At 33.0% G+C, this 72,089-nt stretch overlaps 1 protein-coding gene and 1 pseudogene across 1 annotated transcript; both read left to right on the top strand.

Moving 5' to 3' along the window:
- Window positions 1-11,761: 11,761 nt before the first annotated feature.
- Window positions 11,762-18,006, top strand: LOC149545381 (borneol dehydrogenase, mitochondrial-like; annotated as a pseudogene).
- On the top strand, window positions 13,419-14,190 carry LOC149545382 (36.4 kDa proline-rich protein-like). Its single transcript, XM_089793994.1, has one exon. The coding sequence runs from the start codon at window positions 13,502-13,504 to the stop codon at window positions 13,919-13,921; it is 420 nt and encodes a 139-aa protein (XP_089650120.1). The 5' UTR covers window positions 13,419-13,501; the 3' UTR covers window positions 13,922-14,190.
- Window positions 18,007-72,089: the final 54,083 nt, after the last annotated feature.

Below are 72,089 nucleotides of genomic sequence, written 5' to 3' on the forward strand. Positions count from 1 at the left end.
ATTTTACCGAAGAGGGAGGCCAATCATATATTATCTTCTTACAAACAAGATTACAATGTGATAATATTTATTCACTCCTTTTCCTTCCTCCTATCATCACTTGTAATTTGAACCTTAAAAAATGGACAAGCATATTGTGTAGGGTGCAAATGTTAACTGGCTCTAATTATTCTCTATTTGGGATAGTTTGGGATTCTTGGTTAGAGTAAATCTATAATTACCATAAAATAAATCTGTAAGATGACCTCCCTTATACCATCAAATAAATTACCAATTCTAAACTTACCATACTTTATACTAATTTAAGTAAATCTATAATTGTAAGACTTAATGTCACTTTTCATTATAATTTACATGTATCCTCTCATTTGATGGATTAAGATTTTTCTCCATTAATTTATATGCTTTTCCCATTCTATGGTGATGTAGATCAACTTATGATGAAAGTCTTAGATATGTTAGATGTGGAAGGGAAAATCAAATTCCTTTTTTTTCCTTACTTTGTATGAATTTATTTTCCAATAATTTTAACATCTCCTGATGTTGAAACTAACAATATTGATTCCCCAATCCAAAAATAATTTTGATTCTTGACCATTTGTTTACTAACTCTAAAAATAGATTAACTGCTACTCGCTTGAAGTTTTGTTTGATGGACTGGTATTCTACCTATTATTTATTAAAGTAGTCTTCATTCTAAAATTCTTTAAGCCTTATGACTGGCGGATGCTATATTTGTAATTTTGGGATTATTTTGTGTATGTCATAGACTTAATATAATTCTATTTTAAAACTTTTTTAGGTGAAAACTATCACAATGCTTTGTATCCTTACTTTGTTTCGAAATACTATCATTAGCAATGAAATTAAACAGAATTCATAATACTTATCAGTAATCTATCAAGAGGATACCAAATACAAAAGATAAAAAATGGTAGCAAAGGTACTAATATATTAATAAATATACAATCTCTTCAAACCTAGAACATAAGTATATGATGCTTACACACAGGGTAGCCCAAGAATAAGAAAGCATAGAGAATAGTAGCCTAAAGACCCATGACCTACTATGGGGTCAAAACACAAAAAGCCCATGAACACAATGTATGCATATACTAAAGAAAACCTAACTTCCTTCATATAGTAATTGCAATCTTATCAGAGTAAATAGCTTCCAAAAAAAAATAACCCTTGTCCAAACACCTAAGAAGGCATAAACTTAAAGATCTAATCTAAGCCTTCAACCATACATATGCTAAGGTAAGAAAGGCTTAATAGGCATAAAAACCTCCAACCAGTATCCAAGATGATCAAAATTAACATTCACAAACACTAGGGGAGTTCACCAAACTTAAACTACTTTGTTCCAGTACACCATGATGATTTGTACTATTCTTAGTGTTCTCATTTTGAAAGTTTGACAGAAATTCAAAGGGACTTTTCTTTGTACTGGATTTTTCCATATTCAAAATACAAAATTCTAAAGATTTCAAGTTATCAAGCTCCACTCCTAGATGAATATAGGAATTGAAGATGTTGAGGTAATTCCTAAGCCAAGCCTTGCTACACTCTGCAATGATCCCTCTCCACTTGAGGGAAAAGTGGATACTAGCTTGCATTTTTTGTCACTCTTGAAAAAATACGTCATTCTCTCAGATAACTAGAGATGGACATCTAGGAACAATGGCCATCTTGAAACACCCCTATGGATGCACCATGTAAAGCTCTAGCAGGGGGCTCCTAAGCTTTTCATCTAGACACTTAATCACTTCTTCAAGCCCTACACACCAAATTTGATTGAAAATATTATAGAAAATTCTAATACTTGCCCATTTTCCCACTTTGGCTCTGGTAACACAACCTATAAAGGAGCCTACAATGTCACTGTTGGTCCTCCAAGAGAATTCATAGTTGAAAACATCCTCCCCAAAGACATGAATGACAATGGTCCTAGTCATATCTTCCATAGGATTTAAAAGACAATTTCATTTTTTTGGTTTGACATTTCCTCTAAATGCCATGGTATGCACCTTTGAGGCATGGAATAGGATCACATTTGTTTCCATTCTAAGATTGAGGTTAAAACTAGCTAAACATAGAAAGGGCAACATACACTAGAAATACCTAGGCAATGTTAAATAAAAAACTAACAAACTCATTTGAAGGATCCAAAAGAATTGAGATTGTTAGACATCATCGACTAATGTCAACTAGATGACACCGAATCAATCTAAAGTAAAATACAATCTTGTGTCATTTAATGATGAGAAGAGTAGGGTTGTAATGATGAGAAGAGTAGGTTAGTAATAAAATTATTAAACATAATTGAAGTAAGAAAGTTAGAAAATACTAATGTAGCTGACAAATAGATTAGGAATACACATTAATAGATATAATCATATGTATCTAAAAAGACCTATTAATTTCCTAATTCCTACATAGAATTCTTTTCATGAATGGAAGAATTATTATCTAACTATTCTTATTTTTTAATTAAAAAAAACTTTTTAAAAATTATTATTTATAAATTACCTTTTGAGTCTTTCAAACCTTTAGTTAATAGCTATAAATTCTTCTCCACCTACCCCTCTGTCTACTATGAGGGAAAAATGCACCAACTATTATACATGTCAAAATTCACATAGATATATAAATTTTTCATATATATATATATATATATATATATATATATTCTTGAACAAAATTTTGAAACTATATAGACATAGATATCTAAAGGTAATGTGGATGTTATATTGGATAGTATCCCTAATCTCTGACTTATCCTTCAAAGCTAATTTTGCTAACTAGACTAGGATTTCCCTAATCTATTTATGTTATTATGGCTATTCAATTTCTATTTAAATTATTAATCATTATAGATTGAGATGTTTTTGCCATTAGCACCCTTATTTGCTAGCCGATCTATCATTTTGCTACCTTCCCAAAAAATATGAATAGTTTGGATATCTTCAAAGAGGTCCAAGATATTTAGAACTTCTTCTAGCTTAGAATTTAATACCCAATTAGGTGTCTTCCTTTTTCTAATGGAATTAAGGACAATCTATGAATCTCCTTCAATAATAAGTTTTGAAAATCCTAGATTTAGGCAAATGTTGAGACCTTGTAGAGCTTCTAGTTCAGCAAGGTTGTTAGTGGTTGATCCTATAGATATAGCCCTTTTGGAAATCCAATTGCTAAAATCATTATTAATGATGCATCATATTCTAACAGTACCAGGATTGCCTCTTGAGGTTCCATCAAAATTTAATTTGGTCCAACCATTTGGTGGTGGAATCCATCTACAAATAAGCCATTTCTCCAATTCATTTTCATTAGTCCATCGTAGAGTGAAAATGTCCCTTCCTCTTTCTAGGTATTCCTCAAATGACCATTTATAGTTTCAACAATGCATGCCTCAATTTTATTAATAATATCACCTACCTTCATATCTTGATCATGAAATATTATTCTATTCCTTTCTCTCCATACTTCCCAAACAAGGATAGATGGGAAAATCTTCCATAATTTTCTATATACTTTTGTCTACTGGCCAGCCCTTAAGAAAATCATTTAGGGATTCTAGCATAGGAGCGGTCCAACCCAAAATATGTCTAAGCTAGTCACAACAATATTGTGTATATGGGCATCTATATAAGATATGGTCAATATTTTCACTGTCATGCTTACATAGCACACATCTTTACAGTCCCTTAATTCCCATCATTCTAAGTTTGTGAGCAGTTAAAATCCTATTCTAAGATGTCATCCAAAGAAAGAAGCAGGCCTTTGGAAGACAAGAAGAATTCCAAGAGAGTTTAAGTGGGATATTCACTTCTTTCCATCTTTGGGAATGAGTGATAATTCTATATCCATTTTTAATGCTATACCTACCATCTTTTGATGCTACCCAAATGAGTCTATCATTTCTCTTTAACTATTTAATTTTCGTTTTATGAATGATTTTTTTGTATACCTTTTTTATTGCTAGTTCTATGGCTATATTCTCCATAGATTTCCATTCCCATCTTATAATTCCATTAATAAATTTTTAAGTTTTATACTTGCTGACCTTACAATGCCAATGTTTAACTAATTACTTTTTGCTAGCTGGGATCCCCATGCTATCTACTAGGAAATAACCATCCCATGAATCCTCGTAGAAGAGAGCTTCATCACCATTACCAAAATCCCATGTAAGATGTTTAATAATTAGGAGTCTACTTTTTACTATAAAATTCCAACTTTCAAATCCTTTAGGAAGGGTCCTTATTCTACACACAGAGTAGGGATCGTCTCTATTTAGGTATTTTTGATACAAAATTTTAGCCCATTTTTGTTTCCTTTCTAAAAAAAGATGTCATGTAAGTTTAGTCCCTAATGCCTCATTTTTCCAACTTAAATTTTTGATACCTAGGCCTCCTAATTCCTTTGGCTTACATAAATTTTCCCAGTTTATAAGCTCCATTTTTTAATGTTCATCATTGTCATTCCAAAGGAAACTTCTGAGTTTTTCCTCAAGCTTTTTATTGAAACTAATTGATAAAAGTCAGTAAGAAAGAGGATATGTTGGGAGGGAAAATAAAACTTCTTTGATCTTAGTAGCTTTGCTTGCTTTAGTGAGCAATTTATCTTTCAAACCTCCTATCCTTTTATCCATTTTATCAAGAATACTATGCCATACTTTGTTAGTTTTATTGCATTTTTCTAACTTTGTTCCTAAGTATTTATATGTGAATGTACCTCTTTTATATCCCATAATGTTACCTAAAGCTTCAATATATCGTTGAATAATCATCTTGATGTTTAAGGTCTCATTTATTGTACTTTCTCCTAGTAAAATGGTGTCATCTACATATTGTTGGTGGGTTATATTAGCAACATTATCAATTACAATAATACCCCAAATTTTTGCATCAGAGTATGCTTTTGTAATAACTCTACCAAAGGCTTATGCCATTATAATGTATAGGAAAGGAGATAGGGAATATCCTTTTCTTATACCTCTAGATGTGTCAAAGAAGCCTTCGGGGGTCCCATTAAAGAGAATTGAGGTCTTAGTTGTAGAAATGCATTGATAGATAATATTAATCCATTGATGAGAGAATCTCAAAGCTTCTAAGGTTTTCAATAAAAACCTCCAGCCAACCATATCATATGCTTTCTGAATATCTAGTTTCATGATTATGCTTGTCATTTTATTTTTATTAGCCAATTGTAATGTTTCTTATATAATCATTATTCCATCTAGAATCGATCTTCCTGGTACAAAACATGTTTGTTCTTCTGATATAAGCTTAGGAGAGAATTCTTTCATTCAATTAGCTAAAATTATGGATATGATTTTATAGATGGTGTTGCAAAGAGCTATAGGTCTAAGATCCCCTAGGTTTTTAGGATTAAATTTTTTTGGGTATCAAAGTAAAAATGTATTATTGTTTTTTGATAATAATGGTCCACCATTTCTTAATGCCTCAATGGCTTTGAAAAGATCAATATCGATAATATCACAACACTTTCAGAAGAAGAAAACATGGAATTCATTTGGTCTTGGAGAGCTATCCAGGTTCATGTTGAATAGCACAGATCTAACTTCTTCTAGAGATATGGGTGAGTTTAATGCTTTATTATCTTCTATAGAAATCACTTTTGGTATAATTTCAAGAAATTTTCTTGAGTTATCATGTTCAAACTTATAAAATTATTTAATAAATTAGTAAAATGATATACAAAAATCTCTAATATATACTATTAGGATTTTTAATGATAGTGCCTGAAGCATCTTTAATTTTAATAATTTTTCTTTTAGCTTTATTGTATAACATGCTATTATGAAAAAAAAATTGTATTATGATCTTCCTCTTCTAGCCGATTTTCTCTTGATTTTTGCTTCCAAAAGACTTCTTCTTTTGCTAGAATGTTTTCCTGTCTAGCTTGGAGTTCTTTTTCTAGAAAGATTTTATTATTATTCATACCTTCTTAATTACATCTCTGTGTGATTTTTAAAAAATTTCTTATATTTCTATTTTTTCTTTAAATATAATTTTGAAATGTTCTTTGTTCCACTTCAGTATATTTTCTTTAAGCATTTTCATCTTAGATACAAATATATACATTTCAGAACCTTTTAAATTGCCTTGATTCCACTATTCTCTAATGAGATCAATAAGTTTTTTTTTTTTTCTCTAAAAACCACATTTTTTGCATTTAAATGGATTTCTGATAGGTTTATGAGGTTTGGTAAATTCAATCCTGATCAGATAGTTTTCTAATCTAGCTATAGGTAGGATAGCAACTTTGTTAATGTAAATAATTATTATTTATGCTTTAACTAAGTTTACTTAGATAAATACATTATTTTATTATTTCTTAGGCTAGAAACATTGAAGTTTATGCACTCATTTGAGTTTTCATGTTGACAACACTGGAGTAACAAACTTTATTTAGCATATGGTGTTCACAACACTGGAGTTTGCATAAACAATTGAGTCATCATGTAGACAACACAATTGTTCATACTATTATTCTAGAAAATGTTGTCTAGAACATAATTGTTTGTGCTACACCTTTGTAGGCTTATCCTCCTATCATCACACTAACTCCTATGCTTAATGGAGGATAATCAACACCTCGTGGACATGTGCCTTGTTGTATGACTTATCATGTTGGTAACTCCTAGGCATTCTAGATGCATCATAGAGGCCTTTATATATAGGCACCTCTAGTGTACTATATAATGAATTGAATATCATATTATTATTCTGATCATACTTTGTTGGTCTTGGGTGAATTTCTACCCTAAGGAAAATTCTTACATGGTATCAGAGCATTAATTTCACTTTTAGATACTTGATATATTAATGATCTAATCTCCCTCACTAACATAGTTTGTGAGTAAAGCATGCCCTTTGCCCTTAGAATCTGAGGATGAATTTCCCTTGTCCTTATAAGCATTACACATCGGAACATTGTGTTTCTTCATGATACGCTTCAACTTAGCAATTTTTTTTATTATAGCACTCTAGAGGGTATTCATCTTCAACATTCATTACCATATATGCCAAAGAAAAATGGTGTTTCTAAAAGAAAAAATAGAACTCTCAAAGAGATGACAACTAGCATGCTATAAAACAAGTCTCTTGATCAAATCTTTTGGGTAGAAGTGATGAACTATGGTAACTATATATAGAATAGAAGTCCTCACAAAGCTTTGGATGGTGTAACTCATTTTGAAGCATGGATAGGTAGGAAACCTATAGTTAAGCACTTCAAAGTCTTTGGTTGTCCCACATGGTCAAGAATACCTCCATAGAAATGCAAGGCATTAGAGGTTCAAAGAAAACCTTTCATTTTTGTTGGCTTTATAGACTCACATAAAACCTACAAGTTGATGGATCTAGAGGCACATGATATATTCTATGACAAGTTTTCAAGTGATGAACCTATATTCCTAAGAATCTCTAAATGAAAAATTTCTAAGGGAAGAGACTGAATCGAAACCCAAGTTGAAATGGAAAAGTTAAACAATTATTCCTTAAAATCTAGTATCCATTCCAAGAATTTAACAACATAAGCCTTAAAATAACAAACATAAATAAGGAGGAAATGTTTTTTGACATGTTCCTCACTACAATGAATGTACATTACTCTATCTAAATGGTGAGATATACTTACCAAGTTTTGACAAAAATCCTTGAGCCACTTAATGAGATTGATCATATCTTGTTTTGCCCCATTTCACAATGCAAATACACCAAAATTCTTCCATTTATACCATTTCTCTTCACTATCCTAATTGTTGATCATCACTATTTGTTCTTCAACTTTAATATTGGGTTGAGAAGCCTTTTGTAGTTGATAGGGAGAATGAGAGGGAGCATTGGGCATAATATTGCTACAGTCAGGGGGGATATATGTTTTAGGAGGGTTATGTGAGGGTCCGAAATATGAAGGATCAGGTTTATAGACATTTGGTTCATGGATTTCAAGGGAATCCGCATAGGATTTATCTATAAAACCTTACTATTGGGAATACAACGACAATCTCTTATGGGTAGCATATTTAGTATGATTAAAAAATGAAATTGATTTTCAAGACTATTAGTACAAAAAAATAATATTAGGCTGAAAGAATTCCCAAACAGAAGGGTTGCCAAATTTATGGAAATCATTTCTATTAGCTATTTGATGATTAAACATAATATTACTTGCCTTGTTCAAAATTGGGGCATTTTGTGTTGAAAAGATCTGATCTATCCTGATACCCATTTGGATCTACTAGTGGCTGAACCCCTAACCTCTCTAACTATTTCTCCATAAAATATTGGTTAGTGGCACCTATTGTTTTATTAATGATCTTGTGATTGAGATTTGTCTCTTGTATATTCTCAAGTTCCAGTGGATTTGGCTCAGTTAGAGCTAGAAAAGTATCAGTTGTCTTCACTGCATATGTCAAATTTACAGAAAAAGAGTGGATGAAGGAAGGGTTGTCGATGCAAAGTCTCTCATACTTATTTGTTCCCTCATTATTTCTTTAATGTGTTGGCAAGCAATGTTGTATCGACTGCTTGTAATGTGAATTTGATCTAGGGTTTTGGAAGTCCACCCAATAACTCTGTTTGGACTGCCTATCTTTGAAAATATATCAAATATTTGTAAGTGCATAATTCGTATGCTTTACATTATTACACTCTACTCTGCTTACCATATTCATCATCATCCATTTCTTTGCTTGTTCTTATTATGGAAAGATAAAAGTATAAAATTTTATAATATATTTTTCTTAGGTTATAATATATTTTGTAGTTAGAGTCATGGTTAAACTTAAGGTAGAGTCAAATTTGTTAGAATATCCTATTAGGAGTTGTGGAAGACAGCTAGACCCACTGTCCAAATAGCTTCAAGGTTGAGACTAATGAACCCACTATCCAAATGATCTCTATATTATTCTTTTCACAATAATAGAGTTGAATTGTACTTTCTTCCTCTATCTCTGTCCTGTAAACCAAACTTTTTCTCCTTCAGATCTTGTAACTAGGTCTCATACTATGCATCCAATAATCCCATGGGTCACTTACTTGCATTTAGTAAGCATCTTGCTCCTTTTCACACTTCACAACTACTTTGCACAATACTTGATCCTCTGATCCAAGATACATTAAAATTAAGGAAAATAACATTCCTTTATGCCACATATTCATAATAATTCCTTGAGTTGGCCTTGAGGCTTTCCCAATTAATTACAATAATATAGTTAATTAAATTATAATTACAATAGCACTATTGGCTCATAGTTTATACAAAACTTCACACGTGTGGTACCAAGCCTTTTGCGCTCACTGACATCACCACACAGTTGCCCTCTGTCATTATGTGACTACACACTTCTTTATTACATCTCATATGTAAGATATCAATCAAACATCAAAACATTCTTCATTTCATCTCATATGTAAGATAGAAATCAAACATCAAAACATTGTTTTGCAATACTTTATTTCTACACTACTCTTAGTAAATTAGTTACAACTATCATATGCCATCAACTTAGACTCTATGCACTTAACCACATCATCAAGACATAGTCTAGAGCATGTCCTCAATTGCATATCACCAGATAATGAAACCATTGTCCATACTAGTAAGATCTCTAATTGTTGTTCTCCCAGTCTTTATAGAAACCATGCTATGTTGACATCAATGACAAACACAATCATGAATGCAACATATCAATACTCTTCAATGCTTATAATACTCTGATAATGTAATATTATCAACATTTGTGCTAATAGAATTGATTATAGAATTAGGATTATGGTTTTATAAGAATTGGAGTTGAAATTAATATTAAAATTAAAATTAAGCAATATTGATGCACTTTACTTAAAGATCATCATACATTTTTTAAACCTTTGAAAAAATTAATAATGTGATTAATACCTTCTAGAATAAATATATTGAAAAATTACTAATTATCTCAATAGTATGATAAATTATTTGAGATTAATCATTTTTTTTTCTTATTCATTAACAACTATTAACAAATGTATTTATCAATGAAAAAGATAGAAAGAAGGGATTTTTTAATAACATGGTTTAACAATGGAGTGATTTCAAACTGAGTACCTCTACCATTAGTTTGTTTTCTTATTTTCATTTTTTAATTTCGAGTAACTAAAATTTCCATATTTTATTTCATTAATAAATACATAGGGATTAGGATTAGAGCTATAATTTGAATTAAAATTAAATTGAGAAATAAAGTTTGGATTAGAATCAAACATTGAATTTTATTATGTTCTCAAAATATTAGAAAATGATAAATATAATTTATTTTAAGTATAATATTTATACACCAATTTAGAAAAATAAAATTATACTTATTAAATATTTTTTAAAAAAGATTATTTTCCACAAAAAAAATATTCGAACAGTTGTTTCTAAATTTTATGTAAAATTTTTTACATCTTCAATTCTTATATTCTTATAATCTAATAATGTAAGTAAGAATTTTAGTAGGAATTCATGGATTAATGCAAGTTGTTTTTTAAACAAAAAAATATAGTACAACTATAGTGATAGGTAGATAGGCTAAGTTACATAAGAGCAAAATGAGACAGGGAAATAATGAGATGGAAAAGAAGGGATGTATGGAAGAAGAAAGGTGGGAAATATATGAAAAGTTTTGTGATATATACATCAAAACAAAATATCAAAGTGGGGTATAGTTGTGAAAGCATAAATAAAGAGGAAGAACTAGGGGTAAAGGAATCTAGAAAAGGACTAAGGAGAAAGGTAGAGACCGAGAGAGAGGGGGGTACTGTAAGAGAGAGGTAGGGAGAGAGAAACAAAATTTGTGTATATGTGTGAGTAAGAAAGATATATAGGTAGTGATAGGCAGATAGATATGGGGAGAAACAATCAAAATTGATAAAATAGAGAGGCATGGACTAACATTTAAACATGTGTACAGAATAAAATTTCTAGATCGTCTCTCTATTAAACCTACTTATTTTTTCCACTAGTACTCTAAACTACAAAATAATCCATATACAATTATATAGAAAATAAGAATCAAATGAGACTTCAAATAAAATGTAATTAGCTTGTATATATAGATAAAAAAGATAATTATCCCATCAAAAGTGCAAGTGCTAGTTCTAATTATCTCATCATCTCTTATTGCATACCCACTTTATTTTACTAAATAACCATTAATTTACATGTCCTTTGTATCTCTTGCTCACTCTTTTTATATCCTTTGCCTCTCACTTTACATCTCTATCAAATAATGTAATAATAATATTTTTTAAATCTCCAATTTTATTCTGTACTCCTATAACAAATATAAAATTTTAAAATTTATTCAATCATATTGATATTGCCTTTGAATTCACATGTACAGAAAGTTAGCTTTAATATTTTATTTGCAAAGTGACAGACATCTGATTTTCCTCTTTTACAGAAACGTGAAAATGGCAGGTGCCCTTATTTCCAACTCCTTCCCCGTTTACTTTAAAAACAAAATGAAAATTTCCAACTCTTTCCACATTTACTTAAAAAACAAAATGAAATTTTCGAGAAAGAAAGGAGGTTGAAGGAGTATAGAAATTGATTTCAAAGTGGGGTTTTGGAAGTTGGCTAATCAATGCATACCAACGTCAAAACAGACGGACAAATATTTAGTTATTGATCCACTAAGATGTTATTTTAACATTTTTTAATACCTGCAATAAGCATGTTAAACGTTTTGAACCATACGGTGATGGAGTTTGATTTAAAAGCTGTATTAGGAAAAACCATATAAAAGTAATTTATAATATTTCTCTTACAACTAGGTAATTAAGCGATTAAATTTGAACCAAAAAGAACAATGCCATAATTTGTTGGCTGTAAAGCCAGCTCTTCAAAAGTTGTTATTAAAGGGCATTTTCAATATCTGGAACAAGTCTACTAGAGAGGTTGAAGCTGGTCTTGCGGAAGGTTTTGTTTTCCTGAAATTTCCTCCCTTTTGTACTGTTTTTCTCAATGAAATTCCTTTTTATGAATGCCTCGTAATTTATCAAGGAAATGTTTTTGCTGTTTTTACACTGAAAAATAGCTCATTCAATCAATAAATTTCAAGTACTAATAATTTTTCATTTTTTATGGTTTTATAACATATTTTGAACACATTTATATCTGTTAAATGCATTCTGCAGGGCAAGGTTTCAATAATCACAGGCGAATCAAGGGGTATCGGAGAGGCCACTGCTCGATTATTCGCAAATCATGGAGCCAAAGTCATCATTGCCGATATTTCTGACGTGGTACAAATGTTGCTGAATCACCGGCTGTAATTGTTACGGATCTGGTAATGGAATTGATGGGACTGGCCAGGTCGGCAGAGGGAAAGGCCAAGATAGAGGCGGCGATTGAGGAACAAGCCCCATTAAAGGAAGCCAATCTTAAAGAAGAGGATATTGCGAAGGTTGCTCTCTATCTCGCCAGCGAGGAATCCAAATATGTTAGTGGTCACAATTTGGTTGTTGACGGGGAGTAACAGTTGTATTAGATGAAACTGCAGTGTTTGAAAAGTACTGATAGGGAACCGGTTAGAAAATCTGTAAGGCTCTGTAGCGGCAGTCTTGAAATTGGTGCGCAATGGATATCTTATTAATTTTTAAATGAACCTAAACGTGCAGATCTTTAAATATTGTATTATTTAATTCGAAATAGCTAATGTGTCACAAGATAAATCCAAAATTTTGCGATCTCGTAGCATGGACTGACAGTGCTTAGAAAATCTGTAAGGCTCTGTAGCGGCAGTCTTGAAATTGGTGCGCAATGGATATCTTCTTATTAATTTTTAAATGAACCTAAACGTGCAGATCTTTAAACATTGTATTATTTAATTCGAAATAGCTAATGTGTCACAAGATAAATCCAAAATTTTGCGATCTCGTAGCATGGACTGACAGTGCTTAGAAAATCTGTAAGGCTCTGTAGCGGCAGTCTTGAAATTGGTGCGCAATGGATATCTTCTTATTAATTTTTAAATGAACCTAAACGTGCAGATCTTTAAACATTGTATTATTTAATTCGAAATAGCTAATGTGTCACAAGATAAATCCAAAATTTTGCGATCTCGTAGTATGGACTGACAGTGCCAAGAAACGAAAGGTTGGTTTTCTACGAGATTTTATGTTTGGTAAGATCATTTCACCGTTTTAGCAAACAACTGATGCCTCACTCCGAGTGCCATCGCTTATTCAAAATTTAACCAAAAGTTCATCCAACAAATTCTATATCAACTACTTGTGTAGGTTAACTTATTACAGTCTGTTATATTAAATGGAAGTCAAGTAACTACTCACGAATGGGCAAATTTCATCATTGAAATTCATAAGTGCTCGCTTATAAATTCTCATCCAGTACCGTTCTCTTACAAGTGTAAAATCGAAGAAATTTTTCTCAAATTTCTTTTGTTTCTGTCATTGTTTGTGATTAGACAACTTAGTTGAAGATGAGAAACGGTGTAGTGCTAGTTGTCATATTTAATGTTTGTCTTGCAAATATAATGGATTCTGCAGTGGAAGCTAAGTGTACTCCACCTTTTCCTCACAAAATAGAAGCTCTTTCTGAAATATCACCCTCTCCTGCTCCATCAAGTGAGGCAAGTTGTTCGCTAAATGAAATGAAATGGGGAGCTTGCGTGGATGTGTTGGGAGGGCTTGTAAATGCCACAATTGGAGGTGCTGCTGTGGATACGTGCTGCCCTATTCTTCAAGGCTTTGGGGAAATTGAGGCTGCCTTGTGTTTTTGTACAACAATTAACTTTAAGCTTCTGAATGTTACCATCATCTTTCCCATTGCACTTGAGCTTTTTGTTCCATGTGGACTCAACCCTCCAGATGGATTTACTTGCCCACCTCTTAGTACTTAAGCTTTAGAACAGCATTAGTACGTACTTATATATCTGGTATTAGATTTGCTTTGATTTATTATTGTTTGTCTTGAGATATATTATGTATTTCTGCATCTGTTGATTTTGTAGCTATTAGACCGGGGAAATGAAATAATGACCGCATAAGGTTTGTAAACTCACTTGTGTAAAGTGAGAGTAATTTCTCTGGTACAATAAACTACTGCTTTATTATGTAAGCGATCACTTTGAATGTTCATCAAGATCTGAACTCTTCTGTGTTTCTTCTAGATATGTGGGTATATATGTCTTGTAATATGAGATTTCATCATTATTCTTGTTTTTAAATTATTATTCTTATTGTATTTGTTAAAGTATTCTTCAATGGTTACATCAGAAAGAAAGCAAATTTGTGGCAAACAAGTAGTGCTGATGTTTTAAGTATAATGTTGTTTATTAGTTCCTGCCAAACAAGTGACGCTAAGTATCCTCTATTTACAATAAACTATCTTGTTGTTTTTCCAATCTTTTATTTTTTTAAAACTTGCTGAAAGGTTTTAGATTCAAGAATCTGTTTCTGAGCATTTCTAATCTTGCCGAACCAAACATAACTGTAAATACTTCAATATTTTTCCATAAATTGTCAAGAACACCTAGTCTTACTCTCTGAAAATCAGCTACGAAGGCCATCAACCTTTGCAATGTTACTAAGAAGCAATACATATGTGGCTGAAAGCAAAACCTTAAAATAATAAAAAATTGTTTATGATTACATTCCTCTTTTCTGAACAATGAAGCGTGAAAGTGATCACTTTGTATTTTATGGACCTAGAATGCTACAAACCAGCACACTCAAAGCATTGATCAAAGTCATCAGTCGCATGTGATGTCCCCGACCTTCTGGATCCTCTTTAGTTTACTCAAAAATCCTTGATTAGTACTTGAAAAAAAATACTTTCCCCATGTTTCATGAGTTTTTATTCATTTTATATTGTTCTCTAACACTCGTTATTGAGCATGTTTAGTTTTCCCTCATATATCTTCATTTTCTCTAATGACTTATCTTCAGGATCTAGCTTATCAGGTTTGACTCAACTTCAAGATATAATTATAGTTTATTATAATTATATCTGAGAGTATCACCATTGCCCTAATATATTCCACTGGTGTAACCCATCTTCTCTTTACAAGCTACTGGTTATGAATCCCCTTTTTTTATCGTCAATTGACTTAAGTATTTGATTAGACTTTCAATATATATTTATCACTGATTTATAGAAGTTATTGTCATCTGTTTGAACTACTTTGAGACTGCAATATCTGGGGCAACCTTCATGCATGATTTATTATCTATGTGACGAGGGTTCAATGATCATCACTGCCTCCACATGTGATGCCCTCTACTAGATGGGTATCTTCCCGTAGCTCTCCCCACGGTGGTAATACTAACAAGATAATTCATGTTCATTACTAGCTTCTCAGATGTCTACTCATTATATCATGTGTCTTCTGCCCTTGCATTACTCAGTCACTGCGAACTGCAATACTTTGGTATCGATTAGGTCTGTTTATTACACTAATCATCTCACACACTTAGAAAATATCGAATTTTGATGTAGGCTACAGGAGCTTGTGTAACCATTAGTTTGGACCACCGCATTAGTAAATCTTTGCTGGCATTACTTTGGATGTCTGACTACGGATGCAAATCCTTTGCTTTAAGTGTTGTCTCGTCGAGTCCATGCCTCTTCCATCTGTCTTTCCTATGTGATCCCGATACCGCTTTCCTTGAGATTATTCGTAGAAGACTTAATAATATGCAAGTTCCTCCAGATTAGTCATTGGTCTTTCCTTGCTAGATTATTCAATCTGTCTTGTAATAGTTGTATATATATTTTATGTGTTGATTTGATGATCTCCAAATGTGTTCGGCATGGCTATCCGCTTCATACAAGATTTGATCTGTTACTCCTTAAAGCCTTCCTGTGCGGAATTGTGCCTTCCTCGATGATTATGCTCTCATCCTTGCCGGTGAATGGCTAAAGATGAAGATGGAGGATGTATCTCCGTGGATGAATATTTCCTTCACTCCTGTTCCGGATCCTTTCTAAGCCTATCTGCGATAGAAAACATTCCCCAATGCCTTCAAATATAATAAGCAATGCCCTTGATATCACACGATGTTGCGTTTGGTATGGCCAAAAAGGCTAACTGTGTATTCCCGATATAAACTTCTTCCACTGAATATATATCATCTTCATTCCATGCTTTCTCCCATGTGCGACTATGCTTTTGCTCCCAGTATGATGTCTTTCCCTTCAATGCTGCTTCCTCTTCCTTTTTATTTCCTTTCGATACTATTGCTCTCTTAATAAATGCATGTAATAGAAAAGTCACGACTATAGATCTTAATTGAATGTATTTATATCTTTATTTTAGTTTTCTGTTCTTTAATATTATATTGAAAGATTTAAACCAAATTTCATATATGCTTGTATTTCAATCACAGTAAATACATGTGTATGATATTAGTAATTTATATTATTTAATCAAATATGATAATTGATATATTTTAATAGTATAATTTCATTTATTCATTTATAAGATATTATATTGTTATATTCATATAATATACTATATTATGTTTGATTGTTATAGTATTAATTAAATATATATTATATTATAATTTATATTTGTCAATTTATATATATATATATGTTCAAGATTATTAATTATTATTAAATTATGTTTTAGAATTGGGGGACATTACATCGCAGATATTTCAGACAAAGCTAATACAAAAGTTTCTGAATCGCTTTCTCCGTGGGCGACATATGTTCACTGTGATGTGAGGAAAGAGGAGGATGTTAGCGCAGTAGTAAATTTGGCAGTGGAGAGCATGGAAAACTTGACATAAGGTTCAATAATGCCGGAACAAACGACTTCCGAAAAGTCAGCGTCCCACAATATGATATGTAGGATTTCGAGCGAGTAATGAAAATCAATGTAAAAGGGCATATCTACTCAATGCTATGAAGAAACAGATTTATTCTAGCAAGAAATTAGTTAAAAGAAAGAGAGAATAATTATTAGAGAAACGATATCTAAGGAAATGACATGTATCAAGTAAATTTGATGTCCGCAAATTTTTTGAAGTACTTGTATTTGAATAGTCTTTTATTATGAAATACATAATTTTACCTCTAAAACTCTTGAATATTAGTCTTTTCTACATGAATGATTTATTCTGCTATCCATATTATAAAACAATTTCTATTAGATTTAAGAACTATTTAAAATAAAGATGTTATGCAAAAGAAAATTATAACAGAAATCAAAGAACTCTGTATAATAGAACTGAGTAAAATTACTATATCACTCATTATATCTAATTGCAAGTCACCTAGCATATTGAAAAATCATGTGCTCATATTAATCTTATTCATAATTTTGAATTTCTGATTTAGACATGCATTAAAATCAATTGTCTTCAAGGTCCTTGATATTACGATATAATAATAGTAGCCAGTAAAAAAAATTCTTCATATGTCAATAGCATGATTGCATGATTTGAGACTGCAAAATCATAGAAAACGGTAAAAAAACAGGGAAGCCGATGCCTTTTTTATCATATTTTCTCTGATACCCATCATAAAGGGCAGCATTATTTCTACAGCAAGTATTGCAGGAATAGCTGGAGGGTTTACTCCTTATTCCTACACTGCCTCTAAACATGCTGTTGTTGGGCTGACTAAGAACGGTGCAACAGAGTTGGGGAAAAGTACTGTACGAGTGAATTGTAAATCACCGGCTGTAATAGTTACGGATCGGTAATGGAATTGATGGGACTGGCCAGTTCGGCAGAAGGAAAGGCCAAGATAGAGGTGGTGATTGAGGAACAAGCCCCATTAAAGGAAGCTAATCTTAAAGCAGAGGATATTGCAAAGGCTGCTCTCTATCTCTCCAGCAAGCATTCCAAATATGATAGTGGTCACAATTTGGTTGTGGACAGGGGAGTAACAGTTGTATTAGATGAAACTGCTGTGTTTGGTACTGATATGCAACGGGTTAGAAAATCTGTAAGGCTCTGTAGGTGCACTTTTTGAAAAAATTGTATCTTGGTGCGCAATGGGTATATTCTATAATAAAAATTAATTTTTAAATGATATAAACATGTAGATTTTTAAATATTGTATTATCTAATTCTAAATAGCTAATGTGTAACAAGTAGGAATTATATTTTATAATTATTCATATGATTCAATAGCATATATTTTATTGCAATATTGTAAAGTCTTTGCAATATATATATATATATATATTGAACATCTTGCAATAATAGGAGTTTATTAGGTGAAATTTGTTAATGAAAACAAAAATAAACAAAAATAATGAAGAATAGAAAAGAAATTAAAAAATCATAGATAAGTTCAAGATTTATAACAGCTCATTATAAATTAGCTACATCCTATGCCAATGTGCAAAATATCTTTATTGACTTTTGAAATACTATTCCATATATTGTTTGTACACATATTTTTATACAAGCATAAGATAACAATTGAAAAGTACAAAGGAAGTCAAAAGTCATGTGACCTTAGGCTACACATTCCTAACAACCTCCATGTTGAAGTTGAACTAGTATAGTGATGAAATGACATCCCTTCATTTTCACTTTTAACATTTACATGATATCCAATGCCATCAAATATTTTAACATCATCAAACTATTTTGATGTAAATTCAACATTAAATCTTTGGGCAACAACACCACTTTCAATAGGTTTATAAAGTTATCCTCCGCCCACAAATAAACCCTTGAATACATACATCATATTGGATGAACTCTTGTGCTCCCCTTTTATGTAATCTTGAACAAAGTATCTAAAGGTTGTCATCTTTAGTAGGCATTGAAGCAGTAGTAAAGTGATTTTGAAAAGAAATAGAGTTGCATTTTCCATGACTACTGTAAAACAAATATAATGTTTTATAATGCTTGATGAACATATAAAAGAGAATACAAGTTAGCAATGTATTTAATACACTTTTCTTATTGATAGGTAAGAGGTGGAAGCCAAGGTTGATTGTTATTATTTGAACAGTGATTAATTAGGCTCAAACCCAAGACTCCTAGGTAATAGGCTCAAAATGTAGTCTTGTGTTGTAAGCTCTTGCCTAATATATATAATACACTTAGAGTGCATGCAACTAGTTTGTTTATTTTAAAGAAAGTGCAATTGATATTCTGGTAAAGCATGCATCCCTTTCTTTCTATTGAGAAACATAGAGGCATTGAGGTATGTATGCACATCATTTGAAAGTGATGGTGGAATGTATAAATGAGTGTGTACAAGCTTTCAAACTCTTGAAATAGTGATGAATGTCAACTCTTGTCAGTCAGTGTTGCTAATGTCAGCAAATTCTCTTTAAAGTGTCAAATCATGCTATTTGTGTATCATTTCAGCACATTCTCATTTTATTGATATTTAATAGTGATTGCCACAATTGATTGGTGTAATGGGAACATTTTATGGTTTGTTTGGGTCCCAAGCCTAGTTCAGTTACGTTTTCTCTTGATTTGATAAAATTTTAAATAATTCTTTAAAGTGCAATAAATATCTAGGAATTAGCTAAATATCATGACAGGTATTCCCTTGCAAGATAATAGGAACAACTAGCAAGATTTTATAGTCTTCTTCAGATCCGAGGGATATTTTCATCAAAAATTGAAGTATCTCCAAAACTCCAATAATCAATACCAGTTTAAAGTTCTCAAAATCCTGGATCTAATGCAATTCGAATGGATGAAAAATGAGTTCATACGCAAATGTTATAGCCATCAAAGTTTGGTCAAACCAGGTACAAAGGTTGTCAAAAGGTGAAAATAAAATTATCTCAAAAGTGGTCAACAATGGATTTCAAATTGAAGATCTCGTCAAGAGCTTTCTAGCGACATTCGTTTCATCAAAAATGGAGCTTGTATGCAAAAGATATGTTCGATTGAAGTTTGAGGTAGAACAAAATAATAATAAATAATTTTTAAAAAAAGATAACAAAAAATATATATATATATATTTGGTAAGGCGCAAGGTTTGGAACCCATGACCACCAACCCCTAAAATCTAGTCGATGGCCGTTACACCACCAACAACTCTTTGAAATATATGCCACCGATGTTTGTTTTATTGTTTTCAATGCCGCTAAATTGGGCTAAAAGCTAAAGGCCAGTGTGGTGGTTTGAACCACCGACCTCCCTCTTGCATGCATGTCTTCAAAATTCTCACTATCATTGCGCCACATGAGTGGCTTATGATATTTTTAGCGCAGATTTTATTTAAAGTGTGTCAAGCCCGATTCCCTCTTGCCTAAATAAAGGCAATTATTAAATAAGGACAAATTTCAAAAATAGGAATGAGTCTTATTTCAAAGATAGACTGTTGTAAGGGTCTAAATATGTAAAATCTTGTTTTGCCTATTATTAGGCAAATATTTTGTATAAAGAGAGGGTTTAGGGGCCTTTTGAAGGCATGAAAGTTAAGGGAGAAATTATGCAAATGGTGAGAGAGATTCTATGTATTTGGAGACTTAGTGATTTTTCCTGCACATAGAGGAATTTTGCTATGTGTGCTTGAATGGAATTGTCACAAATCACTTGTATTGATTTATTGGAGTTAATCAGATCAATCCCCCTTTTGGAGCTAGACCTGGAGATGTAGTCCTTCCCGGATGAACTCCGAAATCAAATGTGTTGTGTCTCTATCTCTCTTTCTATCATCTCATCTTGTGTTTTCTTATGCACAATTACGTTAATTTTGCTTTATTAAAGCTTTAAAATTAACTTTATGTAATTGGTTAACATTATCTGTAATAGTCCTAGATCCTAGAAATCAGATCAAATTTGGTATCAGAGATTTGTTGGACTAATATTACAGATTTGAATGTTAACAAGATCCATGTTGAATCAAGGCAAAGGTGATCTTGAAAAATATAATCTTGAGATTGTAAAATGAAGAGCTAATCCACCATTTCAGATGGAAGATAAAGGTGGTGGACAAGGTTCAGAAGATCAAAACGTCCAGAAGACTCTCCAGAGTTTGCAAATAATGGTAGAAGTTTTGTTACAAGAAAGAGAAGAGAAGATGCGAAGGCGTGCAGCTCGTGATGACAAAGGGAAAAAGAAAGGTGTTGATCGTGATCCTGATCGTGAGCCTCCATCTCCTCCCTCATCTTCCTCTTCTTCTTCTTCCCCTTCTTCTCCTTCTTCTACACATTCTGAGTCTTCTAATATTTTTAAAGGCGGACATAAGCCTCGAATTAAGTTGGATGTAAAATTTGACTTGCCAAAATATTGTGGGGAGTTAAATGTTGAGAAGTTAGATGACTGGATTCAGCAAGAAAAAGTCTACTGTAGAGTCCAAAACCTCAAAGATGATGTTGATAGAATTCAGTTAGCCACTCTTCGGTTAGGCAGTGTAGCTCTAACTTGGTGGGAGAGTAGGACCCAACATGAAACTTCAAAACATGGTAAGTTAAATATGTCTTGGTCAGAATTTGTTAGTGCTTTAAAGAAGCAATTCTACCCCCTAGGCCTTATGCAGAAATTAATGATGAGCTGGCAACATTTTAGGCAAGGGAAAGGTCAAACTATCCAAGAGTACACCCATGAGTTTCGTAAAAGTGCTATTTCATTAAATGTCCCATTGTATACCCAGGACACTTTACTCAAGTATATAGGTGGTCTTCATTCTTACCTAAGGCACTCTATTCTCGTCCTAAATCCTTGTAATTTGGATGAAGTATGTGTCCAGGCAACACATTTAGAGTCAAGAGGTAAGGGTACCTTCATTCCTAAGTTTGACAAAAAGTCATCTAAGTCTGAGGAAAAGTCCAAAGGAAAAGGGAAGAATAAAAAGACAGCTATAGTAAAGAAAGAGGGTGAGAAACCCACATGCTCACATTGCAAGAAAGAAGGGCATGATGATTCTAAGTGCTGGAGCTACATCCTGAAAAGAGGCCGAAGTGATTTGGTGGAAATAAAGGCAAACAAAAGACTCTTTTTGTAGCTCAACAGGATCTTAGATCTGACTCCCGAGATGAAACAAATATCGTTGTTACCGGGATCCAAGGTAAAGGAAAAGGTATTTCTCTTTCATCAGCTACCAATTCTTCTAACATAAGTGCAAGTATAAGTGAGGATTCTTCTCCTAAGAATGATAAGAAAAGGAATGAATTATTTCACATTCGAGTTGTCATCAAGCAAAATAAGGTTGATACATTATTTGATACGGGTTCTCAAGTTAATTTGATATCTAAGGAAATTGTTAAGAAGCTCAATCTAACTACAACACCTCATCCAAAGCCATATCCTCTTGGATGGGTTTGCAATGATGCGCAATTACAGGTAACCAAGCATTGTATGTTAAGATTTTCTATCACTGCAAACATTGTAGATGATGTAGAAGCTGATGTAGTCCCTCTAGATATTTGTGGTCTTGTACTTGGGAGTCCTTATTTGTATGATCGACAAGCTATCTTCTATAGGGGGGAAAATAAGTATCATCTGTTTAAAGATAAAATTGAATACATTGTACGGGCACATAAGATTAAGACTAATCTAGCACTAGTTAATGCTAGTCAGATGAAAAGGTTAGTCAACTCTAGTAAGAATTTTGTGCTGATGATTGTAAAAGCCAAAGAAGATGAAACATCTGAGGCATTTAAGGGATGTGATCCAAAACATAAAGATGAAATGGTCAAAGTTGTTTCTGCCTATGATGACTTGTTTCAGGAACTGAAGGGATTGCCTCCCAAAAGAGAGATACAACATGAAATTTAGTTGCAGCCAGAAGTGCCACTTCCTAATATCGACATGTATCGCTTATCAGTCTTGCAGAATGAGGAAATCAAGAAGCAAGTTCAAGAGCTCGTGGAGAAAGGAGTTATTCATCCTAGTACTTCTCCTTGTGGTTCTCCTGTTGTGTTGGTTCCAAAGAAAGATGGGACTTGGAGAATGTACATTGACTACAGGGCTTTGAACAAGATAACGGTAAAAAACAGGTACCCTCTTCCCAGAATTGATGATTTGCTTGATCAGTTGAAACATGCAATTTATTTCACTAAGCTAGACTTACATAGCGGATATCATCAAATAAGAATTGCAGAAAGTGATATTTGGAAAATTGCTTTTAAGACAAAACAAGGACTTTATGAGTGGTTGGTTATGCCATTTGGGCTTTATAATGCACCAGCTACATTCATGAGAGTCATGAATGATGTCTTTCGTCCTTTTATTGATGATTTTGTCATTGTATATCTAGATGATATTCTTGTATTTAGTAAGTCTTGGGATGATCATGTAATTCATGTAAAGAAAGTTCTTGATGTATTGAGAAAAGAAAAACTCTATGTAAAGATGTCAAAATGTGAATTTGCAAAGACATCCTTAGTGTACTTAGGCTATGTCGTAGGAAATGGTCAATTGAAAGTAGACCCTGTGAAGGTTGAATGTATTGTAAAATGGTCTAAGCCAAGTACAGTTACAGAAGTCAAGAGATTTTTAGGTGCAGTTCAGTACTGGAGAAAGTTCATTGCAAACTTCTCTTATATTGCATCACCGTTGCATGCATTGACCAGTACCAAGGCAACTTTTCAGTGGGGAGGTCGACAATAGAAGGCTTTCAACACTTTGAAGAAAAAGTTGAGCACCGTACCAGTTTTGGCTTTACTAGATTTACATCAACCATTTGAGATTAAGATAGATGCAAGTGGGTTTGCCATGGGAGCTGTACTCATGCAAGGAGGTAAACCAGTTTGCTACCACTCTAAAACTTTTTCAGGAGCAGTAAGTAACTATCCTACTTATGATAAGGAAATTTATGCTTTAGTTCAGAGTGTTAAAAAATTGAAGCACTACTTAATGGGAAAGGAAACTATAATCCACACTGATGACTAGCCCCTACAATATTTGCACTCACAATCTAAGTTGCAACAAAGTAGGCATTTTAGATGGATGGGTTTTCTACAACAGTTTCATTTGGTAATTAAGTATAAAAAGGGTTCCCATAACAAAGTAACAGATATTCTCTCTAGGCCTCCTGTTAAGAATGCTTTGATAATCCTTCAAAATAGTTCTATAGTTCATGCAAGTTTTTAGGAACAATATTCTAATGATGAGGACTTTAAGGATATCTATACAGCTTTAATCCAAGGTAAACATGTGGAAGAGAAATATTACCATGTGCAGGATAATTTGTTGTACCACTTGGGCAAACTACGCATTCCTAAAGATGAACAAGCACATGTAATCCATGAAGCACACACCTCTTTGATTGCAGGAAATTTGAGGGTAAGTAAGACATTAGCTCAATTGCAAAAATATTGTTACTGGCCTCATACGCAGGAAACTATCAGCAAGTATATAAAAGGATGTGTAATGTGTGCAACTAGTAAGCCAAGTAATAGGAAATTTAGTTTGTACCTACCATTACCTATACCATCCCGTCCATGGGAAAGTGTGTCTATAGACTTTGTGGGGGTTTTACCTATGTCCAGGAAGGGTCATGATTATTTGTATGTAGTAGTTGATCTGTTCAGTAAAATGTGTATTTTAATGCCTTGTAAAAAGCAAGTCAATGCTGAACTGACTACTCATATGTACTTTCAAAATGTATGGGTTCATTTTTGGTTACCTACTTCCATTGTATCGGATCGAGATTCTCGATTCTTAGGGGAATTTTGGTCATCTTTGTGGGGACTCATGGATACCAAGCTGAAGAAGAGTACAACCTTCCATCCACAGACTGACGGATAGACAGAGGTAGTCAACAGGACAGTGGTTCATCTACTTAGAGGTTACTACAACAAGCATCCTAAGTTGTGGGATAAAAGTCTTCACTATGTGCAACACACTTACAACCATGCAGCACACTCTTCTACAAAGAGGTCTCCTTTTGAGAATTGCTTCGGATATTTGCCAAAAACACCAATGGATTTTGCTTTTGGAAAGGACAATATCATTGATGGATGCCATGATGTAGAAAGGGATTTGAAGTTCATCCAAAAGGTCCAACCAATCCATGAGGTAGTAGACGCACAGTTGGAGCAGAGCCAAGCAAAATATCAGTAAGTAAAGAATGCAAGGTGAAGGAAGGAAGCTCAAGCCTATCAGGTATGGTCCTTTTGAAATCTTAGAAAAGATTGGTACTAATGCCTTCTGCCTTAATCTTCCTCCATACATGCAAATTTACTCAGTTGTCAATGTTGAGAATCTGAAGTTGTATGAGCCTCCAATGATCTTGGATGAAGACATCAATGTTCAGCTTCCATCATTTGATGATCTTTCACTAGAGTATATGACAGAATTGCCAGAAGATGTCATCCTTGATAGGAATGTCAGAACTTCACGAAGAGGACCAGTTGAATACCTCCGAGTAGGATTGAAGGGGATGCATCCAAGAAAAGCAAGATGGATGAAGATAGGTAAAGTGAGGGAGAAATACCCTCACCTATTTTCTAAGTAATCAAACTTTCGATGGTCTGAAAGCTTCTCAGTGGGGAGGCTTGATCTAGGGGATATTTTCATCAAAAATTGAAGTATCTCCAAAACTCCAATAATCAATACCAGTATAAAGTTCTCAAAATCCTGGATCCAACGCAATTCAAATGGATGAAAAAGGATTTCATACACAAAATTTATAGCTAGTCAAAGTTTGGTCAAACTAGGTACAAAGGTCATCAAAAGTTGAAAATAAAATCATCTCAAAAGTGGTCAACAATGGATTTCAAATTGAAGATCTTGTCAAGAGCTTTCCAACAACATTTGTTTCATCAAAAATGGAACTCGTATGCAAAAGATATGTTCGATTGAAGTTTGAGGTGGACCAAAATAATAATAAATAATTTTTTAAAAAAAAATTTAAAATAAATAAATAAATAAATATTTGGTAGCGGCACCAGGTTTTGAATCCATGACCACTGGCCCCTAAAATCCGGTCAGTGGCCGTTACACCACTGACGACTCTTTGAAACATATGCCATCGATGTTTGTTTTATTGTTTTGAATGCTACTAAATTGGGCTAAAAGCCAAAGGACGGTGTGGTGGTTGGAACCACCGACCTCCCTCTTGCATGCACATCCTCAAAATGCTCACTACCATTGTGCCATGTGAGTGGCTTGTGATATTTTTAGCGCAAATTTTATTTAAAGTGTATCAAGCCCGATTCCCTCTTGCCTAAATAAAGGCAATTATTAAATAAGGACAAATTTCAAAAATAGGAATGAGTCTTATTTTGAAGATAGACTATTGTAAGGGTCTAACTATGTAAAATCTTGTTTTTCCCTATTATTAGGAAAATATTTTGTATAAAGAGAGGGTTTAGGGGCCTTTTGAAGGCATGAAAGTTAAGGGAGAAATTATGCAAATGGTGAGAGAGATTTTATGTATTTGGAGACTTAGTGATTTTTCCTGCACATAGAGGAATTTTGCTGCATGTGGTTGAAGGGAATTGTCACAAATCGCTTGTATTGATTTATTGGAGTTAATTGGATCAGTCCCCCTATTGGAGCTGGACCTGGAGACGTAGTCCTTCCCAGATGAACTTTGAAATCAAATGTGTTGTGTCTCTATCTCTCTTTCTATCATCTCATCTTGTGTTTTCTTATGTGCAATTACGTTAATTTTGCTTTATTAAAGCTTTAAAATTAACTTTATGTAATTGGTTAACATTATTTGTAATAGTCCTAGATCCTAGAAATTAGATCATCTTCCCTTTGAATTTTGTAGGATTCAGGTGGCTATACCCTATAATTTATTATTACTTCCCTTTATAACAATATTCACCATAAATTCCTACATAGAAGACATTTTCCTCTGATTCTTGTAATTTAGATACCAAATGAAGGATGCAAAATAGCTAATTTCCCATACCTTACACCTCTCTAAATCAAGCATAGACTAACTATATAGATTTACAAATGAGACATAAGGTACTAAAGATTTGATTTATAAAATTGTCCATATTATGTAACCTTGCAAAATTCCAAGTGTCAATTCATGATCAATGCTTTATCCATATGGCCCAATTACTCACACAAAATGACACACGAAAAAATATTTATCTTCTCACTTTGTGAAAATGAAATTAATACCTAATTCGAAATCTCATACTTATCAAAATATTCCTATGATACTTTCAATTTTCTTTAGTGATATCAAGCATTTACATAACCATTTTGATTAATAGAAAAGTATGAAACAAGATGTAATTCAAAATGAGAAGCAAAGAAAATTTAAAGTGGTTGTCATTGAATTTCATAAATTTCAAAGATAGCAAAAAAAGAAATAAGATCAAATTAGATAACCACATTTTTTTACATTTATATTGATTTTCTTGAAACAATACAATCCAAGTGTCAATTTTTGTTAAAACAAGTGGACTCCAAATAATAAGAACACATTGCAACTCTTAAACTTTTATTCAAAATTAACTAGACCAGATGTACTCTACTATATAATACTAGACCGCCCGAAAACATGAATATAACATGCATTCCCTTTCAAAGATTCATACCTTTTCTCTAGTCCTGGAAACTCATTTGTATAGATGAGTTGTAACAAGCTTTAGACATAAATAGAAAAGACATGTCATTTTTTCATTTGACACTTGCAACTGGTTACATATAAGACAAGATAAGAAAGAGATGACAAATGGAGATAGTTTTAAAAGTGAACATCTGGTAGTATATATGTTCAAGATCAGTACTTTGTTTGTAATATAGGTTATTTCCCTTGCCTCTACAACTATTTTGTTCATGTCCATCTCATTTTTGTATAAAATATCAACTACTTCATAAAACATGGACACATCAACCTCACTATTATGATATGTTGTTATTCTTCCATGATTCAAAATATCCTCAAATGATGTGACGTACTCCTAGAATTCCTTCAAATTTCCATCATCATCAATAATGGGGGGAATAAAACCATGTGCACTTTCAGAAATATCTTTCATTTTGTTTTGAATTAGTTACATTTTTCTAGAGAAAAAACCATCGAGCTACTTTACCTTGCAAATCATTTTACTTGTAGGAACAATAATTTCCTTTGGTGATTCTTTCTTTTCAGTTAAAATTGCAAAGATTTTCTCAAATAATTGGGTATATGAGCCCACATTTTAGATAATGGAGACAATAATGAAAGCTCTTTAAAAAATTGATGCTCTAACCCTTGCAAAGAAATATACATACTTTGAACATTTTGAGACATATTTATCCTATGAGATAATAGTCCTTTCATTTCTCTGGACTCTATCTCCCTTTCTATATGTCCTCTATCTATATCCATAGTTGATTCTTGTTTATTTGTCATAGTGGGTGCTAACCCTTCCTCTTATGTTTGAGCTTCATTTTGTCAATCACCTCTTTCATAGGTCTATTAGGACTCTTCAATTTTCTTATTTAAGCCTTTAGCTCAGTGATCTTTTTCTCCATTACATACTTTTTCTTCATTTTTTTCTCATACTATTTTCTAGTGGCAATGTAGTCTTTAAAAGTTTGATCTAATTGATCCTTAATTTAGATCATCTTATCAGAGCTCATTATTGATATTGCCTACAACAACCAAGGCATCTTGTTACTATGAGTAGATTGCACACTCTAGAAAATGGCATTTCCTTCAGTGTGTCCTTTACATCCATCAATTTTTCTTTATTCAATTCTAGAGCTATACTTCGGATAATAATGGTTTAAGTGTCTATGTTGTATACTAGCCCTCTTTATGAATCCATTGGACCCAAAGATTCAACAAAAATGGACTTTTATTTCCCTCTTATATGATCTAACATAAAAGAGGAACTTAATTCCCAACCAAGCAATCATACCATCTCGCTTCTCTTCACCAAGTCTCTAGCCTCTTCAATAGTGAGCGTTTCACTATTGGGATCATAGGCTTGCAACTTTTCAACTAAATCAGCAACCTTTTTAGATAATTCTCCTAGCCGTAATGTTAGAGATAACTAATTTTTCTTTAATTTGAATAGGAAGCTCTTAATTGCACCACTCCTCACAAAATCATCATCTTTCAAAAATTCTTTGGATTAGATGATTCTACCATCCATCCTCCTTGCTACAAGCTCCATCTCACTAGGATCCTTCTCACTCTTAATGACGTAGTTAACAAGAAATTTTCTGCATCATGTTAGCAAAATATTGACTTCTCCCTGGTAGAATTTGCTATGATTTTTTCCCTTGAACTTTGGAGAATTTCAGTTAATTTTTTCTTCTTTCTTCCTCCACTTTTCTAGGATTAAGTTTCAAGTTGTTCATCTTCTTTAGCTATGTCTAGCAAAACATAAATTTTAGGGGAATCCAAGTTCACCCTTTCCTCTTATTGATCCCTTACTTCATCTAGCATATGTACAATTATTTCTTGATAATTCTGAATATATTCATCTAATATATCAAAATACTTCTCTTCATGATAGAAATAAGGGAAAGAAAGGTCATTTCTTATCATTTCCTCTCCGGCCCTCATAATGTCTTTTCATTTCACCTACCAATCCCTACAGATATTCTCATATAAACAATTTTGAATAGCATCTTCCTCCCACAAGGGTTTAGTAGGAGATTAATTATGTCATCTCATCTATCTCAATGTTGTTGTGATTACATTATTAAGGCCATTGTTGAAAACAATTATTCAATTGTATGTCTTCTTTGATGTTACACAAAAATTTCAAGCCTTTACCAAGTAGTCATGATAGCTAAGCTCACTTGAGTGTTGAAGACAGTTCCCTATGTATGTCAAGCATTCAATTATGACCAAGTTTAGAGTCAGTACTAACCAAGATCAATTAGTTAATGAAATAGATTCTATATTGATTGAGTTCATTTGGTTATGGAAGGAAAGTTAACATGAAGCCAATATTTATTGAGTTGTGTTGGTTAACATTAGAACTCTTGTTCTAAGCGAGTTGGGTCAGTTAACAAAAGGATCCTTCTTTGTTTTGACTGAGTACTGAATTATATTTTAGCCCACTATTAGCATATTTAGATTGATATACTTATTGGGTAATACAAGCTAACTTAAGGATTGATAATTATTTGATTTAAAGTGTTTTCAAGCCAAATTGACAAAGTGAACCATATATATGAAAGGTCAAGCTAAAATTTGAAGTGTAGAACAAGTAGAATTGAAGAAGATGAATTGAGGAAGTGAATTTCAAAGGATGCTTGTAGAAGGGTAGAGTATTAGAGTTGACCAAGCTACAAAGAACATTTTGATCAAGGATGATAAATTATTCAAGACAAAGCTATGATCTAAATTAGAAAACACAGTTGCATCAACAAATAGGTCAAATAATTTCTACTCTATTAATAATTTTAGTAATGAATCAAATATCTTAATAGAGCTAGCCTAATAGTTATTCAATAAATCCTCTAGCAAGGTCACATTTCTAGATTGAAGTGTCTAAAGACCTCTAACCAGGCCACTCCTTATAGGGTGAATTAAATCCTCTAACAAGATCACACCTAGAAATTTATTTTCTAACCATTAACAAGGTTGGCTCCTAATAGGGCTGACTTTAGAAAAGAAAAGAGTAGTAACTACTTGTGATTGGTGGTTTTCCCAAATTGGGTTTCCACTTTAAACCTTGGTGTATGTTGTGTTCATGTTGTTTCCTTTATGTTTCTCCAACTAAGTTAATAAAGGTTAATCACATTAAATATACTAAAAAATAGAATATTCAGTGTTAACCGAGCTACAACAAGATTTGGTTTTATATTATGTTGACATCTTAAAGGGAGTTGGATTTTTTTTTTGTAGTAACTGATCAACCACCCCTTCGCTTCCCACCCCTCCCCCCCCCCCCCCCCCCCCGCCCCCATCAATTACTCCTTTGGATTTCCAAAAATTGGTATCAGAGCTTTTGGATCTTGGAGATAAAGTTTCGAGGACCTAAGCTAAAGATCAAGTTGTCTTACAGAAGGGAAATTCCTTAGTTGAATAGAGATAACTTTAAAGCATGGACGAAACTCATGAAGGTACATTTGGCAACCATTTGAGATAGAATCCTAAAATACTTAGAGAAAAATATGTGGTACATCAAGGACCTTTGAGTCTGGACGAAATTGTGAAAAAGAAGAATCACAACATAATGCTAATTGATATTACCTCTACTATCAATTATGCTAAATTTGACGAAGTCAAAGATTGTGCTATTACTAATGACATGTGGATTAAGCTAAAAGATATCTAAGGAGGAGATGGAAATGTGAGGAGAGCTAAGGTAGAAAGTATAAGAGGTCAATTTTATCAAATGAAGTTGAAAGAAGATGAAAACATTGCATAATAAAGTGAAACAATCAAAGAAAGTTTGGGTGCAATCAAAGCCTCAGAAAGGAAAATTAATGATATTACAGTGATCAGGAAGGTACTCATAACTCTTCTTCCTATTTATGCAATTAAAGTTTCATTTATTCAAGAAATGAGTTGTGGTCCCAAAAATGATATAACCTTTGATGCACTAGTGGGAAGGTTGACAACGTTTGAGTTAGATAAATTTGATAACTGTGTTCCTAACTCTAGTAGCATTGAGTCTACATTTCAAGCTAAACTATCACTCAAAAAGAAAAGTGGAAAATTGAAAAGAAAAAAGTTTGACACTAAAGAGGAAGATGGTTTTGATGATGATCTTGAACTCATCAAAGCCTTTCTTGTAAGAAGATTCCCTAAAGGAAAAGGAAAACACAAAGATAAAATACCTCTAATCTATTTTTCTTGTGAAGAAGTTGGTCACATTACTACAAGGTGTCCAAACAAAGAAGAAAAGAAGAAAAGAAGCATAACAAGTACAAAGGAAAGAAAGATTTCAAATTCTACAAAAACTACAAGGGTAAAGGTAAGAAATCATGTTACATGGCTAAAGACCCTGACTGTAGTGATGAAGATGAAATGGTTTACATTGGTATTAAAGATGAATTAGATCATGAAAATGATAAGATGGCCCTTATTTTTCATATTATAAAGAATGACATATGGATCATAGATAGTGGTTGTTCTCAAACATGATTGTTGATAAATCAAAATTTGAGCAATTGGAACACTATGATGGTGGGAATGTGAGATTTGGAAATGATGAACCATGTTATGTAAAAGGAAAATGCTATATTACATTAACTATTGAACTCAGATGTGACAATCCTTATTGGGTTGAAGGACTAGAACATAATCTACTTAGAACGACATAGTTGAACAAGATTGGATTCATGGAAAACTTCATGAATGGAAAGGCCAAGCTACTAGATGGGAAAAAAAAATCTAGTTGGGACTAGAAATAAAACAAGAGGTAATCTATTCTATCTTGATATAACTAAAAGTTCATGTTTCCTATCTCAAGTAGAAGAAAGTTGGTTATTGCATAAAAGATTGTGTCATGTGAATTTTGATAACCTAGTCAACATAAGTAAGAATAAAAGGGTTAGAAGCATTCCAAGCCTAAAAAAATTTGACATGGGCATGTGCAAAAATTTTTAAATTGGAAAGATGGGAAAGAGAAGCTTCAAAAGAAAGAATAGTAATTTTGAAGAAGTTCTAGTGCTAGTTCATATAGATCTTTGTGGACCTATTGGCATAGAAAGCTACTATGGTGATAAGTATTTTATTTTATTTGTTGATGATTATTATCTGATGATGACAATGATGTACCTAAAAGATAAATCTAAAGCCTTTCAAAAGTTTAAGTGGTTTTTGGCTAGAGTTGAGAAAGAAACAAGAAAGAAACTAAAATGTCTAAGGGGTATGTCCAGGATCATGGTGTGCCAAAAAGTGGCGATCTAAAAAATATGTAGTTCTGAAATGCCTCAAACCATTTCATAATCTATTCCAACTTTTTTCCCACCCACTCTGATACTAAATGAAAACAACTAATATCTTTGCAAGGTCTACTATATCTTTTGATACCAACCCTATATGGTCAACTTTAAAAACATCCTAAAAATGTGTTTTTGGCTTGTTTTTATGTCATTTTTACTTCAAACATGTAGCTGATGACTTTTTTTTTTCCAAAATTTGATGAAATGAAAAGGGTTTCTTATGAATTCTCTTATCTTTCCATAAAGGTAAGGTTTTTCAAATTATGAATTTTGTAGGTAATTTTTACTTATTTTCTAATGGAGTTACATATAAAGTGTTGACTAACACACTACTTAAAAAGCAACAATAACTTTAAAATGGTAAAACATTTTTTAAATCCAAAAGATGCATCACATTCTATATTTCTTCCACTATAAGAAATTTTTTTTGAAAAATTTAATATTGCAGAGCTTTGAATTACTTAAGGTGGTCAGACACAAGAGTTTTTTAATTCCAAAAATACTAAAGTCAAAAATTAATTATTACTTATTTATTTAGAATAAAAATACTTGAAAATATGTGTCACATCTAGGCATGAGTCTACTACGTTTATCTAGAATATTATTATAAAAATTATTATTTGATTTTGATTAAGGTTGTCAGACATACGTCTACTTCTTATTTTTGTTCTAAATTTTTTGTAATATTGCATTAAAATTCAAAATTTTGATGAATCAATTTTCATTTTTTTGAGATAAGTCCTAGTAGTTTAGAAACTAGTTTCAATTTCCTAGAGATTCTTTTCTCTCAACTTTTTGATATAAAACTAATAACAAGTAGAAAATTATGTGTCATGTAGACATAACCTTGATTTTCTGATTTTTTATTGCCACTTAAGAGCATAGTTTGGGTGACCAGCATCCTGCACATACCCTAAGCTTAGATAGAGGAGGCAAATTCATCTCAAATGAATTCAATGAATTCTTCAATGAAAGACGAATCAAAATATAGGTATCTGCACCGGGTACACCTCAATAGAATGGAATAGCAAAAAGAAGAAATAGATCCATCATGGATTGTACAAGAACAGTGATGATAGATGAAATTTTTTCCATCAAATTTTGAAAAGAAGCAATCATCACAATAGTTCATACCTTAAATCAATTTCAGCTGAAGGACACAAATAAAACACCTTATGACTTATGATATGGCTATTAACCTAATGTTTGTTATTTCAAAGTATTTGGAAGAAAATTTTATATCTTTCAAGAATGAGGAAAAGAAAAATTTGATGTTAAAAGTGATGAAGGAATATTCTTAGGATACTCCAACAAGAGAAAAGCATACAAATGTCTGAATCTTACCATTCACAAAGTTATAGGAAGTGCACATGTAAAAATTGATGAGTTTGCAGAAAACTATGAAGAATAAAGAAATTCAAAACTAAAAAAAAATTATCTCCTTTGAACATGCTACTTTACCTAAAGTTAAAGAAAATGAAATTGGAAAACAACAGTCTTCACCTCTTGAGTCCCCTAAATCTCCATTTCAACCCAAGTTGCAACCAATGCAACTTGAGTTAGAGACTAAAGGATCTGAGTCTCAAATAGAAGGACCCAAGTTATAGACAGTAGGACCCAAGTTATAGACAGAAGGACCTGAGCATGATTCAAAAGATCATTTTGAGCATGGTAAACTAAGTGAAATAACTCCTAAATCAAAAAAGAAAGAAAATAAACTTGCTATATATGTCAGAAGGCATCATGAACCTAAGAAAATTATTGTAGATTAGTCAAAAGGAATAATGAAAATGAACCAACTAAAACTTACATGTTTTCTTACTAAGTTTGAACCTAGATGTGTTAAACATGCATTAGACAATGAAATTTGGATTGAGAAAATGAATTAAGAGATTGAGAAAATTGAAAGGAATAGAACATAGACTCTTGTTCCTAGAACCAAGGAAAAAAATGTAATTGGCACAAAATGGGTATTGAAAAATAAGTTAAATGAAAATGGAGAAGTTTCAAGGAATAAGGAAAAGTTAATATGCAAAGGTTATTCTCAAGAAGAAGGTATTTGTTAGGGAGAGAATTTTTGTCCTATTGTAAGACTAGAAGGTGTTAGAGCATTTCTTTCTTATATGCTAGACACAAAGGTTTCAAAGTGTATTAGATGAATGTGAAGTCAACTTTGTTTAATGGAATCCTAGAAGAAGAATTCTACATTGAGCAAACTGAAGGTTTCATATATCCTAACAAAAGGGATATGGTTTCTAGATTATACAAAGATTTGTAAGGTCTCAAACAAGCCCTAAGAGCCCAGTATGAAATATTGCATAGTTATTTGATAAAGATTGTTTTCCAAAGGATAAATTACCACAATAGTCTATACATCAAGGAAATACCAGAAAAGAAGACATTGGTGGAAGAAATTTTTATAGATGACATATTATTCACTAGACATGATAATCTCTACATATCATTTTCTAAGGAAATGACTAAAGAATTTAAAATATCAATATTTGGAGAGATTAAATTCTTTCTTGGCGTGCAAATTCAATTAAAGAAGGATGGCATCTATATTACTCAATTAAATTACATCAAAGAGATATTGAATAAATTTGGAATAGAGGATTTTAGACCAATTGGAACACTAATGTCTAATGGAAATAAGCTTTCCAAAAATGATGATTCTAAAGAGGTAGATCAAAATACATATAGATCAATGATTGGAAAAAATTAGTATGTGGTACAATTAAGACCTGATATTCCATTAGTCATTGGCATGGTGGTCATATTTTCTACTAATCCTAATTAAAACCATATGACGGCAATAAAAAGAATAATGAGATATCTAAAAGGTACTGAAGATTATGATTTGTGGTATAAGAAAGGAGACAGCTTTGAATTGAAGGCCTCTATTAATGCTGACTGGGTAGGAAGTATTGATGATAGGAAAAACACTAGTGGTGGAGCTTTTTTTCTCAGAATGAGGCTAGTGTCCTGGACAAGAAAGAAGAAGAATTGTGTCTTTCTAATACAGGATGCTCCCCTTAATACCATAAACTCAAAATAGAAATAAGGAAACAATAGAAAATGCAAGAACAAAATATAGACTTCTTATATGCACCACAAGTGTAGAATTATAAAATTCATAAGTGAAATATGGTAACCCACATGGGCACCTTCATTACAATAATCTGCAAGACAAGCTACAAACTATTGCCTAGAGCTGTCGTAGACAATGTTTTGGTCTTTCTTAATTAGATAATTTTATGCTACTTGGGAAGGCTCTAAATGCTCAAACTTAATACCTAGGGCCAACAAACTCTAACAAAACATATAGAGTCATCCAAGTACATATTTGACAATTATTTTAGAAGTTTCAAGTAGCCTAAATTTGAAAGGCAATAACTCATGAACCATTTCTTTGATTGGCTATTATAACCACTTTTTAGAAATGCTAGCTCCTAATCAACAGGCTTTAAATTTCGCTAGCTCCCTTCCATCAACTTTTGGAACCTCATCTGGGCACTCTAAGGCATCCAACGGTGAGCCTAAAGATTGTTTTGCAAATTTTTCCATTGAAAATTCTCAATAACTTCTCTGATAATTATGCTTGAGAAATTAGATTTTTATGGTAGGCTTATGACTCTAAAATGAACCTTCCTGTAGAAAATGAGAACAATCTAAGCTCATATGACAAACTTACTAAAAATTACAAGTTCCCATAAATAGTAACCACCCTATCTACTAGTCCTTATTAAAATAGAAAAGACTGAAAATAAAAATATTTTTGGGTGATGCAAGATTTCCTTTACACCCAAGATGATCTTGCATCAAGTATGTGGGGTAATTTGAGAAGTGACCCTGTCACATCTAAGGTTTTTAGAGGAAAACCAAGAAGGTTAACCTCCTTCTTTGATAGCCATGATGAATCCTCAACTGGCCTCCCTTTCCATTTCACTAGATATTCCTCATAAGTTTTGTTTCTAGTAATTTTGCTAAAATGACTATCTAGTATCTCCTCAATCTCATGTATAGTTGAACTAGCTATAGGAATACTCCATTGCACTTCTGCAACTTCATCTCCATCACCTCCTTCATAACACTCTGTCAAATCTAAAATATTAAATATTGGTGAAATATTCAATTCAATAGGAAACTTTACTTCATACACATTTCTAGAATCATGCCTTTTTACTATCTTACATGGTCTAAAATTCTTCATGTTCAGCTTATTATATGTACCCACTCAAGAATGCTCCTTTCTAAAATGAAACATGAATTCGTCCCTAATTTGAAATTCCTTATATGTCTTTTTCATATCTACCTTAGCCTTATACTACTCATTCATCTTTATGATGTGCTTCTTTACCTCCTCATGGACATTCTTCAAATGTTCAGAAAAATCTTCTGCTTTAGCACTACTTATCTCTCCTTTATCCAACTACCTCAATTCAAAAGCATTTATGGGACTACTCCCACATATAATCTGGAATGGTGATTTACTAGTACTCCTATTGAAAGAATTATTATATGAAAATTCTACTTGTGGTAAAATCATATCCCATCCTTTTGGTTTATCTCCAACTAAGCATCTCAACAAATTTTCCAAACTGTGATTGATAGCTTCTATCTATCCATCAGTTTGTGGATGATGTGATGAACTAAACTTCAAATCTGTCTTCAACTTCTTCCACAATGTACCCCAGAAAAACCCAACAAATTTGGTATCTCGATCTAAAATTATACTCTTTGACAGACCATGTAATCTCATCACTTGTCTGAAAAACAATTCTACTACATGAACAACATCACTAGTCTTCTTGCAAGGAATAAAATGTGTCATCTTTGAAAACCTATCAACTACCAAAACAATAGAATCATACCCACGTTGTGTCCTCAGTAATCCAAGAATAAAATCCATACTAACATCCTCCCACTACTTCTCTGGTACAAGTAATGGATGATACAACCTTGTATTCTTCTTCACTCCTTTTTCCATTTGACATACTCGAAAAATTTGTACAAACTTCATCACATCTTGCTGTAACTATGGCCAGTAATAATTTTTAGGAACCAAAGCTATAGTTTTGTCTTTGCCAAAATCTCCAGCCAATCCTCCACTATGCTTCTCCTTGATGAGGTTCTCTCTCATTGAACTTCTTGGAATGCACAATTGGCTTCCTTTGAACAACATACTATCTTGGATCATAAAATCCAACCACTTTTTCCTATCAAGTGTAACATGTTCTGTAAACACCTTCCACACTTCACAAAAATTATGATCATCCGGATACAAAGTACTCAGTTCCTTAAACCCAACCACCTCTACATGTATTTATGTGAGCAAAATTTGTCTTCTACTAAGAGCATCTCCAACTTTGTTAGGCTTTCCACTCTTGTGTTTCAAAAAAAATGTATAACTCTGCAAAAGCTCAACCCACCTTAAATGTCTTTGGTTCAATTTTCCTTGACTATTCAAATATTGCAAAGCTTGATGACCAATATACAAAAAAAATAGCTTAGGAAGAAGATAGTGTCTATAACATAAAATTCCTGATCACAAATAAAATATTTTCTTTTTGCATCATTGAACTTCTCACTGAAATAAGAAATAGGTCTACCTTCCTAGCTCAAAATAGCTCCTATTGTAGTACCACTAGCATCACAGTCTATTTGAAAAACCTTGTTAAAATCAGGAGGTGCTAAAATAGGTTGCTCAATAATTTTCTATTTCAACAGATTAAAACTCTTATCTTCTCCTACAATCTACTTAAACTCTTTCATATCCCCTCTCACTGTTTCAATCAAGGGTCCATAAATACTGCTAAAATTTCTTATGAACTTTCTATAAAATGTAGACAGTCCATGAAAAGATCTTACCTCTGTCACACTCCTTGGAGTAGGCCATTCAAGGATAGCCTTTACTTTCTCTAGGTCCATTTTCAGACCTTCTCCTCAGACTACAAATCCTGGGTACATCAACTTTTTCTTTACAAAGCTACACTTCTTTAGGTTTATCAACAAAATTTCTACCCTCAACTTATCAAACACCTTGTGAATATGAATCAAATGCTCCTCCAATGTCTTACTAAAGATCGATATATCATCTAGGTAAACAATGACAAACTTACCTAGAAACTCCTTCAATACTTCATTCATGAGCCTCATCAAAGTGCTTGGTGCATTGGTTAGCCCAAAAGGCATGACTAATCACTCATATAGTTGTTCCCTTATCTTGAAAGAAGTCTTGTACTCATCACCTTCTCTGATACAAATTTGATGGTACCCACTCTTCAAATCTATCTTTGTGAAATACTTAGCTCCACTCAACTAGTCCATAATATCATCCATCCTTGGCAATGGAAATCTATACTTTATTGTGATCTCGTTGATAGCACAAGAAGCTATGCATATCCTCCATTCTCCATTCTTCTTTGGTTCTAATACTAATAGTATAACACATGGACTCAGACTCTCTCGAGTCAACCTCTTCTGTGACAACTCGTGAACTTTCCTATTCAACTTTTCACTTTCAACTAGTGTCATTCTATGTGCTGCCTTGCTTGGAAACTTTGCTCCTAGAACCAAATCCATCTGGTGATTGTTCTTCTTTATTGGGGGCAATCCATCAAGTACATTATCTAATACAGTATCATAAAACTTTTCCAACATTTTTACAACTTCTATAGGTACCTCCTCTACTTCTTCTTTACCATCTTTTGGAATTATAGAAAAACACATATGCTTATGTTTCATAGCTTTAAAAAACTCTTTTCCATCAATAAAACATATTTTTGTAGTACTACATACCTTTTCTTCTTTATCCTTCAATGGTTTCAACTTATGTTTCACTCCATCCTTGGGCAAAGTGTAGGTATTTACTCGCTCATCATTTACAACATACCTATCAAATTGCCATGGCCTATCCACCAACATATGACATATGTCCATAGGTATGATATTGTTCATTTGGACTAGACTCGGCTCATTATAAATGCTTGGCCTTAACCCATGAAGATAATGGGCGACTTTCTCCTTATCAGCTTCTACATGGTTGGTTCTAATGAGAACTCGATAGAACTCTTCGGTATAGTCTTGAACATATTTTACCGCTTGCTTCATCCTTTGCATCCTCTTCAATAGATCAATCACATAATCCATAGGAATGAATTATCACTTTATTTTAGGTATCATGGGATCCCATTTTCTATTTTGTCCTTTCCCTTTTTATCTCACTCCAACTAAACCTCTTGCCACCAAATCTTTGCATGTCCCTTCAGTTTTTCCTTCGCAAACTTGACTATATCTGTCTCCTCAATATCTTCATACTCAAAATACTCCTCTAGTTCATTGATCCAATCAATCATCTCTTCTAGGTTAATATTTCCTAAAAATGTTGGAAGCTCAAACTTCAATCTTTTTCCAATCTTGGAGATGGCCTTAAAATGCCTCTCATCCTCTAGGTTTAGAACTACCTCTACTCTCACATTTTATTCTACTTTGGCCTCATCCTCACTTTCATCTCTTCCAATTCTTGTGTTTTCCTTTAGAGGGCTAAAAAACCATTAGGTGTAACACCTACGACTCTTTTGCCAAGCTCTCTCTGTGGAGGCACTTTCATGCTTCTATTGAAACCCTAGTGCAAACTGCCTCACAATTGGTGATTTGTCTAAATGCTCAACCCAAACCATAGTCCTGGTGTGAACTGCCTTACAGTAAATGATCTATCCACACACTCAAGAATTCTAGCTTTGATACCACTTGATGCAGGGTGTTATCCACACACTCAAGAATTCTAGCTTTGATACCACTTGATGCAAGGTGCTTCCCTTAATACCATAAGCTCAAAATAGAAACAAGAAACAATAGCAAATGTAAGAACAAAATATGGACTTCTTATTTGCACCAAAAATGTGGAATTAAATAATTCATAAGTACAATATGATAACCCACATGGGCACCTTCATTACAATAATCTACAAGACAAGCTGTGAACTATCACCCAGAGCTGTCCTAGACAATGTTCAGGCCTTTCCTCAATAGGAAGTTTCATGCCACTTGAGAAGGTTCTAGATGCTCAAACTTAATTCCTAGGGCCGACAAACCCTAAAAAAACATATAGATTCAGCCAAATAAATCTTTGACAATTATTTTAGAAGTTTTGGGTAGCCCAACTTTGAAAGGCCTTAACTCACAAATCATTTCTCTAATTGGCTATTATAACCACTTTTCAAAAATGCCAACTCCTGATCTACATGCTCAAAATCACATTAGTGCCCTTTCATTGAGCTTTTAGATCTCATCTAGGGACTTTAAGGCCTCAAATGGTGAGCTTGAGCAATAAGGCCTCAAATGGTGAGCCTAAGTAATAACTTCTCTGATACTTATCCTTGAGCAATGAGATTTTTATGGTAGGAAACAACTCTAAAATGAGCCTTCCTATAGAAAATAAGAATATTTTGAGCTGATATGAAAAAATTACTAAAAATGGAAAGTTCCCATAACTAGTAAGCACCCTGTCTACTAGTCCTTATTAAATTAGAAAAAACTAAAAATAAAAATATTTTTGGGTGATACAAGATTGCCCTTACACCCAGGATGCTCATAAAAATATTTTTGGGTGATACAAGATTGCCCTTACACACAGGATGCTCTTGCATCACTCTTAGTCTATAATAGTAGTAGAATATGTTGCAACAATAGTTAGTTGGTCAAACATCATTTGGTTCAAACAACTATTGTTAGGTATGAAGGAAGAAATCAAAGATCTAGTAGTTGTCTTCTGTGATAACACCACTACAATTAAAATATCCAAAAATCCACAAATGAATACTAAGACAAAGTAAATTGCAATAAAGTATCATTTTTTGAGAGAATTCATGCAAGACAAAGAGGTGAGATTGGAATATGTGAATAAAAAGGAATAAATTTAGACATATTCACCAAACCATTACCTAAGGATACTTTTTTGTATCTATCAAGTAAGCAAGGGGACATTCCCCTATCAAAAGCTCGCTAAACCAAGTTTAGGGATGTATTAACCAAGAATTTTGAAGATAAGTCAAGTTGATGTAGTATTATTATCAAAGATTCCATACGAATTAGTACATCAAGTCCATGGAAAATCCTTTTAATGTTGTATTTGGCATGAAATGTTAAAGAGAAAGAGCTTGTTGTCATATCAGAGAAATTTTGTATAAACATATCATAGAAATTTTGTATAGAGGTCAGGGAGAGGGAGAGATTGATGTCAGAGGGATTTCTCACTGAGAGAAGGAGTTATCATGGATGAGAATCAAAATGAAACTAAGGTTATTATCCTTACTTCTATTTTTCTCTAAATTTTCTTTAAATTATGACATGTTGTGTTTCCATCAATGCCAAAGATGGAGGTTATTAAATATAATTATTCAACTATATCTTGTCTTTGATGTTACACAAAATGTTAAGGCTTTACTGAGAAATTAGTGATAGTCAAGCTTACTCAGGCATTGAAGATAGATCCCTATGTATGGTAAGCATTTAGTTATGACCTCAAGTTTAGAGTTAGCATTGACCAAGCTTAGTTCATTAATAAATAAGGTCTTGTATTGACCGATTTCACCCGATTACCAAAGACAAGTTAGCATGAAGCCAATATTGATCGAGTTGGGTTTGTTAACATTAGAACTCTTGTTCTAACTGAGTTTGGTCAGTGAAAAAAGGGATCCTCTATGTTAACCAAGTCTTCAATTCTTTTGTAGTTAACTATTAGCATATTTAACCTGACATACGTATTGGTTAATAAAAGTTGACTTAAGGGCTGATAATTATTTGATTTAAAGTATTTTCAAGCCTACTTGAAAAGGTGAATCATATATATGAAAGTCCAAGTTGAGGATTGAAGTGTGGAATAAGTAGAATTGAAGAATATGAATTGAGGAAGATAATTTGGAAGGATATCTATCGAAGGGTAGAGTATCTAAGTTGACTGAGATGTGAAGAATATTTTGATCAAGGAAGATTAATTTTTCAAGCTAGAACTAAGATCTAAATCAAAAAAGAAAATTGCATCATAAATTAGTTCAAATGATTGTTACTCTCTAATAAGTTATGTAGTAGTGAATCAAATCTCTTAACAGAGTTAGCCTAACAACTATTAGTAAATCCTCTAACAAGGTGGAATTTCTAGATTCAAGTATCTAAAGACCTCTAACAAGGGCACTCCTAATAGGGTGAATTAAATCCTCTAAAAGGGTAACACCTAGTAGTGTATTTTGTAAAATTTCATAGGGTTGGCTCCTAATAGGGATCACTTCTGAAAAGTGAAAAACAATAACTAGTTGCAACTGGTGTTTTTTCCAAATTGGGTTTCCATATTGAATCTTGGTGTCTCTTGTGTTCATGTTTCTATAACTAAGTTAGTAAAGGCTAATGAAACTAAATATATTCTAAAGATCTAATATTTAGTGTTAACCTACACTAGAATATTCAATATTAATAGAGTTACAACAAGATTTGGTTTTATATTATGTTGACATCTTAAATGGACTTGGATTTGTTTTTGTACTAACTAATTCACCCCTCCCCTCTAAGTTACTCCTTTTCATTTCCAACAATTGGTATTAGAGCTTTTGGTACTTGGAGATAAGGGTTCAATGACCTAATCCAAAGATCAAGATGTCTTATAAAAGGGAAATTCCTAAGTTGAACATGTATAACATCAAAGCATGGCAAGAACTCATGAAACTACATTTGGAAACCATTGGTAACACATGCCTAAAATACCTAGAGAACAAATATGTGGTATCTCAAGGACCTTTGACTATGGACCAAATTGTGGAAAAGAATAATCACAACATAATGATCATATTGTGCTACTCCTCATGAAATATGGATCACACCAAAAGATATATATGGAGGAGATGATAATGTGAGGAGAGATAAGGCAAAAAGTCTAAGAGGTTAGTTCAATCAAATGAAGATGAAAGAAGATGAGAAAATTGCACAATATAGTGAATGAACCAAAAGAAGTGTGAGTGCAATCAAAGCCTCAAGAGGGAAAATTAATGATGTGATAGTGGTCAGCAAGGTACTTAGAACTCTTCTTCCTATATATGCAATTAGAGTTTCAGCTATTCAAGAAATGAGATGTGATCCCAAAAATGATATAAACTTGGGTGCACTAGTGGGAAGGTTGATAACCTTTGAGTTAAATAACTTTGATAACTATGTTCTTATCTCTAGTAGCATTGACTCTACATTTCAAGATAAACTATCACTCAAAAAGAAAGGTGGATAATATAAAATTAAAAAGTTTGATAGTGAAGATGAATATGGTTCTAATGATGATCTTGAAGTCATATAAGCCTTACTTGCATGAAGATTCCCTAAAGGAAAAGGAAAATACATAGGTAAAATACCTCTAAATTTGTTTTTCTTGTGAATAAGTTGCTCAAATTGCAGCAAGGTGTCCAAAAAAAGAAGGAAAATATGAAAAGAAGCATGAGAAGTACAAAGGAAAGAAATATTTTAAAAGCAACAAAGACTACAAGGATATTAAAGGTGAGAAATCTTCTTACATGGCTAAAGACTTTGATAGTAGTGATGAATATAAAACGGTTTACATTGCTATTAAAAATGAATCAGATGACAAAAATTATAAGATGGCCCTCATTTTTATAAATGAGTATAGACATGATGCCTAGGTTTACTAAGCTTTATATTAATTGGTTGATGAGTTACAACTTATTAAATGGTGAATATTGGTTGTAGATTAGTGTACATGAAATGATGACAAAGATAGTTTGTAGCATTTTTATATATCTTATTGGAGAGAAATAATTAATATCAGAATTCTTGGGATATGATAGGATACTTGTTCATGTGCATACATTTGAGAATGAGAAGCATTTCAATTATTTGGGAAAGGTTTCTATGTAATGTGTGGTTTATTTTATTGGTCATCAACTATGTTATAGAAGCACAACTTTTAGCATTGTAAAATCTAATATCTTTACTATCATATATGAAAAGCTTATTGTGACAAATGTAGTGATTCTTAAGAAGGTGTTTATGACTTAGAATAGACCCATGTAATAAAATATAGATTGAGGAAGCTTTAACATCATGACCTAGTTAGTTATTTGTAAAGGATATCCTTGGTTGGGTCATGCTAAGTGTATGCATATGCAAATTTGTATTCTAGATGATCATAGCATAGCATAAATGATGTTGGTGGATTGAGGTGAACTTAAAATAAACTATTTGTAATGTGTCTTGCATATCATCCAGTTCATGCGTATTGTGATGTGGAGCCTAATTAGATTCAAAGGTTAATTTTTCCCACTTCTCCAGTATGATTTCCCCCAACTTATTTATATAGGGGTTTGGGGCAAGTGCCTATTGTAGGGTCTTGGGGAAGAGCCCCTAGCACACTCACCATCACAGTACAAGGTGGGGTAAACGAGCAATTCCTTCATGCAGGTTTGCGAGGTCAACACCCACAAATTCAACTGACTTTATTATTGTAAATGGCACTAGCTACTATATTTCTATTGGATGACTTATTCTAGACCTAATTTTATAAGCGATAAAAAGCTTTTACCAAATGGCTTAGGGCTAGGGATTCCATGATTTATGACATTGTAACTTCTTATAGTAGTATTAAGTTGTAAGTTATTACAAATTGTAATCAAGTTATAATCGCAAGATAATAATAATATTGGACTCATTATTGGTGGACATAGCCACAAGATTGGGCAATCCATGTTAAATTATTATGTCTTGTGTTCTCTTCTGTGTGGTTTATTATGCTTTGATATTTTTTCTAACAAGGGTTCAAGGTCTTCCAACACAAATATTTCCTCTAGCATAGGCTATTGTGCTAAATGCATTGTATTTGACTCCTAACATGGTCAAATCATTTCATGAGGAACTTATATATTAGTGCATTTCCTTGTAGGAGCCATTCCTATGAGGATTTTCCCTTTGATTATGTGTTTCCCTAGTCATCAAACTATTTTTTAATATGTCTATTTTTTTTTTTCTCATGCATCACTATTTTAGTTATTTCAGATCAAATTTATAATTTTGGTTTTAATTATATTTGGTCACAACTTATTTACACCCTCCCTCTTAGTTGAGTTGGAAATTTAATTCTTAACAAGACTTGATAAAATCACAACACCATAAAAATATTGTCGACGTCTCACAACTCCAAAACATGCAATTTACTCTTGTTAAGAATGATAAGCAAGATAATACATCAGCCACTTCAAACTTTAGTGTTACAACATTTCTTCTTTCCTACATGAATAAATGTTAAACATGCAGATATATCATCTAAATATATGAAATTAATATTTACATATATTTGCAATCTTAATTTCAATGATCTTTCTCTTTAGATATCATTGAAATATAATCCTACCATAAACCATTTACAAACTAATACAAATACATGATAGTAAATCTCTCTCTCTCTCTCTCTCTCTCACACACACACACACACACACACACACACACACACACACACACACACACACACACACACACACACACACACACACACACACACACACACACACACACACACACACACACACACACGTGCAGGCATCGTGCACAAGGTTGACATAACTTTTCCATCTAAATTTACACCATTATGTCCTTCACCAATTGTTTCACACTTATCAAATTTGTTGTTATTGAATCATTCTCATTAATATGTTTTGTTGTATATATCTTCTATTATAACATGTTTTGTTTTTGTAACCCTAGTGCTTCTACCTTACACAAAATAATATATTCATTTCATTCAATATCATTCACAATTTGGCATCATATCCATTAGATTATCCTTAGCACTTTTTCCACTATCTTTTGTTCAAGCCTCTTTTATTAGATCAAATGAAAAACATTATGCAACTAATTTTTTCAACTTCTAGCAAGTAGTTAATGGTTGGATTTTGAGAAAAAATATTTTTTTAAAAAAAATATATGATATAATTTTTACATCTAGTAGAATTCATGAGAGAAACCTTTAATATTCATTATGTTACCTTACCAAGTCAAAGTAATAAAGTTCAATCTTTGTATTCAGGTAAATATATAGTTGCAAGGTTCTTGTTACACTTGTTCAATGATCTCTACAAGTTTGTATAGGTACCTATTGATAGATTGTCATTAAATAGAAACTTGATCTACAATACCTTGATTTCAAACTCTAACTAATTTATCTACATTTAGAGTTCAAGAAAACATTATGTGGTGAAGTATTTAATTTATTTTTACAACCAAAAACAATCTTTTGAAAACTTATGTCTTCAACAACTATGTACAATACTAAACTTATAGAACCTTGCATAATGCAATACTTTAGAAGTTATGAAAGCATTCAACTCATATTCTTTTATCAACTCAAGCTTTATGAACACATGAACTCATACAATGCGGTACTTGCAAAAAAAAATTGTCATTAAGATTCCCATGCATTTAAATATTAATTACACCTACCATGTATTAACATATAAGGGTACTTTCATGTGCTTATATAAATAAACCACTTAAATATAAACCACCTCACATCATTTTTATCGATATGTTAAACTTTAATATAAAATTTTTTTCCATTAACACCATTAACTCCCTCTTTGACAATGTGTTTTACCTTGTTGACATCAATGCCACCAACTACTCATTTTTACTTGCTAGGAAAGCCAAAACATTGTTGTCTAAGTTTTATGATTAATGAGTCATATATTTTAACAAACTTACATTTCAAAATATTGATAGAATTGCGTTAAGTTAAGAACCTTTTATTATTGTTATAGTTGAATTAAGACTATATGGCTTTCATGTATCAACATTTTAAATCATGCTAAGTGATCCATCATCACAATGTTACATTTAACATAAGAAATTGAAAAAATTAAAAAAATTAACATAATCTAATATGTAGTGTCTGCCCCTAGTTCACATTTTTGCTATCATTGTCTAACTCTTTTAGGCCTAGTTTTATGTTGATGATTAATAGTGGCATTGTTTTGAGATTATCAGATATTGTTTTTACATTCAATTTATTATATGATGAGATTACTTGGTACTTTATACTTCATGTATGTATGATGATTATTTTAGTGTTTGCAGTTGTTGATGATAATTAGAAAGATGGTTTATTCTGTGTGTGTTTTCTTATGGATACTTACCCCATACTTGCATGTGTATGGTGTGTGTTTTGTTTCCTTTCTATATGGCATTTCTGATGTGGTTAAGGAAGGGAGTCGTAGTCACTTGCTACTCGAGATCTACATGATGCACCACTTCTTACCATTGCTTGTTTAGCTTAGTATATATTGTGCTTGCACATGCATGAATTTTATGTAGGTTGCAAGTATCGGGTATCAAATTCCCTAAATTGTCAAGATGAGCATACCCTATCACATTATCTCAATGGTAAGAGAGGGGCAAAAAATTGTCAAGTCCAAATCCCAACCTTTTAAGGCATTTGTCCTAATTGAAAATTAAGACAAGTATCTGAGTCAAGTACCCTTCGAATGCATTGGATGACATAATTCATGATATTAACCCTTGGTTTGATTTTGTATATGTTTTTCTATGATGGGTTATTTTATTTTATTTTTTGATTCTTTGGTGTATTTTTCTATTAATTAAGTCTAATTAAAAGATTTAATTAATGATTTAATTAAATAAAAATTAAAATGATAATTTAATATTTTATTTTATTTAATTAATTGGGAAATTAATTAAATAAAAAGAATTAAATTTGAAGATAAAACTTATAAGTTTAGATTTGGAATGTGAAAATATTTACTTAATTTAATACTAATATATTTAGAGTACATTTTTAAATAAATGCTAAATAATATTATTATTTAATTTAATAAATATTTTATCAATTAAGTTTCAAAAATAAATTTAAAGTTGGAAAAGATATTAAAATTATTAAAAGATTCTAGATCACATGATGCATGCATGTGATTAAAATATATTAAGATAAAACAAGTGGATTTAATAAGGTGAGTGCATGAGATTTAAAATGATTAAATTAATTTAAAAAGGAGTCTAGTGAATATTAAATAAATTAAGGTGCATTATTTTAATATTTTTTCACATAGGAGTTTGCAAATTTTCGGGAGTTGTCATGTAGACAACACAGGAGTTTGCACTCTAAGTATGCACATGTTGTCTACACTTAGGAGTTAGCATATTATTTGAGCACATGGTGTCTACAACATTCTAGACACATCATCATGTTTATCTTCTTATCATGGAAGTTATGTGCTTAGTTGTCATGCTTATCTCCTAGTTCTTTCTAGAAACATTCTAGATGCATCTTAGAGGCCTTTATATAGAGGCTCTCTTAGTGTGTATGGACATCCTCATAGGCTTCTACATCCTCATATACTTCTACAAGCATTCCTAGTCACTCAAGGGGGGTTTGGTTCTTGAAGGAATTGCAAATGTTGGAGAAGGAAGGAATTTTTGAAAAGGAGAAGGTTCTAAGAGGAGGAGATTCTCTACAATTTTCTAAGGCTTAGCGAATTAGCATCAGTGTCCAGGTAGGAACTCATGATTATTTCACATATTTTATTACACTCTTTCTTTTCCTGTCTTCATCCTATCTGTTATGTGTGTCTTAATAATCCTCTATGAAAGAATCTTCAATTTTTTAATTTGGAATTTAGGCATTCATATTGTTTCATCCGATTATGGGAATTAAAATATTATTGCAATCTTCCCTTAGTAGAATCAAGATATAGAAATTGATTCGGGTTTGGGTTCAAATTAAAATAGAATCTTATTGTTATGCATTAGTTTTATATGATTTATTAACTAATCTAATTAAATTAAATTTAATTAATATTAGTTAATGATGTAGAGCCCTAGGTGGACTTGCAACCATTTATACTATGAGGGACTTCCCAAGCATTTCTACAAGAACCATCAAGCATCTTCATTAGGATCTTTCTCATTGATCCCATCAACTCCTTCTCTATCAAAGTGCACATCCAATGTCTTGTGCCACCATAGGCTCTACATCATTTTAATCATCCCAATGTCCCTCCAAATAATCACTATTTTCATCTTATTCCCACACAATATTTACAAAACTTCCCAAACACATTCATGAAGGAAATTCTTCACAAACTGCCATGTCGTTGTCCCTTACATAGACCCGAACTCAAACATTCATAAATCTTTACCTTAACCAAATTTATTGAATCCCTCCAATCAAATTTGGTGCAACTTGGCCCTCTCCAACATATTTCAAAATTTTCCCAATCCACTGGTTCATTATGGAGATATGGCCCTCGTACTGGGACTATTTTATTCAATGACAATCATTCCTCCATTTTCCATAACCAGGAGTTCTTTGTGCTTAAACTTCACAACAATAATCTATCAAAGCATAAAATGAATAAAAAACTAAACCAACATAGATCTAAGACATTTATACTCAAGATTTTATCCAAATGAGAAGTCTTTTCAATACAAAAAGCAAACTGTGCCCTTACAACGGCAAGCTAGGACTTTACAGAGAATTTAATTTGGTATTGAATGAAACTTTGTTACATTGCATCATTTCGACCACAGAAACCCTACAAACTCCCTACCATTCCTGCCCTCCTAAAAATCATGCTCAACGATGCTAATAATACATTTCAAACTAGTTGTAACTTCCTCAAACCGGTTATAGTCAGTTATGACTGTTTACATTTAGTTGAATGTTTTTTTTTATTTGTTGTGTAGTTGACAACATGGTTGTCAACTTTGATAGCCTTACATCATTATGCATTTTATTAATATTCCGAAGTATTTTCAAGAGTTTTATCCCAACTTTAAATCCTCAAACCACTCTTAAATCCCATAAACCCTCTACAAGCCTTCTAGGCTTCATTTTGCCAATTTTTGGCAATTTACATTTTTAGGCACTTCAAGTGCATTTCACACCATATAATGGCTCTACTTTTCATATTAAAATCAACTGGACCTTTGAAGATCTTTAAATCTCATCTACCTTAGAATCCCGAAGTGAACCCTAGGTACACTAACTCCCAAAATACCATCAAGGCTACATCATTGATCCTTTTACAAAGTGATCAATCAAAACATTTAAAACATAAACAAAACATTATTAAGTGACCATTGTGGACTTATTACAATCAAATGACCATTCAAGGTCATGCTCATCCTTTGATTCCCCTAGGATTTATTTAGTGACCCTAGTTCCTCTAGGCACTTTTGTCCTTGGCCCTGGTGCTCCTGCACTAGTTAATAGTAGAAGTGTAATTAATTATTAGTCAATTTAAGTAAATGGATTTTTTAATGAGGGAAAATTAAGAGAAAAGAATAATTGAATTGTTAATGAGATTGAGTTTACTTAAAATCATTGAAGATTATTTTAAATAAATGATTGTCCTTGGAGTGTTTTAAGGAAATTGTAAGTTATTTAATTGAAAGTTGAGAAGTCTTATTCTAATGATTTGAATAATGCGGGACACTTCTTGGAATTGTTAGTAACATTGATTTTAGTAAAATAATGAGAATGATTTTATTAAAAGTCAATGGGAACTAGCTTAATGATTAAAATAAGTAAGTAATTATTTTTTGATTATTCTAGAAAATTGTTTTAAAATAATAATTCTACGCTTGATTCAAAGAGATAAATGGGTTGACTTGGAGATTAAATGAAGAATCTTATACTCTTGAAATATACTTGAAACAAAATCTAAAACCTCATATTTGACTTAACCATGTGAGTGCTAAAGGAAAACTAGAATTCATTTGCTTGTATCTTTTTTTCTTTATACGATATGTTTGGGATTTGGGTGGTCCTAGAGTGTTGACCAGTTATGATGTCTACTAGAGGCTTGGGAGTTATGCGAATGTGATGGCATGTTGATGTTATTTGGTCTCAAACCTTTTAAACATAACCATGGTGATGTGATGGTATGCACTATGAGATGTTTGTATTTACTGATTGTTATTTCTTTCTAGCCTTCTTGTTTGAAGCTGAGGTGTAAGTATTTGAGATACTTGACTTAACCATTTTTGAGTCATCGATCAGTTATACTTGGGTTACTTTCTAGTCGCCTTAATGGGACTAAAGTGTTTGTTTTGATCTTGATGATGTCATGTTGTGACATGTTTTGACTAGACCATTTTTGGAGTCTTTGATCAGTATTATTTGTTTGAGATTCCTTTTTAGTTTCTTTTTGAGAACCAATGAATCTTTTGATTATCATTGACACCTTTAGTTGCCAATAGAGAACTATTGTGGTCATGATTATCGATGGATGCTTTTCAGTTGCTCGTGGAGATTTGATGCTCTTATTGTGGATTATCTTTTAGTTTTTTTCCTAGTTGCTTGTATAGGACTGTGGTGATTTTTTGATTTATGATTTCATGAGCTTAGGGTAGGTTATCTACTTTTAGTGTTGCAAAGTGGCTTGCAATGAGGGTTGGGGCCCTAAGTGGCTGCCGGGGTAACTCATTCTAAGTTGTTTTAATAAGTGAAAAAATTTAAACTAAATGGGGATTAAAATGAATGTAATAAGATAATTGTATGTTCTCGCCCATGCCTCGAGTGCTAATACAGGCTAGGATGGGAGTAGAGAGAATGCTTGGTTGCGACCTTGGATTCCGTAGTATGCCTCAACAGTATGAGAGGATACTAGTGGCTGCATAGATATCACTAGGGGTTCAGGGTCTATAAAGAGACTACCATGGTAACTCTATCATGATTCGTGTGATGACACTTTCCCACTTACATAGTAGGTTTTCTACATGTCATTTTTGTGCCTCTAGGTGTAGATGTTGATCTGTGTGTTGGAACCTTGAGTTAGGATACTTCTAGGATTCTTGGACTTAGAAAGTACTTTTGTCATGTGATTTGATATCCTATTTGGGACTTGAGATTATCTCCTTAGGGCGATGGGAGCAAGCCATTTAGGTTCTATGTACTCGGGTGGTAGTGCTTTTTCACTCTTACCATTTGGAGATCCGCCCATAGTCACCATGGCTGGAACATTTTTTGTTGGCATTTATCTTCATTCTATTCATGGATCTTATGATGGATGTTATTTACTAGTATTTTTTTTATATTGATGATTAGCATGTGATAGATGATGTTATCTACTTTGTAGGATCATCTTCTGCTTTATTCTTGCATTTTAGATTTCTTTATGCATATGTTGTAGTATGTTTTAGGAGTGACATCCCTATTACTATAATACCAATGATCTCTTCGGTTACTTGGGATGTTACATGCAGAGGGATGGCTAGGGCCCATGATGGTCTAATGATTCTATTGACGGTTAGGAGGAACTGCGCACTTCGATAATTATGTGTTATGATTTATGGTTATCTTTTATGATGGATGTTTATATTTTCTATGATGTATGGAATCTAATTTCATTTACTTTATTGCACTTGTATCATGGTCGATGAGGATGATTTATCTTTATTTTAACATATGTATATTCTTTTAAGCCTTTTATACCCTATGACATGTGTAGTGGATGATTGAGCATTTTGAATAGGCATCTGGAACAAATGTGTAATATGGACATTGGACTCTTTAATTATTATTTCATCTGGATGTGGTAGTGTTAGTCTTAGTATTAATTAGTTTAAATGTGACTCAACATCTTGGGATCTTTAAGGAATGTAACCTGTTATGTATGCTTATGTATGTATGTTATTGCTTCTGCTACTATGTGTTTGATGTGAATGGTTTATATTTCACATTAAAAAAATAAAAATTGTTTGGAAAACTTAGTAAAATTTTAGGTTAGTTCTTTTGGATCCCTTGGCGGGGCATTACATAATTTAAAATAAATACTAATTGAAATTTACTAATAATAAAGAACTTGCATTATATAATCAAATAATAAAATATTTATTATGATACAATTTAAATAAGACAACTTATTTAAATTGATATTTATTTAAATATTTTTTATTTAGATAACCAAAAAATGGAACTTTTGAATATTGGGTATTAAGAATACTCATTCATACCTACTAAGCATTTAGAATAGGATGAGCTATGTTAGAAATGCTTTAGAATAAATGAGTGAGGGGGTAAATTAGTTATTCAAGGTCCAAATGTCCTCATAAAACTTTTTCATCAAGTAAAGTGATCCATCAGACTGTTCATTCATCCAAGCTTAAAATTTTCCTACTTAGCAAGTTATTGTAAATCAACATGCAAGCATAACACATGAAAGATCAACACATAACACAATGATTTATGTGGAAACCCAATTTGGGAAAAACCACTAGTAACATGAAAGGCCTACCTTGTTAAAGGCTACAATACACTATTAAATGTGACCTAGTTAAAGGATTTAATCGCCCTATTAGAAGTGGGCCTGGTTAGAGGACTTTAGAAAGTTCATTTGGAATACCACCGTGTTAAAGGATTTACAAATGGCTATTAAACCAACTTAAGTCCATAGGATTTTACCCTAACTGATATAATTTCTAGAGAGTAACAATAAGGGGTTTTGACCTAATTACAATTCACAACTTATCTTGTAGATTTTAGATCTCTATTCAAAGTCATAGCATTGCCTAGCTTTAAATCTCTTAAGCTCTAATAGCTTGTCCTCCTCTCAAGCTTTGTCTCCTTGAGTCTCCATGCTTGATATGTCAGTGCAATATCCTGTATGACCACTTATCAAAGCAAAGTCTCTATGCTCTATTCTTCCTTCTCCTTGACACCCTTCAACCACTTCATAATTTGGCACACCAACAACTCTAGCTTCTTGGCCTATGACTCCTTAAATAGATGTTCAAAATTGCTTTTCCTGCTTGATTCTTCCTTCCCTCAATTTCAGTTCAAATGGATTAGGTAGGATTCAATCAATCTAATCCATAATTTGTTCCTTCTAGAAACATCTTGAAGAATCCTCTTGAATTCACACAAAGATGGTTTATCTAAAATTTTGTGCCACCAGCTCATCATCCTTATCCTCCATCTAGTTAACAAAATTCAAGGTAACAACTTTGTCATCTTAGATCTAGCAAATATTTGACTTTTCCAATAATACAATATCTTGGTACTTATTAAAATTTTGGTGCTAACACATATTGTGTTACTTAGCATCAACTACATTTTACTGATGCTTGACACCTACTGTGGATTCACTTGGCATCCACTAAGTTTTTCTATTTTCTATGATCCTATTACTTTGCTCAACATCTAAACTTTCTCAAATCCTTCTATATCACTTGACACACACTAGATTTTGCATTTTCTCGATGCAAACTAAAAATCTGCTTGGCTCAAACTAGCTTGCTCAACACTCACTAATGAACTTAGTTAATCTTTGTAGACAACCTTGTTACAATTTATTCTTCCAGTGTTTCTAAGTGTGGCCAACATCTATATCTTCAAGTATACTATCAATACATCATTTTAGCATTGTCTTAACTAATTTTTGTACTTCATTACAAAATCATAACTTAACCTTTCTCTTAGGTAGTTTTGTTACATCTTGTTGATTAAATCCTCTTCATCAATCAACTAAGTGATAGTACTTGGATCTTATAAGAAATTGTCATTCTAGGAAATAATAGGTTTGACATCAGTGACCAAACAATGATTGAAAACATTATTTATGTAGCAATTTCCTTCTGCTCAACAATCTCCCTCTTTGATAGTGATCTTTTCAATTAGATTTCCAACAATCTCCCTATTTGGCATTGATAGCAAACAAAATTGATCAACCAAGTTAACAGAATGCTAACTAGGTTAAAAATGTCAATCAAATGCCAAAAATAGAAGTGTGTTACCATCACTTTTCACATCTTCCTCTTTGATCTACTAACTTGATTTCTTTACTTTTGCTTCTCCTTCTTAGCTATTATTGCCTTTCTCTTTCCTTTCTACAATATCTTCCTGAACATCCTTTTTCTCCTTCTTTTTTGTGGCTTGCCACTATTTACTTTGATCTTGTACTGCTCCTTACTCCTTCTTAGATTATTTATGCCTTTGTATGCATTGATCAAGTTATGGTATCAGCTACTTCTTCCTCTGTCCATTTGATCCTATAGATTTGATTAGTTTACTCAATTAATTCTCCCTTTATTCAATTGAATGTTGTTGATCAATTTTTTCTATTTCTCCCTCTTTGACAATAATGCCAAAGATAGACTATTTCAGCATCTTAACATGAAAGTGTAGCATTTACAAGTACACAAAATTTTCCTTTTGTCACCTTGCTTGTGACTGATTTGGAACATCAGCACTTTGATTACTTCAGGCAAAAATCCTAATGTAAGTCTTCTCTACATCAATTCAAAAAATTTCAACAGTCAACTCATTTTATGTAGGGCAATCTTTGTTGTTACTTAAGTAGCCTTGGCTAGGGCTATCACCCCTAACTTACCTGTAAGATATTCAAATGCATTTTTAGGTAATTATTTTGTGAAGATGTCATCAATCTGTTCCCTTGAACTGACATATTCCATTCTCACTTTCTTCTCTTCCACCAATTCTCTTACATAGTGATACTTAATTTCAATATGCTTTGTTTTGGCATGCATCACATGATTCATTGATATGTTGATGGCACTTGTATTATCACAATATAGTATCATAGGTTCAGTTACCTATTCCTTCATACCTTGTAACAAATGTTTGATTCATAAAATATTGGTGTGGTAGATAGCAACAACTACATACTCAGCTTTTGTTGTGGACTGTGAGGTACAACTTTACTTTTTTCTAGTTCAGGTAGTCAATCTTTTACATAAGAAAAGTTTTCCTCCACTGGTGTTTTTTCTATCATCAATATTACCTCTCTAATCTACATCAGTTTAGGCTTTCAACTCAAACTTTTCATTCCTCTTGTAATATAAGCCAAAGTCATCAGTTCCTTTTAACTACCTCAATATTCTTTTAACTGCCATAAGATGATTTTCTCTTGGATTTGCAAAAAATTGGTCCACTATGCACAACATACTTTAACATTCCAATCATTGATCTGTACAATGTCTGATTTACTTCAATTAACTCATCATTCTTGGATAACCTATGTCCTATTACCATTGGTGTGCTTGCTGGTTTTGAATCTTCTAAGCCAAATGTCTTGAGTATCTCCTTGATATATTTTGATTGGGTCACAAATATGCCATGCTTTAGTTGATGTACTTGCAATCCAACAAAGAATTTAATTTCTCCAAACATTGACATCTCAAGCTCCTATTTCATTTGGTTTTCAAAATCTTTGCATAGAACATCTTTTCCTCCAACTATTATATCAACAACGATTTTAGATATCAGAATATCTTTACCATTTTTTGCCTTGATGTATAGGTTGTTATTGTCATCTTTTCTCTTAAATTCTATCTTCACAAGATATTTATGTAGTCTCTCATACCATGCTCTAGGTGCTTGCTTCAAACCATAGATTGCTTTATGTAGTTTGCAAATCATATCCTAATTTTTGTCATCAACAAATTCCTCTAGTTGTTCTATGCAAACTTCATCTTCTAGTATACAATTCAGAAAAGAAGACTTGACATCCATTTGGTAGACTTTGAAACCTTTGTAAGCAACATATATATGTAATGTTTTGACTCTTTCCATTCTTGCAATAGGGGAAAATGTTTCCCCATAGTCTAGTACTTCTTCTTGTGCATAACCTTTGCAGGCTAATCTAGCCTTATTTCTTATGATCCCACCATTCTCATCAAGTTTGTTCCTAAACACCCATTTGGTACCAATTACATTCTTATCAGTTGGTCTAGGAACTAGGGTCCAAGTTTTTTTCTTCTCAATCAGATCTATCTCTTCTTCCATAGCTTTATCCCAATTATCATGTTGTAGTGCATCTTTCACTATTTTGGGCTCAATCTTGCTCAAAAAACATGATTCATTCCTTAGTATGTTCCTTATTATTTGTCTTGCTTCCTTGTCTCCAATGATTTATTCTACAAGGTGGTGCCTTCTCACATACCTAGCTAGTCTTGGTTCTATCCTTCTTTTTATGTTTGGTCCTTCAACTTCAGAGCCACTTTGCACATCACTATTTGGTATTTCATTATCTCTTCCATGTGTATTAATTTCAGAGTCAGAGTGTGCATTTTCTTAATTCTACAACTTGACTTTTAAATGCAACTCAACATTCACTGGTTGTGACTCGACTGATATGAAATTTTTTTGTTGATTCCCAACCTGATTGGTAGCTTCTTCCTCAGTAGGTATTCCTTCATACAAATATATAAATTATCTATACTCTTCTAGTTTCTTGATTTCATCAACCTAGACTTTTGCATGCTCATTTAAATTTACATTTGTACTTTCCACAATCTTATTAGTGTTAGTATTCAAACACTTATATGCCTTAATTCTAGTGGAGTACTCAAGGAATTTGCCTTTATCACTCTTTGCATCAAAAATTCCATTCCTAGTATCTTTGAGAATATAGAATTTACAACCAAATACTTTAAAATATTTTACATTGGGTGTGTGACCATACCATAATTCAAAAGGTGTCACATTTGTACCTTTCTTGACTTCTACTTAGTTCAAAGTGTAAATAGTAGTGCTTACAACTTCTCTCTAGTCCTTTAGAGCAACATTTTTCTTAATCATCAAGGTTCTAGCATAGTCTGATATTGATCTATTCCTCCTTTCTGCAACCCCATTCTGAGGTGGAGTTCTTGGTGCTGATGTTTATCTCTTGATTCCTCTATCGTTGCAAAATGCCTCAAATTCCTTTGATGTGAACTCTCCTCCTTTATACGATCTTAGGCATTTCAGACTCTTTCCTTTTTCCTTCACAACTCTGGCCAAATACTATTTAAACATTTGAAATCCATCAGATCTTTTCTTGAAGAAAATGGCAGTCATCATCCTAGAGTAGTCATCGAAAAATAGCATTATGTATCTATCTCCTTGGTAGCTCTATATTTATATTGGACCACATAAGTCTGTATGGACTAGCTTAAATACTTCTTTGGAAGTGTAAGTTTTTCTTTTTAAACTTGACTTAGTAATCTTTCCTAGTTGATATTGTTTGCACACTGTATTTTCAAGCTTCTTCTATTTAGGCAAACCACTGACTTTCTTCTTTTTGTTGATGCTAATTAGATTATCAAAGTTAAGAAGACAACCTTTCATGTCATAGCCAAACATCACCATGTTTAACAATAAGATAGGTTGCATCTTCCATATCTAGGTAAAACAAATAACTCCTAATTTGTTCACCTTTCCCTATTAGATTTCCATTAGTATCATAGATTTTGGCAGTTTTGTTTCCAAATTCTACTTTACAACCTACATTACCTAACTGTGATACATTCAACAAATTGTAGTTCAATCCTTCAAGATAGTATGCATTATCACATGAGATTTTCTTTATAAGTTTAATAGAATCTTTTCCTTTAATTTGACATGGAGCATCATTTCCAAATCTAACACTATTTCCATCATAGTAAGTAAAAGTAATAAACTTACTTTTGTATCCTATCATATGATGTGAGCATCCACTATCTATGATCCACTTGTCATTTTTGTTCACATAGGTTATCAATGTAGTTGCTTCACCTTCATTTAACACATTCTTCATGGCTACATAGACTGCTTCATCATCATTCTCATCATAATCCTCTTGAAAAATTTAGCGTCTTTTTCCTTTATTTCCTTCTTTGTAGTTTTTCTTTTGTGTACACCTTGCAACAATGTGACCCACTTCATTGCAGTTAAAATAAATGATAGGAAGCTTACCTTTGAATTTACCTTTGTCTCTGTGAAATTTTGTAGCCAAAAATGCTTCCAATTATTCCGTGTCTTCCTCATCTATGTTGTTGTCACTCGATGCATGTTTCCCTTTTCTACTCTTTAGGTCTATTGTTATCAAAGTTGGACAATTCAAATGCAGTAAATCTTCCCACTATACCTTCAAAGGTTAGTGTGTTTCTTGGTACGCATCTTAATTCTTAGATTGTTGAAACTCTAATAGCATAAATAGGGAGTAGGGTTCTTAAGTATTTGTTGTTGATAGTATAATCTTCTAAATGACCACCTAAACTTCTTATTTCACTTACCACTTCTTTCATCTTAGAGGCATATTAAACAACATTCTCACCTTCTACCATTTTCATGTCATCAAACTCTCCTCTTAGGCTTTCTCTTTTCTCTCTTTGAACATGTTGGTCTCCTCGAAAGATATTTGACATGGCTTTCCACATATTGAATGGAGAATCACATCCTTTGATGTCATCAAATTCAACATAGTTGAGTGTAGAGGCAATCTCTAGCATTGCCTAATTATGCTCCTTCCTTTTGTTCAAATCATCTATAGTAAGCGCTCCAACTACATATATATGTTCCACTTCAATTGGGGCTTTTACATAATCCCCTATTGATCGAAGGTGTAGTTTCATTAGACTTTGCTAGGCAATGAATTTATCTATGTTGAGCTTGGGAACTTCCCTCTTAGACATCTTGATCTTCTTGCTTCTAGTACTTTAAACTAAATCAGCAGATGGCTTTGATACCAATTATTAGAAATGATTTAGAATAACTAAGAGGGGGGTTGAATCAATTATTCAAGGTCCAAATATCCTTATAAAACTTTTTCATCAAGTAAACTTATCCATCAAATAGTTCATTCATCCAAGCTTAAAATTTTCCTACTTAGCAAGTTACTATTAATCAACATGCAAGCATAGCACATGAGAGATCAACACATAACATAGTGATTTACATGGAAACCCAATTTAAGAAAAACTACCAATAAAATGCTACTCAATTCTCACTATTCTGAAGTGATGCCCTATGAAAGGCCTAGCCTATTAAAGGCTACAACACATTGTTAAATGTGACCTGGTCAAAGGATTTAACCACCCTATTAGAAGTGGGCCTAGTTAGAGGATTTTAGAATATTCACTTGGAATGCAACCCTATTAAAGGATTTACAAATGGCTATTAAACCAATCTAAGTCCATAGGATTTTACCCTAACTGATATGATTGTTAGAGAGTAACAATATGGGCTTTTGACCTAATTAAAATTCACAACTTTTCTTACAGCTTTTAGATCTTTTTTTAACTGATAACATTTCCTGGCTTTCAATCTCTTCAGCTCTGATAGCCCATCCTCCTCTCAAGCTTTGTGCCCTTGAGTCTCCATGCTCAATATGCCAATGCAATCTCCTATATGAAAACTTATTGAAGAAAAGTCTATGTGCTCTATTCTTCCTTCTCCTTGATGTCTTCTCCTTAACACCCTTCAACCACTTCACAATTTAGCACACCAACAACTCTAGCTTCTTAGCCTGTGACTACTTAAATAGAAGTCTAGAATTTCTTTCCCTGCTCAATTTTTTGTTCCTTCAATTTTAGTTTGAATGGATTAGGTAGGATTTAATGAATCTAACCCATAATTTATTCCTTCTAGAAACATCTTGAAGAATCCTCTTGAATTCGCACAAAAACAATTTATCTAAAATTTTGTGTCACTAGCTCATCATCGTTATCCTCCATCTAGTTCACAAAATTCAAGGTAACAACTTTGTCAACTTAGATCTAGCGAATCTTTCACTTTTCCAATAATGCAGTAGCTCTGTAGTTATTGAAATTTTGATGCTCGACACATGTTGTATTACTTGACATCAACTACATTTTACTAATGCTTGACAACTACTATGGATTCAGTCGGCATCCACTAAGTTTTTATTTTTGCTCCGCACCTATTACTTTTCTTGGCATCTAAACTTGCTCAGCTCCTTTTGTATCACTTGGCACACACTAGATTTTGCATTTACTCAACACAAACTAATAATTTACTTGGCTCAAACTAGATTGCTCATCACTCACTAATGAACTTAGTTAAGCTTTGTAGATAGCCTTGTTACAACTTATTCTTCTAGTATTTCCAAGTGTGGACAACATCTATATCTTCAAGTATACTATCAATACATCATTTTACCATTGTCTTGACTGATCCCTGCACTTCATTACAAAATTATAACTCAACCTTTCTCTTAGTTACTTTTGTTACATCTTGTTGATTAAATCCTCTTCATCAATCAACTAAGTGATAGTACTTGGATCTTATAAGCAATTGTCATTGCAACAAATAGAAGGTTTGACATGAGTGAAAAAGAAATGATTGAAAACATTCTTTATGCAATAATCTCCTTTGTTAGGAATAAGGTGTCTCAACCTTGGATAATTCGTATTCTTATTATTTGTTTTGTAAAATGTATTTCTTGCAAGTAATGTTGATGTGCCAGCATCTTGAATTGTTAATAAGGAAATCATAGCTAAAATGGTTATGATGTATTCCTATGACACGTACGAGCTATATTAGGAAGATTCAATGATAGATGAAGACATGTAGCAACTGATAAATTTGAGTACTATACACTCTACCCCAATAGTGGGGTTTGGGGTTCCTATTTTTTCAGAGAATGGTAAAACCCTAATACGGTTACCTCTGGGAGAAGCTGTAAAAGTGAAGTGCATGTTATAAGTCTTTTTAGGGTTGTGAAGAGGAGTATGTGAGATAGTGTATTATTGGTACTGAGAGTTGCTACTAGAGTCTTCTTTTGTCGCTATTGAACTTGCATTGCAAGTGTATTGTAACCTTTTGTTGAAGATAATACATTGTTCAGGTTCTGGAGGGGTGGGGTTGTTTTACCGAAAGGTTTTGCCCCACCAACAAATCTTTGTGTTATGTGTTTCTTTCTCTGTCTATTTTCTTTATGCTTGGTTGGCTATAATATTGTTGTTTACATGATATTGAATCTATAAGTATAAAATATTTTAATAGGTTTCACAACATACTTCTCTTAAGAGATTAGTGTAGGAAGTTGTTTCCATAGTTCAGTTTCCTTATAAGTGTAATCGGAGCTTGATCAACCTTTGATCCTAGTTGTTGGGTAGGGTTTTTTGAGCTAATCTCAAGTTGAGTGGGATTCTTGTGCAGAGCATCCTAAATCTTATTTGTAGATTGAGATGGCAAGTTCATCATATGGAAGAATGGAGGTGGAGAAATTTAATGGCACTAATTTCGAGTTGTGGAAACTCAAGATGGAAGACATGTTGGAAGATCATGACCTATGAGAAGTGAGTTCAAATGCTACGAGACTAGCAACTGTAGCTCAAGAAGATTGGGATATCAAAGACTGTAAAGCTAAGGGTCTCATAAGAATCTATTTAATTGATGCAGTCCTTTTGAATGTTCTATATGAGAAAACAACATATAATTTTTGGGAAAGACTTGGGGCCATGTATCAGGCCAAATCTTTAGTGAAAAAGTTGTTCCTGAGGAAGAAGTTGTACTCCTTGTGAATGGAGGAAAGTGGATTCTTAATAGATCATTTAAATGTATTTAATCTACCGGTTGCACAGTTGACATCAGCTGGTGTCAAGTTAGAGGAGGAGGATCATTGCACACACTTTTGTGTTCTTTACCAGATTCATGGAACCATCTTGTGATGGCTCTCAGAAACATGTTAGTCACTTTCAAAATGGATGATGTGGTGTCTTTGCTACTATCAAAGGAGATGTAGAGAAAGGATTTTGTTTCAGAAAAAGAAGCCCTTGGTATTTGTGGGAGATCCACAGAAAGAGGGAAGAAAAATGACAATAAGTTTGACAATAAGGGTAGATCGAAATCTCGTGGGAAGTCAAAGAATTCCAATAAGTCCAAGGAAAAATGTTGGAACTATGATAAACCTGGGCACTTCTATAAAGATTGCAAAGAGCTAAAGAAGAAGAAGAAGAAAGGTTCAAATTCAGCCTCACAAAGATCTCAAGAAGATGGCGATGCATTCATTATAGCTTTGGCAGCCCATGCATCTGATGATCTGTAGTTGGTTGACTTGGGTGCTTCTTTTCACATGACCTCTCATCAAAATTGGTTCTCAAAATATGAAGAGTTTGATGGTGGAAAGGTGTACTTGGGTGATGGTTCTCACCTAAAGATAGTTGGACGCAGAAGGGTCACTATCAAATTTCCTGATGGACGAGTAAAGGGAATCAATGGAGTTATGCACATTCTAGGTTTGGCATGAAACCTATTATCTATAAGTATGCTGAATGGTGTAGGTGTGCAAGTTTTTTTTTGAAAGAAGGATGCAAGATGATGAGAGGATCGATAGTGCTTGCAAGGGGTACTAGGAGAGGTCCTTTATTTCAGCTAGATGCATGTATTCATCTATGTAATAGTTCTTCATCGTCACCATCTGAATGAGAAGTGAAGAATTCTATGGTTATTGGTTCCGATGGAAATGCAACACTTTGGAAGGAAAGCTTCCTGTAGAAAAGAAAAAGGTGTGGCATATGAGATTTGGTCACATTGGTGAAAAGGGTCTCAAAACCTTGAAAAATAAAAATCTGATTGAGGGGTTAAATGATTGCAATCTCAAGTTTGACTTCTATGAACACTGTGTCTATGGTAAACAAAATCGTGTTCAGTTTTACTCTAGTTCTCACCAATCTTCTAATGTTTTGGATCTTATTCATTCTGATGTATTTGGTCCTGTAAAAGTTCCTTCAATCTCCAAGTCTATATTTTTTGTATCTTTCATAGATGATTACAGTAGAAGGACATGGATTTATTTCCTTAAAACTAAGACACAAGTCTTTATTTGATTCAAGGAATTTAAAGCCCTTGTAGAGAATCAGACTAGTAAGAAGAATAAGTGTGTGAGAACGGACAATGGTGGTGAGTTTTGCTCAGCAGAGTTTGAACAATTCTGTAAAGAACAAGGTATCAAGAGGCATAAGACAACTCCTTATACCCCACAACAAAATGGATTTGTAGAGAGAATGAATAGGACACTGATGGAGAAGGCTAGGAGTATTCTTAGTGGAGTTGGTTTAGAACAAAGGTTATTGGCAGAAGCCGTGGCCATTGCTTGCTATCTCATTAAAAGATCTCCTACATTATCCCTTGTTAGTAAGACACCCAAGGAGGTGTGGTCTAGTATGAAGCCTTCAATTAGACATCTTCATATTTTTGGTTGTGAAGCTTATGCACATGTTCCAAAGGAGAAAAGATCTAATTTGGTAAACAAAGCTATTAAATGTATTTTCATTGGGTACAATGCTCGTGTGAAAGGATACAAGCTTTGGGATCCTGTGACTAGTAAGGTGTTGTATAGTAGAAATGTTATTTTTAGAGAGCTAACATCATCTCCTATTATGCTACAACCAGATGAAAAAGAAAAGGAAAAAGATGTTGTTCAAGTGCCTCCTACCCCTTAAAAGACTGAATAGAGAGACCATGTTGGGTCTAATGATGAGGAGAGCTCTAGTAGCTCTGATAGTTCAAAAGAAGAGGAAGAACAACCTCAACCTCAACCCTTGAGGAGATCCATGAGAGAAAGAAAGCAACCAGAAAGGTTTGGTTATTCTATGTTAGATTCTAGTTGTGCCTTTGCTTTGATTACTAACACTGATGAGCCTAGATCTATGAAAGACACTTTGGGCATAGAAGATGTAGGTTCCTGGATTGAGGCTATGGATGATGAGATGGCTTCATTAGAGAAAAATAAAACTTGGGACCTTGTACCTTTTCCTAAAGGGAGAAAATCTATTTGCTGTAAATGGGTGTTCAAGAAGAAATTCTATGCAGATGGCAGTGTTGAAAGGTACAACGCTAGATTGGTTGCAAAGGGGTATTAACAGGTAGAGGGAATAGATTATGGTGAAATATTATCTCCTATTGCAAAGTTGACATCCATTATATTTTTGTTATCTCTTGTTGCATCATATGATTTAGAGATAGAACAGATGGATGTGAAGATAGCTTTCCTTCATGGTGATTTGGAGGAAGAGATTTATATGTCACAGCCTGAGCACTACATTGTTAAAGGTAAAGAATCCTTAGTTTTTAGATTAAAGAAATCTTTGTATGGTTTGAAGCAATCTCCTAGGATGTGGTACCTTAAGTTTGATGACTTTGTGTTATTAATTGGATTTGTAAGAATGAAATTAGATCATTGTATTTCAGAGTTGAAAATAATCATCTTCTCATTATTGCATTATATGTTGATGATATGTTGTTGTTTGGGAAGGGTAAGGGTATGATTTCTGATTTTAAATCTCAGTTGTCAGCATAGTTTGAGATGAAAGATCTTGGGGCAGCTAGGTACATCTTGGGTATGGAAATCAGTAGAGACAGGTCTAACAAAAAACTTTGGTTGAGTTAGAGTAAGTATGTGAAGTCTGTGTTGGACAGGTTCAACATGGCAGATTGTAGACCACTATGTGTTCTTATTCCTATGGGGACAAAGTTATGTGTAGATGATTGTCCAAAATCTCCTAGTGAGATGGAGGACATGAGTAGAGTACCTTATGCTAGTGTAGTTGGTAGTCTTATGTATGCTATGGTCTGTACTAGACCAGCATTGCCCAAGCAGTGGGAGTCCTGAGTTAGTTTATGGCTAATCCTAGATGGGTACATTGGGATGCAGTTAAGCGAGTATTCAGATATTTGAGGGGTACATCAAATTACTCCATATGTTATCATGGTAACTCTTCTGGATCTCTGCATTGAGTTTGTATTCATGGGTTTGTGGATTCAGATTGGGCAGGTGATATTAACTGCAGGAGATCCACCAATACTTATGTATTCACTATGTTTGGTGGTTCCATCAGTTGGATGAGCAAGCGACAACCTGTGGTTGCTTTGTCCACTATAGGAGCTGAGTACATGGCTGCTACTCATGCTTGTAAGGAATCCATTTGGCTTAAGAGATTGTGTTTTAATATTGGTGTTGATGCAGAACATATTACTATTTGGTGTGACAGTCAGAGTGCTATTTGCCTTGCGAAGAATCCAACTTTCCATGCCAGAATGAAGCACATTGATGTGAAATTTCACTTTGTGAGAGATATGGTGGAAGATGGAAAGGTAAATTTGGAGAAGGTAGATCCTATGAAGAATTTTGTAGATGCATTAACAAAACCAATGGGCATTGAGAAGTTCAAATGGTGTTCGGAGTCTATGGGCCTTTTGGCCTATAGTTGGTAGTTCCTATTATGTTGATGTTGCTCTTACAAGGTGTTTGATAGGTGGGAGAATGTTAGGAATAAGGTGTCTCAACCTTGGATAATTCCTATTCTTTTTTTCTTTATTTGAAAAATGTATTTCTTGCAAATAATGTTGATGTGTTAGCATCTTGAATTGTGTATAAGGAGATCATAGCTAAAATAGTTATCATGGATTCCTATGACACGTAAGAGTTATGTTAGGAAGATTCAATGACAGTTGAAGACATGTGGCAATTAATAAATTTGAGTACTGTACACTCTACCCCAATAGTGGGGTTTGGGGTTCCTATTTTCTCAGAGAATGGTAAAACCCTAATATGGTTACCTTTGGGAGAAGCCCTAAAAGTGAAGCACATGTTATAAGAAGTTTTAGGGTTGCGAAGAGGAGTATACAAGATTGTGTATTGTTGGTACTAAGAGTTTCTACTGGAGTTTTTTGTTGTCGCTATTGAACTTGCATTGCAAATGTATTGTAACCTTGTGTTGAAGATAATACATTGTGCAGGTTCTAGAGGGGTGGGGTTGTTTTACCGAAAGGTTTTTCCCCATCAAAAAATCTTTGTGTTATATGTTTCTTTCTCTGTCTATTTTCTTTATGCTTGGTTGGCTGTAATATTGTTGTTTACTAGATTTTGAATCTGTAAGTGTAAAAGATTTTAATAGGTTTTGCACCATATTTCTCTTAAGAGATTAGTGTAGGAAGCTATTTCTGCACCTGAGTTTCCTTACATCCTTGTTCTCAGCAATCTGCCTCTATGATAGTGATCTTTTCAATTAGATTTCCAACGATCTCCCTCTTTGACATTAATGACAAACAAAATTGATCAATCAAGTTAAAAAAATGCTAACTAGTTTAAAATAATAAATCAAATGCCAAAAAGAAAAATGTGTTACCATGAGTTTTCACATCTCCCTCTCTAATCTACTAACCTAATTTTTTTACCCCTACTTCTCCCTCTTAGCTGTTGTTGCCTTTCTCTTTCCTTTCTCTTATATCTTCCTAAACATCCTTTTTCTCCCTCTTTTCTATGGCTTACCACTATTTACTTTGATCTTGTACTAGTTCCGACTCCTTACATTATTTTTTCATTTGTATGCATTGATCATGTTTTGGTATCAACTACTTCTTCCTCTATCCATTTGATCCTGTAGATATGATCAATTTACTCAGTTACATCTCCCTTTATCCAATTGAAAGTTGTTGATAATTTTATGTTATTTTTCTTTCTTTGACAACAATGCCAAAGATAGACTATTTTAGCATCTTAACATGTAAGTGTAGCATTCGCAACTACTTCAAATTTTCCTTCTGTCACCTTCCTTATGACTGATTTGGAACTTTAGCACTTTGATTACTTCAAGAAAAAAATGTAAAGTAAGTCTCCTCTACATAAATTCACAACATTTAAACAATCAACTCATTTGATACAGGGAAATCTTTGTTGTTACTTAAGTAGCCTTGGCTAGGGGTATCACCCCTAACTTACTTCTAAGATATTCAAATGCATTTTTAGGTAATTATTTTTTGAAGATGTCAGCAATCTATTCCTTTGTACTGACATATTCCATTCTCAATTTCTTGTCTTCCACCAATTCTCTTACATAGTGATACTTAATTGTAATATGCTTTATTTTGGCATGCATCACAGGATTCTTTGATATGTTGATGGCACTTGTGTTAACACAATATAGTATCATAGGTTCAGTTACCTCTTACTTCAAACCATTCCATAGATGTTTGATCCATAGAATATTGGTGCAGTTGATAGTAGCAACTACATACTCAGCTTCTATTGTGGACTATAAGGTAAAAATTTTCTTTTTACTAGTCTAGGTAATCAGTCTTTTACCTAAGAAAAGTGCTCCTCCACTGATGCTTTTTCTATCATCAATATTACCTCCCCAATCTGTATCAGTGTAGGTTTTCAATTCAAAATTTTCACTCCTCTTGTAATATAAGCCAAAGTCATCAGTTCCTTTTAAGTACCTCAATATTCTTTTCACTGCCATTAGATGACTTTCTCTTGGATTTGTAGAAAGTGTTGCCACTATTCCCATTGCTAATGCAATGTTTGGTCTACTATGCACAACATACTACAACTTTCCAATCATTTACCTATATAGTGTCTAATTTACTTCAGCTTACTCATCATTCTTGGATAACCTATGTACTATTACCATTGGCATGTTGACTGGTTTTAAATCTTCTAAGCCAAATGTCTTGAGTATCTCCTTGAGATATTTTGATTGGGTCACAAATATGTTATGCTTCAGTTGATGTACTTGGCATCCAACAAAGACTTTGATTTCTCCAAACATTGACATCTCAAACTCCTGTTTCATTTGGTTAGAAAAATATTTGCATAGAAAATATTTTCGTCCTAATATTATATCATCAAAAAATATTTTAGATATCAGAATATCTTTACCTTTTTTCCCTTGATGTACAGATTGTTATGGTCATATGTTCTCTCAAATCCTATCTTCACAAGATATTTATGCAGTCTCTCATACTATGCTCTAGGTGCTTGCTTCAAACCATATAGTGCCTTATGTAATTGGAAAACCATATCCTCATTTTTTTCATCCACAAATTTCTCTGGTTGTTCTATGTAGATTTCCTCCTCTAGTATACCATTCAAAAAAGTAGACTTAACATCAATTTGGTAGACTTTGAAACTTTTGTAAGTAGCATATGCAACTAATGTTCTAACTCCTTCAATTCTTACAATAGGGTCAAATGTTTCCCCATACTCCAATCCTTCTTCTTGTGCATAACCTTTATAGACCAATCTAGCCTTATTTCTTCTGATCTCACCATTCTCATCAAGTTTTTTCCTAAACAATCATTTGGTACCAATTACATTCTTATCAACTGGTCTAGGAACTAGGGTCCAAGTTTTGTTCTTCTCAATTTGATCTATCTATTCTTTCATAGTTGTATGCCAATTATCATCTTATCATGCATCTTTCATTATTTTGGACTCAATCTTGCTTAGTAGACATGATTCATTCCTTAGTCTATTCCTTGGCATTTCTCTTGCTTCCTTGTCTCCAATGGTTTGTTCTACAGGGTGGTGTCTTCTCACATACTTGGCTAGTCTTGGTTATGTTGTTTTTATGTTTGGTCCTACAACTTCAGAGTCACTTTGCACATCACCATCTGGTATTTCATTATCTCTTGCATGTGTATTAATTTCATAGATAAAGTGTGCATTTTCTTCATTTTTCAACTTGGCTTCTAAATACAACTCGACATTCACTAGTTGTGACTTAGTTGATACTAAAATTTGTTGTTGATTACCAACTTGATTGGCAGATTCTTCCTTAGTAGGCATTCGTTCATAAAAATATAGAAAGGATCTATACTCTTCTAGTTTCTTGATTTCATCAACATGGACTTTTGCATGCTCATCAAAATTTACATTTTCACTCTTCACAATCTTGTTAGTGTTAGTATTCAAACACTTATATGCCTTACTTCTAGTGGAGTATCTAGAGAATATGCCTTCATCACTCTTTGCATCAAACTTGTCATTCCTAGTATCTTTAAGAATATACCATTTACAATCAAATACTTTGAAATGTTTTAAATTGGGTGAGTGACCCTACCATAGTTCAAAAGGTGTAACATTTGTACCTTTCTTGACTTGTACTTGGTTAAAAGTGTAAATTGCAATGCTTACAGCTTCTCTCAATTAGTTCAGAGAAACATTTTTCTCCATCATCAAGGTTCAAACACATTTTTTTACTAATCTATTCCTCCTTTCTACAATCCCATTCTGAGGTGGAGTTCTTGGTGTTGATGTTTGTCTCTTGATTCCTTTATTATTGCAAAATGTCTCAAATTCCTTTGATGTCAACTCTCCTCCTCTATCTAATCTTAGGCACTTCAGACTCTTTCCTATTTCCTTCTCAACTCTGACCAAATACCATTTAAACATTTGAAATACATCAGATTTTTGGTTTAAGAACATGGCAGTCATCATCCTAGAGTAGTCATCCACAAATAGCCTTATGTATCTGTGTGCTTGCTAACTTTGTATTTCTATTGGACCACATAAGTCTATATGGACTAGCTCTAATACTTCTTTGGAAGTGTAAGTTTTTTTTTTGAAACTTGACTTAGCCATCTTTCCTAGTTGACATTGTTTGCACATTGTATTTTTAGCCTTCTTCAACTTAGGCAAACCTCCCACTTTCTTCTTTTTGTTGATGCTAATCAGATTATCAAAGTTAACATGACATAACCTTTTATGCCGTAGACTAACATCATCAAGTTTAACAATAAGATAGGTTGCATCTTCCATATCTAGGTAAAATAGATTACTCCTAGTTTTTTAACCTTTTCCTATTAGATTTCCATCAGTATCATAGATTTTGGCAGTTTTGTTTTCAAATTCTACTTTGTAACCTATATTGCCTAACTGTGATACACTCAAAAAATTGTAGTTCAATCTTTCAACATAGTATGCATTATCACATGAGATTTTCTCTGTAAGTTTAATAGAACCTTTTCCTTTGATTTGACATGGAGTATCATTTCCAAATGTAACACTATTTCCATCATACTGAGTAAAGGTAATAAAATTACTTTTGTCTCCTTTTATATGATGTAAGCATCGACTATCTATGATCCACTTGCCATTTTTGTTCATATAGGTTATCAATGTAGTTGCTTCATCTTCATCTCACTCGTCCTTCATGGCTACATAGACTACGTCATCATTCTCATTAGAATCCTCTTCAACAATGTAACATATTTTTCCTTTGTCCTTGTGATCTCTGCTATCATCTTCTCTTCTGTTCTTGCTCTTGTTTCCTTCTTTTTAGTTCTTCTTCTATGTACACCTTGCAGCAATATGACCTACTTCATTGTAGTTAAAACAAATGATAGGAAACTTACCTTTGAATTTATCTTTGCCTCTTTGAAATCTTCTAGCCAATAATGCGTCCAATTGTTCAACATCTTCCTCACCTATGCTACTATCACTTGATGCATGTTTTCCTTTTCTACTCTTCTTCTTTGATTTCACCGCCTTAGTGTCTTTGAATATTAGCTTAGCCTTGAAAGTAGATTCAATATTCTCAGGTCTGTAGTTATCAATGTTGGACAGTTCAAATGTAGTAAGTCTTCTCACTATACCTTCAAAGGTTAGTGTGTTTCCTAATAAACATCTCAATTCTTAGATGCCTGAAACTCTAATACCATAGGTAGGGAGCAAGATTCTTAAGTATTTGTTGTTGATAGTATCATCTTTAAAATGACCACCTAAAATTCTTATTACACATACC

The sequence above is a fragment of the Cupressus sempervirens genome, chromosome 7, assembly GCF_028749045.1.
Source record: "Cupressus sempervirens isolate cs-2001-9-10 chromosome 7, ASM2874904v1, whole genome shotgun sequence".
Lineage (NCBI taxonomy): Eukaryota > Viridiplantae > Streptophyta > Pinopsida > Cupressales > Cupressaceae > Cupressus > Cupressus sempervirens.

What these genes read in the sequence shown, in the direction of transcription:
- LOC149545382 (XM_089793994.1), top strand. Translation starts at nt 13,502, where the DNA reads ATGAGAAACGGTGTAGTGCTAGTTGTCATATTTAATGTTTGTCTTGCA.